Source organism: Pinus tabuliformis, chromosome 3_2 (genome assembly GCF_031772625.1).
Source record: "Pinus tabuliformis cultivar Carrire ecotype Pingquan chromosome 3_2, CPIR1, whole genome shotgun sequence".
In the NCBI taxonomy this organism is placed as follows: Eukaryota; Viridiplantae; Streptophyta; class Pinopsida; order Pinales; family Pinaceae; genus Pinus; species Pinus tabuliformis.
The window spans coordinates 597166469-597238557 of record NC_142302.1 but is presented as its reverse complement, the minus strand read 5'-3'; the positions used below and the strand labels follow the sequence as shown (position 1 = coordinate 597238557).

At 35.9% G+C, this 72089-nt stretch overlaps 1 protein-coding gene across 1 annotated transcript; it reads right to left on the bottom strand.

Moving 5' to 3' along the window:
• Positions 1 to 35306: 35306 nt before the first annotated feature.
• LOC149182001 (putative fatty acyl-CoA reductase 4) lies at positions 35307 to 51668 on the bottom strand. The gene is made up of 10 exons (XM_089418449.1): positions 51504 to 51668; positions 51314 to 51417; positions 51009 to 51214; positions 50828 to 50928; positions 36926 to 37178; positions 36597 to 36758; positions 36387 to 36468; positions 35909 to 36175; positions 35651 to 35787; positions 35307 to 35538 (listed from the first exon to the last, which is right to left on the bottom strand). The coding sequence occupies exons 1-10, from the start codon at positions 51577 to 51579 to the stop codon at positions 35391 to 35393; spliced, it is 1536 nt and encodes a 511-aa protein (XP_089274575.1). The 5' UTR covers positions 51580 to 51668; the 3' UTR covers positions 35307 to 35390.
• Positions 51669 to 72089: the final 20421 nt, after the last annotated feature.

Genomic DNA, 72089 nt, shown 5'->3' with positions numbered 1-72089 from the left:
ATCTGGGCGTCCGCCAAATTTGGTGCCACCGCCAAAAAAACTGCCTGTCTAACTGCAGTTGCGTTAACAGGGCATGTGACCGGTTGCCTTGGATTGCGCGCTGGTGGTTTAAATGCGCTAGCGGTTATGGACAAGCTCCTGGTTCTCGGCCCAAGGTCATATGGAATGGGGGGGCTGGCCCTTAGGGGCTGGCCCCCTTTGGTTTCTGCCCAACACAAATTTAAAGTTTTTAAATACATAAATCCACCTCATAGCAAACACCGCCTCCATAGCCTAACGGTAAGGCGGAGGGCTTGTGGCAGGCAGGTCATGAGTTCGAACCTTGCCCATGCTAACCAAAACTTTTCACAACGCGCCCATAGGTCTGCTGATGTCATCTGGGGACACGTGGCGGCCTCCGGGCCTACCACATGGTAGATTTCTATTGGCTGAGTGAAGGGAATATTCCTTGGAATATTCTAAGGAATATTCTGCGGAATATTCCTTTTTAAATTTTTTTTCAAAAAAAATTAAAATTTCCAATGTTATTGACAAATTCTTCTTTTTGCCATAACTTCCTCATACGGCGACCGTTTTTCAAACCGTTTACGGCGCCGGAATCGGGAAGACGAGCACTTTCTAGTCGTTCAACTTTGAACCAGTTCTGAGAACTTTAAATTTTGAGCATTTTACGACACTTAGGACATGAGCACCTGATCACGCCTCTCCATTGGGAAGATTTTGGACCCCAAAAGCCTTCAACTACCTGTTAAAGAGGTGAGGGTATAGCTCCCTCACTCTGTCCACCTCCATCCACTTTGCCTTGTTCGGTTTGCTGCCTCTGAAACTAACCCGAACATAATCTACACTGCCCCTTCTTGAAGTGTGTGTCCTTCTGTCAAGGATTGTATCTTCTTTCAGCTCATCTAAGAATTCTGGCGAGAAGTTTTCTATAGATGGTAGCTGAACAACATTTTCATGATCAGAAATCAAAGGAGGTTCATACAAATGTAAGTTCTCCACATTGACAACAGAATACATTTGCATGTAGGAAGGCAAATCTAATTGAAAAGCATTATTTCCAACCTTCTTGAGGATTTTGAATGGACCATATCAAATAGGCTTAAGCTTTTTACCTTCTCCTTGCATCCTTTCCTTACTAATGTACAGCCATACCTCATCCCCTTCTTGAAACTTGTGATCGACTCTATGCTTGTCGTGTCTTTCCTTGTACTTGCCTTGACACTTCTCAAGCTGTTCTTGAATTTGCTGATGTATTTGCTAAATTCTTTCAATGAATGAACGAGCTTTGTCAATATCACTATTTCCCTCAATGGCAACATCTTTCTCAAGAATGAAATCAAGAGGTGATTTTGGCAAGTAACTAAAACAAGCTTCAAACAGTGAGGTGTTTGTGGAAGAGTGCTTGGCACGATTGTAAGCATGCTGTATGTAGTGCAAATGTTCATCCCAAAGCTTGGGATGCTTGCTGCAATAACCTCTCAAGAGGTTCACAATGGTTCTGTTCACAACTTCGGTTTGTCCATCTGTTTGTGGATGGAAAGCAGTACTTTTCTTCAACTTTGTGTCCATCATCTCCCATAGGTTGGACCAAAAATTCCCCACAAATTTGGAATCCCTGTCACTAATAATGGAAGTAGGCAAACCAAAGTGAATCCATACATGATGAAAAAATAATTCAGCAGTTTGTTCAGCAGTTATAGTTTTCTTACAAGGCATAAGTATACACATTTTGCTGAAACGATCAACTGCTACATATAAATAATCATGCTGCTTTCGATATTTTGGCAAACCTCCTACAAAATCCATAGAGATGCTCTCCCATGGTCTAGAAGGTACCGGTAAAGGAGTATACAAACCAAGCTTCCTATTGCTAGGCTTGCTTGTAGCACATAATGAACAACCTCTTATGAACCTTGAAACATAATCTACCATGTGAGGCCAATAGCAATACCTCTGTAGATGTGCAACTGTTTTGCTCACACCAAAATTGCCAGCAATAAGAGAAGAATGAGCTTCTATTATGACATTTATTCTCTCCCCCTATGGTATACACAACTTGCCCAAATGAAATAGCAAATTGTTATGCATGTGATAGTCATTTTCCTCTACATGATTCCCTTTACTCAAGTTCGCATACACATCTTTAAAGTCTTCATCAGATGCATATTGTTCTATGTAACTATCATGTACAATGGAAGCATTCTTAAGTAAAGTAACAACACCAATAATAGGCCTTGAAAGCATATCAGCAACCTTATTCAAGGTAACTTTCTTGTACCTTATTACCAAATGGAACTGTTGCAAGAAGCCCATCCATCTGAAGTGTCGTGACTGTTGTAACTTGCTTTGTGATTGCAAGTACTATAAGGGCTGATGGTCAGTATGTATAACAGTTTCTTTGCCCATCAAATAGTGTTTCCACTTTTTGACGCTTTGTACCAATGCATACGACTCCTTATCATATGTAGGATAATTTACAACAGCACCATTAAAAGTTTCAGAATGAAAAGCAATAGGCTTACCATGCTGTAGAAGAACTGCACCCATAGCATAATCACTAGCATCAGTTTGTATCTCAAATGGTTGTCTCAAATCCGGTAATGCAAGGACTGGAGCTGAACTAATCTTCTCTTTCAAAGATTCAAAAGCTTTTTGCTGCTTGCCTCCCCATTGGAAAACATGCTTCACACTTGTCACTGCATGCATAGGAGCTGCTATAGAAGAGAAGTTAGAGATAAACTTCCTCCAATATTGAGCTGCACCCAAAAAACTTCTTACCTATGTTATGGATTTGGGAGTAGGCCACTTCATAATAGCCTCAATCTTAGCAGGATCAATTCTCAAAGCACCTCCTCCTACTATGTGTCCCAAATAAACCAAAGAAGTCTTTCAAAATTCACACTTTGACATTTTAAGAAATAACTGATTCTTCTTCAAAACATCAAGTACTCTCCTAACATGCATGACATGATCTTCTCTAGACTTGCTGAAAATTAAGATGTCATATAAGTAGACAATAACGGAATCATCAAGAAAAGGATGCAAGACATCATCCATTACCCGCATGAAAGTTGCAGGTGCATTGCACAAACCAAACAACATCACAAGCCACTCAAAGAGTCCTTGTTTGGTTTTAAAGGCTCTCTTCCAAATGTCACTTTCTTCAATTCTTACTTGATGATATCCACTTCACAAGTCTAGCTTAGTGAAATATCGAGCATCTTTCAGCTGATCTAACAAATCATCTATCCTTGGGAGTGGGTAACGATTCTTTACCGTTATCTTGTTCAAGGCCCTGAAATCAACACACATACGCCAAGTTCCATCTTTCTTTGGAATCAATACAATCGGTGACCCACATGGTGAAGTACTTGGCCTTATGAAACCCTTGTCCAACAAGTCCTTGATTTGCTTCTTTATTTCAGCATTCTCCATAATAGACATGCGGTACATGGCTATGTTTGGGAGAGGACAATCTGGATGCAAATGGATTCATGCTGAATCTCCCTCTTAGGAGGCAAACCTGTTGGCTCCTGAAACATCTCATGATATGCATCAACTACATCATACAGATCTGATTTAAGTTTTGGATCACAATTGTCAAATGACTCATGATTCACATCAACCTCGGGCTTAATCATAAGAAGAACAAAATTCTTACTTGAATTGACCAACCTTTTTACCTGTCCTGCATTCACCATCGCTATATTTGTCTTCTTGCAATGAGCTCTAACAATGAACTCCTTGCCATCTCTGAAAAGATGATATTTGTTTTCATGGCGATGAAAGATAGCTTTCCTGTCAAACAAGTAAGGACTTCCCAAAACAATTCCTGCTATATCAAAAGGTATCACATCAAGTTCAACTGTGTCAATAAAATGTGCAGTAATTGAAAAGCACAATGTGCACTTTCTTGAAACTTGTAAATTTGCATCCTTGCAAATCCATCCAAGTGGATATGGCTTCGGATGTGGAACGGTCTCAAGTTTAAGCTGCTTGACCAAGTCCTCTGATATAAGGTTTGCTTGTGACCCACTATCAAAAAGTGTGTCAATTTTAGTATGTTTTGAAATCACCCTCACATGAAACAGTTCAATTCTTTCTTCCTCATTAGGAGCTTGTACATGGCAGTTTGAGGTACTAGTGCTGGCTTGAGTTTCAATTTCTTTTCCCTTCAAGTTTTTCAAACCCATGGCTGCAATTTTGGTTTCATCACCTGAGTCATCCCCTAAATCCTGTGGTGTAGATGTAGTAGCAGCAGTTTTCTGTTTCCCTTTGGATTTGTTAGATTGAGGTCTTTTTTCAGGATATAATTTCCAACAGTTTTTCTCCTCATGGCCTAGTTTAGAACAGTGTTTACAGATCACTTTCTCACTCTCCTTTTTGACAGATGCATTCTTTTTGCCCTTTCCCTTGGAGGTTTTCTCTTTGTTTTTCCCCTTGGGGGACTTGTTTCTACCCTCTTCAAATGTGTTTTTCCCCTTGCCTCTAAATGGGTAGCTTGGACACAAACCTCGTCCAGGCTAGTAGGGTTAAACATTAAGATGGTGTGTCTAAGGTAGCTATGCAAGCCACCAATGTATTTCAGCAAGGTTTCTTGGGTCTGTAAATCTACCCCTAACAAGAGAGCTCTTCTCTTGAATTCTTGGGTGTAATCTTGGACACTCTGACCCTTAAGTTGTCTGAAATTTTGCCAATTCATAATGGCTTTCTGCATGTGAGCAAGAGGATAAAACTGTTTTTTAATGGCTAACAGAAATTCAGGCCATGTTAAGGTAACCTTACCAAATTTCTTGATCTCCTCTTTAGTCTTGGCCTCCCACCAGACCAATGCTACTCCATCCATTCTCAAAGAAGCCAACTGAATCTTTGTGGCATCATCATGCATATTCTGGATCCTCAAGTAAACTTCCAACTGCCTAATCCAGTTGTCAAGCTTTTCTGCATTCACTTCACCATTAAACATAGGTAATTTGAATTTTACATCAAGCTTCAAAAAAGGACTTTTTCTAGAGGATCTATGCTTATGCATAGAAGAAAACGAGGATGAAGAGGAAGAAGGTGAAGATGGGGGTGGTGGATCACCATTTCCTCCATGTCCTTTCTTGGAATGATCATCATCCTTCTTACCTCCTGAAGAGCCCTCTCCTTCATGTGGATGTTTGGACACTTCTCCAGCCAATTTCTCATTTCTTTCTTGGTACAATATGCTCACCATTTCAGTGAGGTTTAAGAAAGCCTTTCTGAAGACTCTTTCTTCTTCTCTTGGATCTGTCTCTGTAGGAATTTCTCCTTCATGTTTATACATCCTTGAAGCATCTGCTGAGACTCTTGAGGGTGAAATTGAAGGTGGAGGTGATGACTCTCTCGCCTTCCTTGACTGAGGATTCTCTCGTTCTCTAGTCAACTATCCTTCCCCTCTTTTAAGTTTCAACCTGGTAAGCATTAATTACTTGCAAGACAGTTAGAAGATCTTTGCACAAAAACCCTGAGCTCTGATACCAACTTGATCTGAATTTGAAACTACTTGTAATTTGTTTGCAAGATATTCAATTCAGAATTATACATGTTTAAAAGATTTCCATGTCTTGCCGAAAGAAAACAAATGAAATTTTCAGTTGTTCATGACCCATTTAAGCATAGAAGATTTATTTCCTTTTACTGTTTACCACGCTAAAATGAATTTGTTCTGCAAAATAACTCAACCACAGATGCAAAAGAAGTTGATAAAGCAGTTCACCCCTCCTGGGCTACGTCTGCTGGGTCCAAAGCTCCCAACTGGGCTTGTCCTTGTTTTCATTAAATGCTCAAATTGAAAATATAGTTGAATAGAAGCATCTACAGGAGAAATAGATGGTAAAAGCGGATTCATAACACTTGAATCCTTTAGGATTGACTATTGGATCACCTCCAATGGATACCTGCAACCCTATACAGTCTTCACAAAACTGGGCCCTGGTGGCTCCTAGAACTTTCACGGCTCTAAAACCTCCGCAAATGACCTAAGATGGCTATAAGACCTGCACCAATGGCTTCAGAAGGTCGAAAGTACCCAAAATAAAATAAAAAATCGTCCAAAACCGCCTTTCCTAGCCAAAGTTATGGCCATTTAATGATCCCCTCCAGTTTAGCCTAAAAGAACTCCAGCTAACTTTAGTTAATGTCCAGTTAGCTCCGCCAAATCTGGGCGTCCGCCAAATTTGGCGCCACCACAAAAAAAACTGCCAGTCTAACTGCAGTTGCATTAACAGCGCATGTGACCGGTTGCCTTGGATTGCGCACTGGTGGTTTAAATGTGCCGGCGGTTATGGACAAGCTCTCGGTTCTCGGCCCAAGGTCATATGCAATGGGGGGGCTGTCCCTTAGGGGCTGGCCCCCTTTGGTTTCCGCCCAACGCAAATTTAAAGTTTTTAAATACATAAATCCACCTCATAAAAAACACGGCCTCCATAGCCTAACGGTAAGGCGGAGGGCTTGTCGCAGGCAGGTCATGAGTTCGAACCTTGCCCATGCCAACCAAAATTTTTCACTATGCGCCCATAGGTCTGCTGATGCCATATGGGGCCATGTGGCGGCCTCCGGGCCTGCCACGTGGCAGATTTCTATTGGCTGAGCGAAGGGAATATTCCGTGAAATATTCAAAGGAATATTTTGTGGAATATTCCTTTTTAAATTTTTTTTCAAAAAAATTAAAATTTCCAATGTTATTGACAAATTCTTCTTTTTTCCATAACTTCCTCATACGGCGACCGTTTTTCGAACCGTTTGCGGTGCCGGAATTGGGAAGACGAGCACTTTCTATTCGTTCAACTTTGAACCAGTTCTAAGCACTTTAAAGTTTGAGCATTTTACGACACTTAGGACATGAGCACCTAATCATAAATAAATTTAACTTTACGATATGTTTCATTGTGCCTCATGAATGGAAACCCCAATTCCATTTAATAATTATTAAGTTTTAATTTATCAAATATTTCCAATTAAAAAAATAAATTAAATTAATGAAATTTAATATGTAAAGTTTGAACTTTGAAATTCATAATTCAACCTTTATAAATATGAAATTTACACAAATTTCTTATTCAACATTGTAATTATCCTTCAACTACTATAACATAGCCATATAATTTGACAACTCCCTTATACATCTTCAAAATTTGTATGGCCACATGTACCCTTGGATCTGGCACGATCCTTTGCACACAAGCAAAGAATCCAACGATTGTCTCACTATAGTAGTCAAAGTTACGAGAGTAAAACATTGTATGGTTCAGAATGCGCCCTCTTGTATGAAGTGTGCATTAGAGCATATTCTTCCATATATTATGTAGAAAATCCCATGATGTACATGATATTTCCCTCCTTACCTGGTCTCTCACAAAATGTTGGGTTAGATTCATTGTGACTCTATCCACTACCTCATACGAGTAGGTTGTGATGGGCTTGTCACTATTAACCAAGAAATATTTATTAAACATTCACTAAGAGAAAAAAACCTCCCTTCCTAAAACTCATAAGGATTCTCTCGAAGCAAGTGAAGGTAAACCCTATCCCCCATCTGTTTTGTTAAAGATATTAGCATACCATTCTACATAAACAAACATTTTTCTCCACTCTAATTGACAATTGAGAATGGATTGACGCTGGTAGGGTGATGGTACAACACAATTTTTTTATTTTATTTATGATGTCGTCATGAGGGCATGATCTTAAATTGATTTGGTGATGCTCATATTCTCCTCATTTCCTCCTTAACAACGTCAATTTTTCTGATATCCTCCAATATTAAATCAATGCAACATATAAAGAAAAAAATAATATGGGTTGTCTCTTCATTATCAATTTGTTAAGTACCACATAATCATCACCTTAGTAGTTATGTCTTGAAGAACATGCTCCACACCTATCTCTTTGTTGAATTTATCCAACAAATTACAGAAAATTGGAGCATCCTCAAATTTTGTTATTAACAAATCAACACTTAAAAAGCGAAGATCAATAGCTGAGATAAATATAAGCGATTATACAAACACTGCCACTAAATTACATTTCTATTGGATAGTGATGTTTCATATTTCAGATGTCACAACATATAAAATTTTCAGTGTCTTAAAGATGCAAAGACAAGTCAAGCTCCACATCTTTTGTATTAAAAATGGTCTTGTTTCAATCAACAACTCGTTGTAGATTGGTGCAATTATCATGACAAAAAATCAATATGGATCACTCTCTTGGCTCTTCATGGCCTTCAAACCTCTTGGCTTTTGCATCATTACACAATAAATAGAGTCACAGTGAATGTCACCCTATAAGGTAGTTTCCTACCTAAATTATGAGGTTTGTTACAGTGTCAATCTTTCATAGTGCCTAGTGATGTAAGCTCATTGTGACCTAAGTTCTTGCAGCAATGTTATCAACCAACAAGCAAAATTTCATTTGGCATGTAGTTTATAGATAATTTTTTCCATGACTTCCAAAATCCATTATATTACCCTCTAATGCAAATTAAATATTATGTTTCTCAACAAATCAATATGAATCACTCTCTTAGCTCTCCATGGCCTTCAAACCTTTTCTTCTCTACATCAATGTACACAATGAGATAAATATGCTAGGAAATTGAAGCATATGCATACCAATCTTATCAGTAGGATGTAGAAAGGATTCAATCTCTGAAGACAATACACAATTGGGATCCATGCAATCCCCTACAGCCCCAATAGTAAAATCATTATGAGGGGCCATATTATCGGGCTTCTCAGAAGATGGCAGAGAATGTCTACCTGATTTAAAGAGAAACCATTTCATGTGAAAGAAAGAAGGTCTTCGGAGTCCCTCACAATATCCAAGTAGACAAATTTCGAACCCAAAAAAAAATATTCTAAAAAATTCTAGTTCCTAAAGATGTGTTGTACATAAATAAATTTCTATGCATATGGATATTGGCTGAAGGGGAATAATGTACGGTGTATACAAAGTGTTTTCTTGATGTGGTTGGTCAAAAGTTTTAATTCTTTCCTTGGTGTTAATATTATTGAATATTCAATCTCTGGTGGAATCAAGGAAGAATCTTACTTGGGCTCATTTATGAGCAAACAATAATAGCATCTGATTAGTGTAACAACATGTTTTCTAATTTGTAGATAGGGAAATCCTCATTCTCACGTTTCTAACAAGTTTTAAGTACTTTAAGCATTCATTTCATGATCTTTTCCATTTTGATCATGAGCCACAATGGACCTTGTTCTTTTACCTTTAACGTGCCCCACACACATTGTATGTAGATACTCAACCAGAATTCTCTATGTTGTCATATAGTTCTCCAAAATGTTCAGATTTTTGAAACCTTGTGAGATTTTCTCATGTTCCAATGCATTAGGTTGAAGATTTTTGTCATTGCAGGCCTCAACACCAAAGCTCCCAAGGCTCCTTGACTACATTCATCCTTTCTCCTTCAAACATGAAATACTTGAGCTTCATGGTGATGGGTAAACTTTACACTGCAAGTTCCTCCACTCCAACCTCTCCCCTCATCCGATCGTAGTGGACACAAAGAATGGAACTTAGGTTATGTTAGACCTACTTATTTCTAACATATTATTAAGAGTTATTTATATTACAATGTATAACCTATCATGAGTTATTTAGGATTGCAGTGGCACATTTGAGTTTATAAATCTAGGAAATTTACATCATATTTGAACCTATCTTAATCCTATCTTGTTGGAGTAGGGTTTCTTAACTTATGCACTTCATTGTTGTGGAATTTTCATATCCACAAGGTTTGGTTTGTCTATGGTTTATTTCATGAATGGGAGCTATGCTAGGGAATTCAGTTGGGGAAGGAATTCTGAAACCAGGAATATGAAATATTGTTTGTAGCATTTGTGGAGATGTGTTGTACATAAAGAATTTTATGTGCATATAGATATTGGTTGAAGGGGAATCATGTGCGATGTAAACAAAGTTTCTTCTTGATGTGGTTGGACAACAATTCCCACTGTTTCCTTGGTTTTAATACTATTGAATATTCCATCTCTAGTGGAATCAAGGAAGAACCTTATTTGGGATGAATTCTGAGCAAACAATAATGGCATCTAATTAGTGCAGTAGCAAGTTTTCTATTTTGTAGATAGGGAAATCCACATTCTCAAGTTTATAACAAGTATTTAAGTACTATAAGCAGTTAATTCACACTCTTTTCCCTTTTGATCATGAGCCATAATGGAACCTGTTATTTTTTGTCTATCGTGTCCCTCACAAATTTTATGTAGATGTTCAACCACAATTCTCTATGTTGTCATATAGTTCTCCAAAATGTTAAGCTTATTGAAACCCTGTGAGATTTCCTCATGTTCCAACACAATAGGTTGAATATTTTTGTCATTGCAGTGCTCAACAACAAAGCTCCAAATGCTCCTAGATCTCATGGTGATGGGTGAACTTCAACGTACAAATTTCTCTACTCCAACCTCTCCCCTCATCTAATCTTAGTGGACACAAAAAATGGAACTTTGGATCTATTAGACCTACTTACTAACCTACGATTAACAATTATTTATACTACGTTGTATAACCTATCATGAATTATTTAGGATTGCAGTGGAAAATTTGAGTTTATAAATCTAGGCAATTTACATCGATTTGAACCTTCTTCATATGGAGTCTGTGTATGCATAGAAATATGTATATGGATCTGAAACCAAACAATCTGCAAGCATTATCCACATAACTTGTTGGACTAGGGTGTCTTATCTTTTAATGTTACCCTAGAAGACATGCTAGGTTAATGTATTGTGTTGCACTCTCCTTAGCTATTGGGTTACATGCTTTCATTATCCATGTTTCTTGTGATAGATGGCACTAACTTATTTTAGAACAATATACAACCCCTAGGGACATCCCCTTTAGACTACAAAGCCACTCTTCCATCCCAGGAAATTCAATAGGCCTATAAAAGATGACACCGAAAATAAAGGCTAGGCCACAACATTTGTCGTTAGATTAATATAATCTAATTCTTGGTAGTCATGTATCAGTACTGAGCTCATGGCTTTTTGTATGAACTTAATTATTGTAGAATGTTCATATCCACAAGGTTCGATTTGGCTATGTTTTATTTCGTGAATGGGAGCTATATTATGGAATGCAGTTGGGGAAGGAATTCTAAAAATATGGATATGAAATATTGGTTTTTAGAATTTGTGATGGATCTATGTTATTTTTTCTCAAATTATATATTATATCATTTTATTATAATATAATAAAAAATATTCTCAAATTTTATTATCCTCCTCATGGTCTTTCTGATTTCCTTTGGATTTAGGGTTGTCCTCCCTTTCTCTATGTGTTATGGACTGATTTTTAGAGTCAAGTCTTAGCCTTTGCTATCAGTGGTTCTGTCTGTCAGAATGGCTCTTCAAAATCATTTCCCGCTCTTGCATTAATTGTTCATTATTCGCTCATAACCTTGCCATTTCACTCTTTAACTGCTGCACTATTTCATATAGAGCTGCACTAACATTCTGTGACTCTTCCCCCAATTGCACCCACATCTCAGGGTGTCTTTTATTTTCTAAATCAGGACTAACACCACCATTCGTTCTTGGCGATGTGTGCCCCATTCTCCTCATTATCCTCACTGTTATCACAAAGAAAAGACATAATTATTAATGAAAGGACAAGAAAACATATTATTGTCTCCCTAAGGCCATAATGCTGAAAACTTGGCTCTGATACCACTTGTCACAACCCTAGGTGAATTCCCAAGTAAAATATAGAATGAGGAGGTACTTTATCATAGCATAAGGTTCAATTATGTAGCAATTCATATTTTGGTGACTCTATAATTCTTTCTTATGTTATTTTTACTTTAAACTTTCATTGAGAAAGGCATTTCCAAACACCTCACCATTATTATTATATGTATTTGATATACTTATTTTATTATCATCAAATAGTGACCTTCATGCTGAGGCCAATATGAGTTTAAATCAAGCCTCCTATTCTTATTCCAATGTTCAATCTACGCACCATCAAACCATGTCATGCCTTATAAGCTTACTATTTAGTTTAAATGTTTGTACATTCGATGGATAAGGTTGGTGGAAATTTCAATGGTGTTTTCTTTATGCTTTTGAACCCTCTCAATGCCAATCTATGCTTTGTCCATCTGTTCCGGTGACTTTGGGATTTTCTACTGATCGACGGTCCCTTGCACTGTGGTCAAATGGATGGTGTAGATTGAAATCTAGGTAACTAATTCCGCTACCCCTCTCTCTTTCCGCCATAATTAAATATGGCTCAAGGTAGGGTTCTTTCCTTGGAGGTCTAGGAGGATTTCCTACCTCCAGTTCCATTTTCATGGTTTCCACTACTCCAACACCAACTATTAGATGGTTTCAATAGTCTTGGTTTTCAAATGGGGTCATGGAAAGTGATAGTCATTTGTATACGTCTAATTATATCTGCTTCCATTCGACTACAACTGTTCTAATACCACCCTATTTTCCTTTTTTCTTTCTAGTGTTTGTTTAATCATGGAGTCGGGTTTTATCATTTCGCCTCCTGTGGTTCGTTTATTTACAACGTGGGTGAGGCCTTAACCCTTCCCTTCATTTTCCATCTTGTTTTCATTGACAGTCTTAATACCAAACTTGTTTACATCTAGGCCTGCAGATGGACTACCTCTGTGCTGAAGATAATGACTATGAGTGAGACTTTTTAATAGTTTAATAGATTTTTTTTTTGCATTTCTGAGGTGATGACTTCTAACCACTTTCTCACTTTTGGAATGCAAGTATCACCCATACCCGTTTCTAGGGTTTAGTTTCAAAGTCTCCACTCCTGGCCTTCTTAACAATGTGTTTTGGCATGTTTCCCCAGGTGTGTATTTCTCCTAGCTTTGTGTGGAAAGGTTGTCTCTCAGCCCAATGGACAACTAGAAATCATGGTTTACTATTTCTGTTATTTTAATTTATTGACCTTGTTAGTGTCGGTATCTTCATCCCTCCGTCAGAGATCAAATCCTCTTGTTTCATTGCATATTAGGTGTCCCACTCAGTTAGCTGCATTCCATTAGGAGTATGGATCATCTGATGATAGTGGCTTGTTGTACATTTTCCCTCATGTCCTTTACCTGCTGACCCATTTTTTATTCATCAAAATCATATGCAATCACCTTTTTGTCTTTAAAATTTTTTCAAGAGTTATTCTTTTAGGGTTTCATCAAAAAGGGTTTCAAAATGTCCAATAACAGTCAGCAGGCACATGAGGGGGTTCCAGTACCAATAAATTTCATAATAAATTGCTCAGAGATGTATTTTTCCTCAAAACTAAGTATTCTAGATTTTATTGTATTAATTCATGTATTTTGAGTTCTCTTGTATGTAAAGCAGTTCAGAGGCAACCCTGGTATCCTTGCCAAGCCTCAGTAGCTCCATCCCCTGCAAAGCAAACAAAAAACAAGTCATTCAGTTCATCAAAAGCTTAAATAAAGTGAAAAGCTCAAAAAATAGAGTGGAAAAGTAACATCATATTGCAAACATTGTAAAAGTGGGTTTTATAAAACGAAAACTAAAAGCTCTTGGGTATAGATCATTCTTCTCAATTAAAGGGCTCATTTGCATTCAAAGAACAAAGTGTGAGTAAAGTGGAAGTGGTGTTTGAGCAAAAGGAGAGAAACTTGGAGAAAATTGTGCAAAATCAGAGGTGCGGCGCACTAGGTGGAAGTCGCGGCGCATAGGGCCGCGATTTTCAGTGTAAATTTGTTCTGGTGTGGCGCACACAAAAGGCGCAGTGCGTTGGGTTTGAGGTGCGGCGCATAGAGCTGCCAAGCCTGATTTCTTCAACAACTCCCTAAAATCGCCCAAAACGCTCAAATCTTCCATTGTGCAAGTAAGTCACGATATCTCCATTGCTAGTAATGGAGTTTTTCATACAATTTATGGTAGTTGTCTAAAACAAAAATCAAACCCTATCTCCTTGCCATTTCTCAAGAAACTATTGCCTAGGGTTTGCATTGGTTATTTTGGTTGCCAAGTCCATTCTGCCATTCCGTCACCTTTGCACTCCTTCGCTCATTTTCTCACCTTATTCCCCCATTCCCTAACTCCCATATTCCTAAAAATCATCTTCCCCTATCCCTAAGTCCCATTTCCCAAATCCTAACTACAAATTCCCAAACTGTAAGTGATGTCCCTAAAGCTTACATATCACCCCCTAATCCCCTGTTTCCCTAACAAAACCCTGTCCCAACAGTCCCAAAATCCATTATACTCTCTCCCTCCACAGTCCCTCATATACTTTTCCCTTCGTGGTAGAAAGTTAAAGGCACCATAAATTTCATACTACTCATCAAGAAAACTCACTTACTAGCAAAAATGGAGTCAGGTCCTTCATGTGATCGTGGAGAAGAAACACACAGTGACTCTCCTACAGAGGTACATGCACCCAGGAGGCCTCATAGAGGTGGAAAACATATACGAGAGGAACCCACTACCCTTGCTGAGATACATGCCTATCCTCTCGCCGTCACATGCTTCGAACACCAATCCTGCTATGAGTTCTATGAGATGATTGCTAGAATTCAGTATCACCATGAGTTGGCTCGGTTGTTTGTGCTTCATTGACATGATGGTCAAACTACTCTAGCTAGTGTAACATTCACTTTAACACCAAAATCTATTTCTCTAGCAACCGGTATTCCTAATATTGGAGAGCAATGGAACAAGAGGTAGCAAATTGACTGGAAACATTATGAACCATACATCAAGCTCAGTTATTTGAGACAACTGAGCAGATTTTTTCCTTTTCAGTACCTGAAATATTCCTATGCTCCTTTGATGAAACTGATAACGAAGTATTTCAGCTGTGAGGGCTGGTTTTCTCGTTTATATGCCTATCATATCAGGTTGTTGATGCATTTTACCAGGGTGAGGATGATGAACCTCCACTACTTTATGTGCTGAAATATTGAGAAGATGACCACCCTAGTACAACAAAAGACTCCTTAGTAGTAGTTCAACAATATATATCATTTTTCTCTCATTAAGATTGTGGTCGTGCATCAGCTTGGTTTGTAGGGCATCTCATGGGAGGATTTCATTTCTCGTGAGTTCTCCACAGCTCCTCAGGTACCTATAGAGACTTTTCATGAGGCAGGTGGACCTTCTCATTAGCAGGAGGGTCATGAGACATACATCGCTAGTGTGCCGGTGTTTGTCACCTATCAGAGGGGCACTAGACGCTTATTTGTAGCAGCAAAGCGAGTATTATCTCCACACAAGGTGGAAGGGGTCTCGCTTCCTTCATCGGCACAGCAGGTTCAGGACAAGGGAAAGAGGCCAGTACATGATGAGGGGCCTTCAGGTGAGCAATAGACTAAGTTCATTGTCACTAAGGGTGATGATACTGATTTGGGCCCACAAAGCTCAAATCTCAAAGAAGTCATCCAAGAGCAGCAGGCAGACATCGATGCTTTGTCCCTCAACTTGGAAAGAGCCAAGTAGATAATAAAGTACTTGGAGTAAAGAAAAAAGCAGCTTCAGTATCAGCAAGTGATTATGGAATTGAAAAACATACAAGAAAACCGCCAAGCTGTCGAAAGAAGGAAAGTGAAGCTCACATCACTTGAGCAAGAAATCAATGTTGATTGAGAATCATGGCTTGAAAGAGCTAATATCCACTTGGAGAGGAGGTTGGAGAAAGCCATCAATGAGAAGAATATGTTGAGAAACATGTCATATCATTATTTGTCAAGGAATATGGTGTTCCAAGCTAGAATTAGGAGCTTGAAGGCAAAATTTAAGAAGAGATCGAGGAGGAAAAGAGCACAAGATAAACTTCAGATATTGGCTGAGGCTTCCTTGGCCCAACACAACACTTGATGAAGAAGACTCATCCCAAATTTCAAAAAATTTGGGGCACTTTTTGCATTTTTGGAATTTTTGGCTCAAAAAATAGAATTTTCTGCCCTATGCGTCGTGCCACCTGGCGCTCGCTATTGATAGGAGCCTCCAAATGACAAAAACTTAGCATTTTTGGATTTGGCATGAAAAAATATGCTTTCCTACCGATGGCCAGGAAATTTTGATAGGTTTTGAGCCCTCAAAAAGGTCAAAAGCACTCAAAAAATGACCTTACTGCCCCTATTTTGACACACAGGAAGTAGTGTTTGGAGAACTGACTTTTGGATGGGCAAATGGAGTCCAAATTCAAAAATTCCACTTGTGTTGGAAAGAAGACAGATAGACATTTCCAACAAGCACACTTGGAGCAAATTTGGAGACTGGGAAGAGCTCCAAAGGTGGCCGAAAACAGGCGCTAAACATAAAGAATTTAGCACGATGCATAGGGGAAAATTTGCTCAGTTTGCCCAAGTGCACTCTATTTTTCACCTAGCTTTTGACAGTTTGACTTTTTATCCTTCTCAATGTCAAACTTGTGATGTAATTTAATGTAAATTGATGGATCTTGATGTAATTATGTCTAATTTTCACTTATGGAAGTAGATTCATCTATCAAAAAGTTGTTTGAAACTGAATGAATCAGTTCCCTAGTTTCTAGAGGCAAGCTGTTCCACTGCCTAATTTCTAGTTCTCAGTTTAGAATTAGTTGGAATAGCTCCTAAACTTGTGAGCTCGACCCCTAGAGGCTAGGATGAGTTATGGTTTGTCTATATCTTGTGACCTTTAAGTCATTAGCATGGTTGGACTTTTGAGAAAGCAAGGAGCTTCATTGTATACTCATATCAGCATTTTGGCTAAGGAATTGAGACCAGGGTTTGCAACACTCTTTGGGATTCATGTGGCATTTTGTCTTGGTATAGTGCTTTCTTCTGTAATTGTGAATTTACTTATGTGTTATGTATTCCATTATCTATCTTGTTTCTTCTTAACTAAAACAAACAAGGGAAAAGGTAGAATCCATTGAAAATGCAGTGCTCTACCTAGGGTTTTCTTTAGATTTTGATGTTTTCAGCTGTTTGAAGGGGATCCCTGAGATTTCTTGCCCTCTTCAACTCGTCACCTATCTAATATCTCCATCTCATTCAATTTTAAGTGCCAAATCAGTTGCCTACCTTGCCCTATTGAGATCTCTGCAAAACTGAGCCTCATTCCCCGCACCCAAAATCTGCTTTTCCATTTGAGCCAACGAAAACATCATTTTATTCAATCAAACTCTTTAGCACACATACCTAGCCTAAGATCAGCATTTATATCAATCATCTCAAGCCTTCATTGATCATATTTTTTCTAAGATTGACAGGAGAGAGCCCTCTCCCGACCTGGTAGGGCTAGCTACCAGGTTAAGCGTGGTTTGATGTTGTCCTAGATCCTACCTTTCTCAGCCTGAGGTAGATTTAGGCCCTAACATAGTGGTGACCATACTGGATAAGAAATTGTTTTTTTGTTGGTATTCTTTGTTTTATAAACTACGGACGAAGTCTGAATATTAGCCAGGTAGCCTTCGAAACTCTTTTGCTTTGCATTAGCGCAAGTAGATAAAAGCTATTTCAGTCAATCTCCAATCTAGTTTTATAAACGGAGTATCTAACCTGCAAATCGCCCCAGTACATCTCATAATTATAAGCTTTTGGATGATAAGTTTAGGATTTGATAGGTTGAACAAGTTGCTAATGTCCATTTTATTTCTTGGAACTAAATAGCACACTGGCTTCCAGAAGATATACTAGAGAAAATCCAAATCCTAATCCTCCTCCTCTGTATGAAAATTCCAATCTTATTCCAAAAATCCTTCGCCAAGGAAGTTCTGTAGTTCCCGTGTTCAAATCTCATTCGTGTCTCATGGTTTTTGAGTATCTTGAAGATCTTGAGTTTGACGAGCAGTTTGAGTTGTCTTTGATTGAAACCAAATCTGAAAGTGTTGTTGCTTCAACTGCGTTAAATCCAGAGTTTGTTAAAGATCTTGAAACTGAAAGGGCCAATAAATCAATTGACGATTATATCTTGAATTAGCTCCAAAATTAAATTGTGTCTTCAAATATCGTTGATTTCTTAGAGACTGCATCTACAACCCTTGGGTCTTCTGTAATCGCATCTAGCTCTAGAATTCCCACCGAACCTCCTTTCATTCCCACCATCCCCGTGCAGCCTTCTATCTCTGATCAAAAATATACAGTGGTGTCACCTCCGTCTACTCCTTCTACCCCTCAAGCATCCAGGATTTCTTCACCACCATCCCCACCTCATACACCCCATACACCAGTTGTACCCACTTCCCCAACATCTCCAAGACCGATTTCAAATCCACCAAGAGCAATGGCTGCTCGTTTTTCACCCCTTGTGCTGCCTCAAAATTTAGATGATATGCCTGCTGATTATCAAAGCAAAATTCCACTGTTTGATGTCACTCCTTACGGTGTTATAGCTTAGCAACATGTGGACAGGATGAAAGATTTCTTCAACCTTCATGAGATTGATGCAGAAAATGTGACAATGAGACTGTTTGTACAAACCTTTGGTGGTGAAGTGAGGAAATGGTTCAGAGCTTTGTCGGCTGCAAGTATCACTACATTGGCTAATCTGCAAAGGAAATTCTTAGATAGTTGGGAAGTGAAGAAAAATCCTCTTCAGATCCTTTCCGAATATGGGAACATCAAGCAGAATGTTGGTGAGTCTATTCAAGATTATTGTATTAGATTCAATTCATTTTACAATGTAATTCCTGAACATATAAAGCCACCTATGGGGCTAGCTTTGATTAAGTTTCCGGATGGTTTCAATCCTGATATGGCCTATAAATTAAGGGAAAGAGATCCGGCCACTTTGGAAGACATGCATAAAATTGCAGTCAGCGTTGAAGCTAATCTCCTTGCTCAGAGAGCTAGAACAAAGGCTGAAAAGAAAGTGACAATAAAGGAAGAGATGTCCACTTCAGATCAAGTACTCAAGAAGATGGAGAAGATGTTTGAAAAATTGACAATTGACTAGTCTGAACCACAAGTCAGAAATCCCAACTTCCGTGGTCAGCAGCAACCACAATTTAGAATCAAGCAAAGAGAGCAGCGGACACAAGACCGGGCAGCATAGCAGTAGGTGAAGACACCCTTACAGCAGAATTTTGTACATGGTCCGGAATCAGATGGGGTGGAGAATGTAATTGGATAAGAGAATCATTTCTTTATGCCTGATGATATGCCAATTTTTATCACTAAATATGAGGAGTATTCCAAGAATTCAGCTGTACAAAGGGACGAAAATTTCATTTTGGAAAATGAAATAGTTCTTGAGGAAGAGTCTGATGAGTACCAAAGAGGATACATGAATGATTTATCAGCTCAGCAGCGACAATATTCACTCAGAACTAGAGAAGTGCCCATAAATTCAATTCAGAAAAGGAAGGAGATAACAACACCAAAGAATGATCCTCCCATTGTGCCGAAAAAGGGAAAAGAGATAGCTGATCCTACCACCAACAAAACACCATCAGCAAATGAAAGATCCAATCAACCAAGTATGTCAAAAGAGAAAACTGAAAAGGAGGATGTTTCAGCGAAAGAAGTAGAAAAGATTTCAGTTTTTAACTTAGAAAATGAAATTGCTAAGTTAAAAGTATCTATTCCTTTGACTAAGTTGATGAAAAATAGCAGCTACAAAGGTCAGGTGTCTAAGATTTTAAATTTGGATCCATCATTTGATATCATGAACGTGGAGGATGATAGAACTGAGTTGATTTTTGGTCTTGCATTGGAAGGTTAGTCTCAAGATAGTGATGTAGCTCCTTTTTACATCAGCTTGCGGGTGCATGACTATATATTACACAATGCTATGTTTGATTCTGGAGCCTCTCATAATCTCATGCCTAAGGCCATCATGGAGAAATTGGGATTGGATATCACTAGAAAATATCATGACCTTTACTCTTTTGATTCTGGTAGAGTAAGGTGTATTGATCTTATCAAAGATTTGGTAGTTAGTTTGGATCAGATTCCGGCTAAAAATGTTTCGATGGATATGGTTGTGGCGGATATACCTCCTAGATTTGGCATGCTTCTTTCCAGATCTTGGGGAGCAAAGATTAAAGGGACAATGCAGCTTGATTTCTCCTATGCCACCATTCCCGTGTTCAGTCAGATGAGGAAACTATACTAGGAAAAAAATATGAAGTACATGATCACTAGCAAGGAGAAACTGGTAAATCATCCAATCAACTATGTACATACTGATTTAGAACCATTTGTTTTGTATTCAGATAGCTTTAATGATGTAAATAGCCAAGTAGTTGAAGTAGAAGACATTCCCGAGATCACTGAGAATTTCAGAGAGGTCGTAAAGCAAGAAAGACAAAGACTTGATAGTACAGTTGAGCAATCAACCTTCCAAAAATAGTAACATATTGATGGACAACAAGGAGGAGAAATAGAACAAACAGAATTTCAGCATTTGGAAGAGGATGAAGCAGGCCTATGGAGCACGGATTTTGATGGCATGGTAGGAAGGGAAGGTGCTGGAATTGGCATTTGGATACACAGCCTTGTTTTCGCCCCAAACAAAGTGCCAAGCAATGTCCGGGTCTATTCTTATAAATTAGCTTTTCACTGTTCAAATAATGAGGCTGAATATGAGGCTTTAATTGTTGGTTTGAAAATTCTTAGAAAATTGAATGCTAAAAGGATTTCAGTTTATGGTGACTCCGAGTCAGTTATCAAGCAAGTGAAAGGGGAATACCAAGCTAAACATCCTCGAATGCGAGCCTACCGCAATGTGGTACTAAATATTTTGAGAGTATTTTCAGATTATATTTTGACATGTGTCCCTCATGTTCAGAATGCCATTGTGGATTCACTTGCAACAACAGCAAGTAATTTGAAAATTCCGATGAATTCAAACAACAAGTTTGAGATTCACGTGAAGCATCACCCCGTTGTCCCCGATAGCCAAAGGTATTGACAAGTGTTTCAAGATGATGATGAGATCGATGAATTTCTGCAAAATGAAGGTAAATTCAAAGACACTTCTATTGATGTAGAATATGATGATGGTGAGGCGGATATAGAAGTCAATCAGATGGAAGTTTTGCAGCTGAAAGACAACATCATTCCTAAAGGTCTAATACCTTTAGAGGAGCTTTTCGATCAAGATGATGTCGCTCGAAAACCGAGCTTGCTGCTAATCGAGAAAGGAGTTGAAGATGTGAACATTGGATCAACTAAAAAATCCTAAAATGGTGAAATTATCAAAGGCGTTGCCTCCACAGGTAAAAGCAAAGTATATCAGTTTACTATCTTCTTTTACTGATGATTTTCTTGGGATTATTCAGATTTGAAGTCATATGACACAAGCATAATTCAGCATATCATCCCGATCAAGCCAAATCAAAAGCATTTTCGTCAGAAGCTAAGAAGAATAAATCCAAAGCTGCTACCCTCAATTGAGAAGGAATTGAATCGGTTGTACAAAGCAGGTATCATTGTTCCCATACGGTTCTTCGATTGGATTTCTAATTTGGTGCCTGTGCGCAAGAAAACAGGTGAGATTTAGTTATGTATTGATTTTAGAAATCTGAATAAAGTATCTTTGAAAGATATTATCCTTTGCCAAAGATGGATCACATACTTCAAAGGGTAGTTGGGGCTTCCCGCCTGTCGCTACTTGATGGGTATTTCAGGTATAACCAAATTCTGGTCCATGAGCATGACAGATACAAAACAACGTTCACCACTCCATGGGGAACTTTTCATTATGCAAAGATGCCTTTCGGATTAAAAAGTGCTGGTGCAACCTTTCAGCGGGCGATGGATATCGCATTTTCTAATGAAAAAGATGTCTTTCTAGTTGTTTATCTTGATGACTTGACAAGTTTTTCTAATTCAAATGAAGAGCACCTTTATCATTTGAAGATTGTATTTTAGCGGTGTAGGAAGTATGGTATATCTCTCAATCGAAAGAAAAGTTTGTTCGCCATGGATGAAGGTAAGCTTCTCGGTCATATTATATCAAAGGAGGGCATCCGTATTGATCCAGCTTTGGTGGAATCCATTCAAAAGATTGATTTTCCACGGAGTAAGAAAGAAATCCAATCATTCAATGGTAAGATGAATTTCTTACGTCGCTTTGTGCCTAATCTTGGAGAACATTTAAGGGAAATCACAAACATGCTCAAAAAATATAGTGTAGTGAGATGGACTGAGGAAGCAATTAAGTCTTTTAATTGGGTGAAATTAGCCCTTTCTTCAGCTCCGGTTTTGATAAGCTCGGACTATACTCCGGATTTTATTTTGTCTTCATTTGCTTCGGATCATACTATGGCAGCGGTCTTGATGCAGAAAAGGGACCAGCTTGAGAAATCAACTGCATTTTTCAGCTGAACCATAAGGGATGTAGCACTAAAGTACAATATTATTGAAAAACAAGCCTTTGCTTTGGTCAAGGCATTGAAATACTTTCAGGTTTATATTTTACATTCTCACATCCTTGCTTATGTCCCTAATGCTGCTGTTAAGGATGTCTTAGTGCAAATAGATCCAGAAGGGAGGAGAGGCAAATGGATTGCTACCTTGTTGGAATATGATGTGGAGATCAAACTGACAAAGCTCATCAAAGGACAAGGGTTGGCTAAGCTAATGTCTGAGTCAAATTTTCATGCCTTGGACATCAATCTCATTGCTGCTATGTCCAAGGAAAATGAAGAAATTCTGCCCACTCAGGTATTAGAAATTTTTCTTCTTTCTCCTTAGTATTCGGACATTGTCTATGTACTCCAAAATTTTTCATCACCACCCAGAATGGCTAAGAAAAAAAGTAGGACATTGAAATTGAAGGCTGAAAAGTTTTGTATCATGAATAATGTGCTTTATTGGAAAGATCCCAGTGGTGTCTTGCTCAATTGTTTGGTTGAAGAAGAGGCAAAATAGGTTATGGAAGACTTTCATAAAAGAGATTGCATAGGCCATCTTTTCTGGAAGACAACAGCCAATAAAATCTTGAGAGCGAGATATTATTGGCCAACTCTTTTTGCTGATGTGTACAAAATGGTAGCAAGATGCCACAAATGTCAGATTTTTCAAGGTAAGAGGAAGTTGCAGCCTTTACCACTCAAACCCATTGAAGTAAGTGCTCCATTTTAGTAGTGGGGTTTGGATTTCATTGGCCAGCGAGATCCATCCTTCTTCTTCAGCGCAGCATAAATGGATCCTCACAGCGACAGATTATTTCACCAAATGGATTGAGGTGATTCCCATGAGGCAAGCCACTGATTCGGTAATTATCTCATTTCCTGAAAACAACATTTTATCTCGTTTTGGCTGTCCAAATAAGCTGATCACTGACAATGCAACAGCCTTTAAATCTAAAAGAATGATTTACTTTTGTCATAAATATCAAATCACTTTGGGGCACTCGACTGCCTATTACCCACAAGGCAATGGATTAGCGGAATCCTCAAATAAATCTTTGGTCAACATTATCAAAAAGCTGTTGGAAACAAACAAGAAAAGTTGGCATAAAAAGCTAGTCAATAAAATTTGGTTAGACAGAGTAAGTCAAAAGAAATCTATAGGCATGTCTCCTTTTGAACTCATGTATGGTGTAGACACAGTTTTTCCGACCACTCTTGCGGTCCCGGTGGTCAAACTCCTACAAGAAGCGGGTAGCGAAGACGATCATTTGCAACGAAGAATCAATCAAATGATTCATTTGTAGCAAACTAGAGAGGATGTATTTCAGAACACTTTCAAGCTGCAAGAGAGAATCAAAAAGATATATGATCGAAAGGCGAAGGCAGACAGGTTTCAAATAGAAGACATAGTGCTAAAATGGAATGCAAGGAATGAAGAGAAAGGTAAACATGGTAAGTTTGAAAATATTTGGAAAGGACCTTAGAGGATCGCTCCATATCGGGGCCCAAATTCTTTTCTCATGAAAGAAATTAATGGCGAAGACTATTCCGGTGGGCCGGTCAACGGTCGGCTACTCAAACGGTACTATTTGTGAAATGTTTTCTGTTGTCATTGTACATACTGGTTTGTTTAAATTCCATTGCAAGTGTGTACTGTTTTCATTATTCAATTTGGGGCCCGAGGTGAAGGCTATAAAACTGAGGTTTGATTTCAGTTTGGTTTGGTTTGTTAGAGTTAGGTCTTTCAGTCGATTTCAGTCTTGAAATTGAGTCAATTTTGAGTCACATTTCAATCCTGGAATTGAGTCAAGAGTTTGGTTTTGATTTGTCGAAGTTATTGACTCCATAGCCCAATGGACAAAGGCACTATCTACTTTCCCAGAGATCTGTAGCTCTTGGCATCTCCAAGGAGCTACCATCCCCATTGGAGCCAATGTTAGTGTCGGTATCTTCATCCCTCCATCAGAGATCAAATCCTCTTGTTGCATTGCATATTAGGTGTCCCGATCAGTTAGCTGCATTCCATTAGGAGCATGAATCATCTAATGGTAGTGGCTTGTTGTACATTTTCCCTCATGTCCTTTACCTACTGACCCATTTTTTATTCATCAAAATCATATGCAGTCACCTTTTTGTCTTTAAAAAATTTTCAAGAGTCATTCTTTTAGGGTTTCACTGTCATTAGGTCTAGGGTTTCATCAAAAAGGGTTTTAAAATGTCCAATAACAGTCAGCAAGAACATGAGGGGGTTCTAGTACCAATAAATTTCATAATAAATTGCTCAAAGATGTATTTTTCCTCAAAACTCTGTTTTGAGGAAAAACTGAGTATTTTATATTTTATTGTATTAATTCATGTATTTTCAGTTCTCTTGTATGTAAAGAAATTCAGAGGCAACCCTGGTCTCCTTCCCAAGCCTCAGTAGCTCCATCCCCTGCAAAGCAAACAAAAAACAAGTCATCCAGTTCATCAAAAGATCAAATAAAGTGAAAAGCTCAAAAAACAGAGTGAAAAAGTAAAGTCATATTGCAAACATTGTAAAAGTGGGTTTTATGAAACAAAAATTAAAAGCTCTTGGGTATAAATCATTATTCTCAATTAAAGGGCTCATTTGCATTTAAAGAACAAAGTGGGAGTAAAGTGGAAGCAGTGTTTGAGCAAAAGGATAGAAACTTGGAGAAAACTATGCAAAATCAGAGGCGCGATGCCCTGGGTGGAAGGCGCGGTGCATAGGGCCACGATTTTTAGTGTAAATTTGTTCTACCGCGGTGCACACAGAAGGCGCGGCGCGTTGGGTTTGAGGTGCGGTGCATAGAGCTGCCAAGCCCAAATTCTCCAAAACCTCCCTCAAATCACCCAAAATGCTCAAATTTTCCATTGTCCAAGTAAGTCACGATCTCTCCATTGCTAGTAAAGGAGTTTTTCTTACAATTTATGGTGATTGTCTAAAAGAAAAATCAAACCCTATCTCCTTTCCATTTCTCAAGAAACTATTGCCTAGGGTTTGCATTAGTTATTTTGGCTGCCAAGTCCATTCTGCCATTCCCTCACCTTTTCACTGTTTCACTCATTTTCTCATCTTATTCCCCCATTCCCTAACTCCCATATTCCTAAAAATCATCTTCCTCTATCCCCAATTCCCATTTCCCAAATCCTAACTACAAATTCCCAAACCGTAAGTGTTGTCCCTAAAGCTTACATGTCACCCCCTAATCCCATGTTTCCCTAACAAAACCCTGTCCCAACAGTCCCAAAATCCCTTATACTCTCTCTCTCCACAGTCCCTCATATACTTTTCCCTTGGTGGCAGAAAATTAAAGACACCATAAATTTCATACTACTCATCAAGAAAATTCACTTACTAGCAAAAATGGAGTCAGGCCCTTCATATGGTCATGGAGAAGAAACACACAGTGACTCTCCTACAGAGGTAAATCCACCCAGGAGGCCTCAAAGAGGTGGCAAACATATACAAGAGGAACCCACTGCCCTTGCTGAGCTACAGGCCTGCCCTCTCACCATCACATGCTTCTAACACCAATCCTGCTATGAGTTTTGTGAGATGGTTTCTAGAATTCAGTATCATCATGAGTTGGCCCGGTTGTTTGTTCTTCATTTACATGATGGTCAAGCCACTCTAGTTGGTGTAACATTCACTTTAACACCAGAATATATTTCTCTAGCAACCGGTATTCCTAATATTGGAGAGTAATGGAACAAGAGGCAACAAATTGACAGGCAACATTATGAACCATACATCAAGCCTGGTTATTTGAGACAACTCAGCAGAGTTTTTCCTTTTTGGTACCTGAAAGATTCCTATGCTCCTTTGGTGAAATTGATAATGAAGTATTTCAGCTGCGAGGGCCGGTTTTCTCGTTTATATGCCTATCATATCAGGTTGCTAATGCATTTTACTAAGGTGAGGATGATGAACCTCCCCTACTTTATGTGCGGAAATGTTGAGAAGATGACCACCGTAGTACAACAAAAGACTTCTTAGTAGCAGTTCAACAGTATATATCATTTTTCTCTCATTAAGACTGTGGTCATGCACCAGCTTGGTTTGCAAGGCATCTCATGGGAGGATTTCATTTCTCATGAGTTCTTCATAGCTCCTCAGGTACCTCCAGAGGCTTTTCATGAGGCAGGTGGACCTTCTCATCAGCAGGAGGGTCATGAGACACAGGCTGCTAGTGTGCCGGTGTTTGTCACCTATCAGAGGGGCACTAGACAGTTATTTGCAGTAGCAAAGCGAGTATTATCTCCACCTAGGGTGGAAGGGGTCTTGCTTCCTTCATCGACACAACAGGTTCAGGACAAGGGAAAGAGGCCAGTACATGATGAGGGGCCTTCATGTGAGCAAGAGACTGGGTTCATTCTCATTGAGGGTGATGATACTGATTTGGGCCCACAAAGCTCAAATCTCAAAGAAGTCATCCAAGAGCAGCAGGAGGACATCAATGCTTTGTCCCTCCACTTGGAAAGAGCTGAGTGGATAATAAAGTACCTGGATCAAAGAAACAAGCAACTTGAGGATCAACAAGTGATTATGGAATTGCAAAACATACGAGAAAACTACCAAGCTGCCAAAAGAAGGAAAGTGAAGCTCACATCACTTGAGCAAGAAATCAATGCCGATCGAAAATCATGGCTTGAAAGAGCTAATATCCACTTGGAGAGGAGGTTGGAGAAAGCCATCAATGAGAATAATATGTTGAGAAACATGGCATATCATTATTTGTCAAGGAATATGGTGCGTCAAGCTAGAATCAGGAGCTTGAAGGCAAAATTGAAGAAGAGATCGAGGAGGAAAAAAGCGCAAGATAAACTTCAGATATTGGCTGAGGCTCAAAAAACAGAATTTTCTGCCTTATGCGCTATGCCACCTGGCGCTCAATTCTGATAGGAGCCTCCAAATGACAAAAACTCAAAATTTTTGGATTTGGAATGAAAAAATATTCTTGCCTACCAATGGCCAAGAAATTTTGAGAGGTTTTGAGCCCTCAAAAAAGCCAAAACCACTCAAAAAATGACCTTACTACCCCTATTTTGACACACAGGAAGCAGTGTTGGAAGAATTGACTTTTGGAGGGGCAAATGGAGGCCAAATTCAAAAATTCCACTTGGGTTGGATAATAGACAGGCAGACCTTTCCAAAAGGCACACTTGGAGAAAATTTGGACACTAGGAAGGTCTCCATAAGTGACCTCAAATAGGCGCTACGCATAGAGAATTCAGCGCGACGCATAGGGGAAATTTTGCTCAGTTTGACCAAGTACACTCTGTTTTTCGACTAGCTTTTGACAGTTTGACTTTTTATCCTTCTTAATGTCAAACTTGTGATGTAATTTAATATAAATTGATGGATCTTGATGTAATTATGTCTAATTTTCACTTATGGAGGTAGATTCATCTATCAAAAAGTTGTTTGAAACTGAAAGAATCAGTTCCGTAGTTTCTAGAGGCAAGCTGTTCCACTGCTTGATTTATAGTTCTCAGTTTAGAATTAGTTGGAACAGCTCCTAAACTTGTGAGCTTGACCCCTAGAGGCTAGGATGAATTATGGTTTGTCTATATCTTGTGATCTTTCAGTCATTAGCATGGTTGGACTTTTGAGAAAGCAAGGAGCTTCATTTTATACTCATATCAACATTTTGGCTAAGGAATTGAGACCAGGGTTTGCAACACTCTTTGGGATTCATGTGGCATTTTGTCTTGGTATAGTGCTTTCTTCTGTAATTTTGAATTTACTTATGTGTTATGTATGCCATTATCTATCTTGTTTCTTCTTAACTAAAATAAACAAGGGAAAAGGTAGAATAGATTGAAAATGCAGTGCTCTACCTAGGGTTTGCTTTAGCTTTTGATGTTTTTAGTTGTTTGAAGGGGATCCCTGAGCTTTCTTGCCCTCTTCAAGTCCTCACATGTCTAACCTCTCCATCTCATTCAATTTGAAGTGCCAAATCAGTTGCCCACCTTGCCCCATTGAGATCTCTGCAAAACTGAGCCTCATTCCCCGCACCCAAAATCTGCTTTTCCATTTGAGCCAACAAAAACATCATTTTATTTAATCAAACTCTTTAGCACACATACCTAGCGTAAGATCGGCATTTATATCAGTCATTTCAAGCCCTCATTGATCATATTTTTGCTGAGATTGACAGGAGAGAGCCCTCTCCCGACCTGGTAGGGCTAGCTACCAGGTTAAACATGGTTTGATGTTGTCCTAGATCCTACCTTTCTCAACTTGAGGTAGATTTAGGCCCTAACAGACCTCAGCCAGGAAGGCGAGGGTTTAGAATTTAAACGCTTGTGCTTAATTCTGATGACCTCAGCTGGAACGACGAGGGTTTATAATGTTTCTCTTTAATATATTGGCCTCGAAAAACTGTGATAGGCTCTGTTATGGTTTTAATTGAATAAATGTATATATTTTAGCATACTGGGTTTCAAGTTTTTTCCTTGCTACATCAGTAATTCTTCACATGGATTGAATTATAAAATGCTCTGGAAAAAGACATTTTTCTTCTAAGATTTATTTTACCAAATGCAAACTTTTACAGGGTTTCTGCCCTCCCTTTGAAGTATATCCGTTAATTTTATATTATTTAGAGAGTAGTTATATTTAAATGGTTACAGTCAATTGAGATTCTTCTAATCTACAGTCATTTCTTTGTTTCAGAATTTATTATTCCAGAAATTTACTATTCTCTATAGGGTTTTCTATCTGTATAGCTTATAATTATTTATTTTCTTCTTCCAGCCAACCAATGAAGGGACTATTCTGGGTATTGGTCCTCTCTGGTACCTCCAGAACTAACCCTCCCATGATTGAACTATAATATTGTTATCTTTAATCAATTATGGGTATTTGTTTAATTAATCAAAACAGTTGCATCTTCCTTGTAACAATATTGTCCTGTGAGTAATCTATAACTAGTTTCGTTAATCAAACTAATTTTGGGATTGTTCCTTCAGTCTCCTCTTCTTCTCAACACGTAGTTTAGTTAATATACACATTTTATCAAACACATTTTGGATAAATCGTCACCAATATTCTATAAAACATGACTATGTAATTTTCAGAAAAATATTTCAATAAAAACAGTCATAATAAGCATATGTACATCATACAAAGTATTTAAGGAATATTACTTATATGAGTTCTTTCCTCTCTGTGGTGTGCAACCACCAGAGTGAGCAATGCTCCTCCCAACCATGAGGTCAGTCGCTTACTCCACCTCCCCCGAGCTAGCTTAATTCAATGTAGTTTTCTCTTTTTTCTCTGGATAGTATGATCAGTTAGGATTATCTTTCAAGCTATCTAATCCTTACCAGACATAACCCAAATAGACTTCATTGGAAAACCAACTCTTGAGTCTGTTTCCATCTTTGTCTCTTCTTCTCTTGCCTTAGGTTCATGATATCCTCTTGGCCTTTTTTTGGGATTTTTTATTTCCCAAGGAGAAGTTTGGGTAAGTAACTACTTCACCCATAATTGTCCAACCACCTGGGTCAGCTTACTCTAGCATTGCCACTTAACCATGGTTTACAAAAGCAATAGGATGACATAATTTTTATTAGAACTGGCCATACATTCATGTATTTCCTTCTAAATGTCCTAGCCTTTCCAACCCACACTTTTACGTTAATTCCTTTAACTATAAAAGTAAATTAACAACTTAAAGTCTGTGAAGTTACAAGGGGTCATTACAGAGACATATCAGAGCAAGAAGACTTGGTACTTCATACTTGGTAACTTCATAATCAATACCAAGCCCTCCTCTATTGTCAATGATCTTCATATTGGCATGCAGCTTAACCAGCTCACATTATATATATGTCGCTTCGCTCACACCATCATTAAGAACTTCAACACATCGGATCTGAAACCCAATATGGAAATGAAGAATCTCAAGACAATCGAGCATCCGTAATTTTTTTAATTTCTAAAAGATTTTGATGATCATGTTTGGTCCTCAACTTGGCTTGAACCCCAATAACAGTTTTCACAATTAACTTGCACCTCACACTCAGCATCAAATCCAATTCTTCTTTTTTCTCGAGTCCAATATTGCAATAAAAATTCATGTGTCTAGCAGTAAGTGCCACCAAAATACATTCTTCATCTTTTAGTGGCATGGGTTGTTACTATAACGAACTTCTGGCCAACATTTACTATAGTGAATAACAAACTTCCAATGCAACGTTTCCCATAGTGTGCGAGGAACTTCCACCAATCATTTACTATAACGAATAACGAACTTCCAACGCAACATTTTCCATAGCCTTTAATGATACAAGGGAAGATTTTTTTTAATCGTCTAACATATCATATCAACAACACAAGACCATAAATCGTGAGACATAAGGGAGTTATTTCTAGAGTGAAATGCCATATGGCGTAATTAGTACAACAATAGAAATTACATGGTTGATAAATGCATATACTCATTAATTCATGATATGCAGGAAAACACTTATTTAACAATACATCTCAAATTGTTAAAATTAGAAAATCATAAAACATAACAAAATTATAGCTTTATTTAAAATTATTATTAATGATAAAAATAACTAATAAATAAGTTACACTTGTATACAATTTAAAAACAACATGTAACGAGATTCTTAACTATAGAGATCGGTTCTCACTTTATCATGGAGATTATTAATTTATAAATAAATTTTGTTACAATACCATAATTTTTCAATATCACATATCCAAGAAACCATAACTTACTTCATATAACACTTGTTCATATGACATATTTCTTTAATTAATAAATTTAACTAAAAGTACAAAAAATTATAACTATTATCAAATAAATTTAGTGTTTTTGATTGTAGTTATTTAGATTTATCAATAATTTCTATATACAAATATTTATATTTTTTTATTGTTAGATATTTTACAAGAATAAATCATGTTATGCTTACTTAAAATATTTTTAACTATAATATCTATATTTTAAACTAATGTGGTTGATCATTTTGTTTTGATGATGAGCCACATTAGTTGGTTCAAAATGTTGACAATGTAATGGATCTAGAAGAAGAATATTTAAACAAATTTCCTCATAAAAGTCTTAGTTCACAAATTAAATGGATGCTAAATATCGGTAGACATCAATCCATAAAAAGTGATGCATGGCAACATAGTCACTAGGACACAAATTTGCAAAGATATATTACTTAATTATTAGCATGAAACAAGTGATTACAAAAACATTTAATTCAATTTTTATATGAAGTGACATAAATTGAATATTTATGACCTTATCCTAATGATTTTGTGTAGTTGATTTACACACAATGCAAAATGATAGATATTGCTTAGTTCTTAGCCCAAACCAAGTAATTACATGAGCATTTAATTCAATTTATGTATGAAGTTGCATGAGTTGAACCTTTATGACCTTATATTATACACAAAACTAAAAGAACTTGAACCATGAGTGATGCAAGAAATGTTCATAAAATTATTATGATATCTTAATGAAGCATGCAATCCAAATCTTTGCACCAAGATCCATGGATGATTGCTATTATGAAAAAAGTATTATGCAAAAATTAGTACTCTATTATCTCATTCAAATATTTAGTTGTTTCATCTTTGTTTCTAACATATCCACTTCTATTTCCTACAAAATTAAAGCTAAAAAATCTAATATGGTTCTTTTTATGTTGCTATGCTGCCTATATGCTTCTATGATATGTAGCTTCTATTGCATTACATGTAGAGAATTGACTTAGTTCTATCAAATGATAAAAAAAAATTATAATCTTTTATTTTAAAGTTATCTCTATTTTATAAATTCTTGAAAATATACGAGATTAATAAAATCAAGATGATGGTGAAGGTGGGTGACTTTACTCAGTTAAGCATGTCTGAAACTATTCAACAATAGTCTATAAATAACCACTCATAAAAAATTTGAAGAATCTACATGTTGCAATAAGAAATTAAAAGTTCATTTTATGGACCTATCATATTTAAAAAAAAAACTATCAAGTTAAAAAATAAGCATGTCTGAAACTATTCAACAATAGTCTATAAATAACCACTCATAAAAAATTTGAAGAATCTACATGTTGCAATAAGAAATTAAAAGTTCATTTTATGGACCTATCATATTTTAAAAAAAAACTATCAAGTTAAAAAATAAACACATCTCTTTGTTAAAATAAGCTCTACATAAAGTACAAGAAAAATATTATGCAATAACCATAACTTCTTTCATATCACTATAACATGATATTTTTTTTAATTAATAAATTTAATAAAAACTTAAAAAAACATGACTATTTTAAAAATAAATTTTAAATATTTTATAAAATATTATTGATAATGAGAAAACATTTTCAATAAATTCACATTTAAGCGATAGCTTTACATGTATCCAAATGGTCTCGCTTTCTTCACTACTACTGTATGTTTATTAATATTTACACCACATTTTATATTCAGTAAAAGGAACTTGGAAATTATCATTTTCCTTCATTGAAAACACAATCCCTTCCCACTCATTATTTGGATCAACTCTAGGTTGGAGCTTATTCACACCAACATTTGGTAAAGTGTTCATTCATCCATCAGAGCCGGTAACAGTGACCAATTTTCTTGGTAGTGGAGATTATTTGCTTGAGCTGTACTGATCGAGCAATAGATAATATTAGAATATTTTATGCCTTCAACTAAAAATGAGAACGAAAACAACAATGGAAACCAAAATATCTTAATATTCCATATCCATATTTGAGGAACCATGGTTGGTAATCTTCAAATCAAAATTATATCTTCAATTGCTTTCTTTGTTTAAAATAGCTTTTAATAATCGTTGCTGGTATATATGGTTTCCCAATTTTTTTTTTTTTTTTTTAATTTATGACGTGCAGTCCTCACTTTTTTTTGTGTTCCAAATCGTTTAATCTAAATCTAAACCTTCAGGCTCTCGGATAATCCATTCCAAAAATTTACTAGATAAATTACTATTGTTTTGTGAGTGGTTACTTAGTTTTAATTTTTATTTATTATTAGATATTTGAAAATTGATAAACATGGAATACCTTGGTATTGTGATTCTCACTTCTCTATTTACTCAGAAAAAGACACCTTAAAAATATGAACTCATAAAACAATTATAATTTGATTTCTTTATTTTATATATATATATATATATATATATTTATATATTTATTGATCAAAGCTAAATATATATATATATATATATTTATTGATCAAAGCTCAATCTAATAGGTATCCAAAAGCAAATGAATTGTTAGATTTTCCAAGGACTAATAAACATAAAAACACTTACTACATAATACATCTCACAATGATAAAACTAGAAAAATATTTAAAAAATTCACTAAATTATAATTTTATTTTAAATTATTATTATCATTTTATTAATTATATAAAAAATTTATATATATGAGAAACTTTGGAACAATATTCTTAACCATGGATATTTACTCTCATTTTACCATTGATATTATTAATTTATAAATAGGTTTTGTTACAATAATATGGGAAAATAGTATGACTTATCAATACCACATGCCCAAAAACCATAACTCTTACCATTCATATTATTAATATATAAATCGGATTCTTTACAATAATATGGAGATTACCATGACTTATCAATACCACATGCCCAAAAACAATAACTCAATTCATATGGCACTTGTTCATGTCACATTTTTTTAATTAATCAATTTAATTAAAGGTGAAAAAAGTTTATAATTACTTTGTTGATAAATCCCAACAAAAAATTTGCGTATACTACTATGAATATTCTATAATATTTTATGGAGCTTAAATCCTACCAGTGACCTAATAATCATTTCAACATAATTAAACATACAACAATTTTCATTCTGCTGAAAAGAATCTTTAGACACATGCTATATGATTTATTCATAATTAGCACAACCGTATAAATTAAATGGTTGATAAATGCAGATACCCATTAATTCATGATAGGTATGAAAACACTTATTTAATAATATATCTCAAATGGCTAAAATTAAAAAATCATAAAGAAATAACAAAATTATAGCTTTATTGAGAATTATTATTAATGATAAAAATAAGTGATATATAAATTAAACATATATACATTTAAAAAAAACAATTAAACAAGATTCTTAATTATGGGCTTGATTCTCTTTTTGTCACTAAGATTATTAATTTATAAATAGATTTTGTTACAATACCATAATTTTTAAGTACCACATGTCCAAAAAACAAAAAATTATTTCATATAACACTTATTCATATGATTTTTTTTAATTAATAAATTTAACTAAGGGTACAAAAAAACATAACTATTATCAAATAAAAAATCATAACTATTATCAAATAAATCTTGGGTTTTTATTTGTGTATATTACAAAAAAATATTTTGTTAAAGTTAAATCTCTACCATTCACTTAATAATTATATATAAATAAATTAAAATTCTTAAAACCAATTATGAAATAAACATACCTAGGGTTGGAATTTCAAAACAGAGTCACCAGTGACAATTTTCATACTTTCTCTGCTGATTTCCTAATATCAAGTAAGGATTTTGACAACTTTATAAACTTTTGAATTGTATTTCACTGACAAATCACCCCATGGCAAGTGAATTGCCCATCAAATTCCATCCCAAAACATACTTATTAACATAATTATAAAATTAAACAATCTCAATCTTTACAAATTTATACTCTCAATGTCAATATGAGAGAGAGTAAAAGAAAACGTTTTTTCAATTACGATATATACATATATTTTTTTATTTTATTTTATTTTTTTTACGAAGCAAGATTTCTGGATAGTTATAAAATTAAGCCATCTGGGCCTTGCCAAATAGATACCATGTCAATTTAAGAGTAAAGGTAGCGGTTTATTCCAAAAATCCTGTTTATGAAGCAAATGGTGTAGCAATTTATTTGGTTGAAAAACTTCACAATCATATGACATAGTATAACTGGGCTTAGCTGTTGACGATGTTATCATTGCCAATGTTTCACTTAAGCACATATTTGACTACCCCAGGGATATGCACGTTTGACAGGTAATCGACCCAATCGATGCATTTTACATCGAAGTTGAACGCTTTCAAGTCTTCTGCGGAAATCTTTTGCAATAGGCGTTCAGTATTTGTTATGTCAAAGCTGATATAGCCACAGAATCAACCACCTTATTATAATGGTGACAACAGATAGAGAAAAACAGTATAATGCGTGACGAAATGAGAAATTGAAAAAAAAAAGTTAGCGACAATACCTTCCCTGAAAGAAGATGTAAGGCGCGTACAATTCTGCTAAATACATGATGAAGTTGTAATTTCGGAGCATACGGTCGTAACGAGGTGTAAAACGTGCTGTGAAGATGGAGATGACTTTGTTTACTACACCGATCACCTATTCATAACCAACCACCAACAGCACTGTGCTAATTAATCGGTAAAAGTTAAAACTATACTGAAAGCGCGATATTGAAATTAAGATGATGTTTATAAAGAAGAGTGGAGTATTAGCTTGCCTGAAGAGGTACTTTGTAGCGTTGTAACATGTACAGGCGAAAGCTGCTCATGCTCTCCAGAAAGAAGACCTCTTTTACGTGAATTAGTTTTCCATCGTTGCTCACACAAGGATTCCTTGAAAAATAATTATATGCCTCATCCTTTAGAAGGGAGCAAGGCAATGGATTTTCCACGGATGATGCGACGTGATAAATAAACAGATCATTCTCGTAAGCATGTGTCGCCATAGCTGCTAGCATCTGGTTTACCACCATATCTGCTGGAATCTGTTGATCTCCAAACAAATAATGTCAATAAACAATAATATACGGTTTATTTCTATAGGAGGAGAGGGACGTTTTACAGCGCGATAAGAGGTCGGTATGCCTCTATATATATATATATATAAAAGAGTAAAACAAAATTAACTAATTCTATACGAGTGGTTTTGAAACAGTTTAGTCAGTTGTTTATTAATGCTTGGAGTAGCGGACAAACCACGTCTAGGATGAGCTCTGGATCGGCCATGAAGCAAGAGAGTCGCCCCTTTCCGTATGCTACTATAAAGGTGTCCATGGTTCTGCATTACATTCCCAGAAAGCATGTCATCATCAGCTTATGACATTCATACGAATAATATCAATGCGAAAAATTGGTGGTGATCAAGACTCGGAAGGAGATGTGATAAATAAAAATGGCTATGAGGACCTGGTGCCTTCCATCCAGCCAGGGAAGGGCTCTGCCAATGTACTCTCAATAATGGTCGGTCGGACGATGACCACCGGAAGGTTTCCCCTTGCGTTGTCCAGTAACATCTCTCCCATTGCTTTGGTAAACGTGTAAGTATTTGGCCACCCAAACATTTTTGCCCTGCTCAGATATCCATACCCAGTGCGTGAATGATTCTATTTTGATTTATAATTTTAGAATGAATTCACTATATATGATATGATATTTTAATGTCAAAACAAAAAATAATCCATGAAACATCTAAAATGAAAACACTGAATGCAATGGCTTCTCATGGAAAAAAATACCTTTCTAAACCCAACTCTTTGAGCTCTTTAATGGCTTCTTTGTGTGGATGAGAACCCATGCTACTTGAAGCAGTAGGTGACGAGTTCATTTGTAACTTGGCTAGTGTATTCTCCAGCAAACCGAATTCCGCTTCGATATTTAGGCTCAGAGGTGGACCATTTTCGTCATCCAGTCCATTGGCGGCGGTCATAGATACTCCCATTTCCAGTTGGCTCTCTTTTATTCTTCCACTTCCATGCCCAACAACGTAAGCTTTTGTCGCATTACAGTAAGATCAGTTTATCTTAATTTTGATAGCATACATATATATTTGCATTATTAGATAAATTGAGATAAATAAATTGTATTATAACAGGATGAGAAGGTTTATTGTTAAAATAGTTTAATTACTTTTGGTTGAGTAGTTGGTTAAAATTAGAGAGCGTTGAGTCAAGTTGAGTTAAGTTATAATCCAATTTAGTGTGTGGTTGCATGTCAAGTTATTTTAGACATGTCCCTAGTTGGAAACATATAAATATCTATTATTGCCATCATTGTGATAATTAAGTTTTTTGTAATCAATAGAAGAGTCTTTCCAAAAAATTGATATTAAATAGAAATTATAAAAAAATCAAAGAGAACAAATTAACAATAATAGGTAAGTGAGAATGAAAAATATTTTCCCTCTTATTTGATCTATATATTGAGTGCAGTATAAAGTTGGCGGGCCCAACAAAAAATCAAATTACAGGTCGCAACCTTTAGGAAAAATCAACACAATAAAAAACGACTAAGACAAAGGACATCGATTCATTCATGAATCAGGTCATGACTGCTGTAAATGAATTAAAAAATTATGGTGAGAAATTTAAATATCAAACAGCAGTTGAGAGGGTCCTCAGAGCTTTGTCTACCAAATTTGATGTTGTGGTAGTAGTCATACATCACTAACAGTTGATGAGTTGATGGGATCACTTCTATCAAATGAGGTAAGGATAGATAGAAATATGGACTCCACTTTAAAAACCACTTTCAAAAGTTAGGTTTCTATTTCAAGAGACAGAGGTCGAGGCAGAAGTAGATCGATAGGCATAGGATGAGGCCAAAGACATGGTTGTCAGAGAGATGGCCGAGAGGAGCATGAACATGAAAGTGGAACAATTGCAAAAGCTTAGGAAATAGTTAAATATTTGACAAATCAAAGGTGATATGTTATTATTGCAATAAATTTGGTCACTATGTTGGTGACTGAAAGAAGAGGATAGCGGATCAAGTGAACCATAGAGCTAATATCACTACAGAGAGTACTAACTCCATGTTCCTAGCTTGTCATAATATGCATGAAATTTCTGATAATGTGTGTCTATTAGATAGTGGTTGCAGTAATCACATGACATGCAAAAAGAATTTGGTTGCAAATTTGGATCAATTTGTGAAGATAGAGGTAAAGTTGGGGACTGAAAAGACTGTGGATGTAGATGGAAAATGAGTGGTCAACATTTTGACCAAGAAAGGGGAGTTAAAGAAAATCTCAGAGGTATATTATGTTGTCTGTCTCAAACATAATTTAATAAGCGTTGGTCAATTGACACAGAAATGATACAAAGTTATCTTTCAATGAAAACAATGTGTTATATATGACAATCCCTAAAATAAGAAGCAGATAGCAAAGGTGTAGATGACGAGGACCATATTCTTTCCTCTAGTCATGAATTACAGTGATCATGTCAATTCTTTTGCAATTACATTTTCTAATGATTATTGCTTATGGAATTTTTGGTTTGGACACTTGCACTTTTCTCATTTAAGTTTGTTGAAACATAAACATATGTTAGAGGATTACCTCCCATCAAAGAACTTGCTAGTAGTTGTGAATGTTGCATCTTGGGAAAGCAACACCGTGAATGTTTTCAAGAGGGAGTTGCATAGAGAGAAAAGCAACCTCTTCAGCTAGTGAATACATACTTCTATGGACCTATGAGGACACATTCGATTTGTGGAAGTTGTTACTTCCTCACTTTCATTGATGATTATAGTAGAAAGACTTGGGTTTACTTCTTGAAGTAGAAATCTGAAACTTTTGCAAAGTTCAAAGAATTCAAAGACTTAGCAGAGAACCAAAGTGATCGACAGATCAAGGTATTGAGGTCAGATCATGGTGGAGAATATGATTCAAATGGATTCCATGATTATTGCAAACAACATAGAATCCTAAGGCAATTTACAATTGGATACACACTGCAGCAGAATGGTGTAGCAGAGAGAAAGAATAGGACAATTATGAACATGACAAGAAGCATGTTGAAAGGAAGAAACTTGTCTAATGAGTATTGGGCAGAAGCAGTTTCATGTGTTATTTATGTGATCAATAGATCTCCTACAAAAAGTGTGATGAACAAAATACTAGAACAAGCATCGTCAAGTTTATCCTGCAGCATCTTTCATCTCAAAGTGTTTGGATGTGTAGTTTATGCACATGTGCCCAAGCAGCAAAGAGGCAAATTGGATGATAAAAGTGAATAAAGCATATTTATTGTTTATAGTGAGCAGTCAAAAGCTTACAAATTATATAACCCTGTCATTGAGAAGACCATAATTAGCAGATATATTGTGCTCTAAGAACAAAAGTCATGGAATGATAGTATAGACAAAACAATTGATGTACAAGTTCCACTAATGGTAGAAGATGATGTAGCAGAAAAGGAGCAGCAAGAATCACAGGTGAAGATAGAAAATAGAGACACGCCAACAAGGACTCCAAGATTTTCTTAGCAACGTGTATCTTCAAGCATATCAGTAGATCAAGATTCTCCCGACAGTCAATTAGGTGATGACTCAAGCAATGGTAAGAAAAAGATGAGAAAGTCTGAAAGATATTATGATTATTTATATGTTATTTGAACTTTTTCTTTTTTGTCATTCCAACCTTCTTCATTTGAAGAAAAATCAGAGATGAAAATTGGGTGGAAGTCATGGATGAAGAAATTGAAGCTATTGAAAAGAATCATACATGGTATTTGGTTGATTTTCCGAAGGACAAAAATTTCATTGGTGTGGAGTGGGTGTACAAGACAAAGTTGAATGAGAAAGGTGAAATTGACATATGTAAATCTGGACTTGTAGCAAAAGGGTCCTCACAGCAAATGAGAATAGATTTTGGAGAAATGTTTGCTCTAGTAGCCATATTGGATACTATAAGAGCAGTTCCATCCATAACAACTCAAAACAATTGGAAAGTATATCGGGTGAATGTGAAATCAACCTTCTTGAATTGAATTTTCGAATAAGAAATTTATGTGCAGTAGCCTTGAGGTTATCATCTTGAAGGTAAATAAGATAAAGTTTACAAGTTGAATAAAGTGATCTATGGATTGAAGCAAGCGCCTAGACCTTGGTATAGAAGAATTAGCAGCTACATGATTAAGAATGGATTTTGCAGAAGCAACATTGAGCCTACCTTTTACACAAAGGTAAATAAGCATGGACAAATTTTGATTGTTTTCTTATATTTTGATGACATGATTTTTACAGGTGATCTTGAGTTAGATGAATTTAAAGAAGCCATGAAGAAATAATTTGAGATAATAGATCTCGGTCTTATGAAATATTTTCTTTTCATAGAAGTTAAGCAATCTGAAAAAAGGAATTTTTATTTGTTAAAATAAATATGCCACAGATTTGCTAAAAATATCCAGGATGGAAAATTGCAAACCTTTCCCTACATGAGTTGCAACAAGTACAAAGTTAAGCAAAGATGGTGAAGGATTATATGTCAATCCAATTCTATTCAAAAGATTGGTTGGCAGTCTCATGTATCTCACAGCTATAAGACCATATATTATTCAAGGATTAATTTTGTTTTCGAGATTGATGGAGAGCCCGAGAGACACACATTGGAGAAAAGGAAAAATAATTATGAGATACATAGCATGAACTAGAGATTATGGCATAATGTATGGAAGCACATAGAAGAAGGATTTAATTGGATATATAGGTAGTGATTTGTAGGTAGTTTAGATGATAGGAAGAGACCTTCTAGTTATATGTTCCATATTGGTTTAGGTGTGATAGCATGGGCATCAAAGAAGCAACCTGTTGTGACACTTTCATCAACAGAAGGAGAATGTGTAGCAACAACATTAGCAACATGTCAAGCAATGTGGTTAAGAAGAGTATTTAATGGACTCAAATAGAAACAAGAAGGATCAACAACGATATATTATGACAACACCTCAGCGATCACACTATCGAAGAATAGTGTTTCATAAGAAGAGCAAGCATATTTCTACTAGATATCACTTTTTTAGAGAACTTGAGAGAAATGGAGAACTTCACTTGAAGCCTTGTAAATGGAGTGATCAATTGGCTCATATATTTAACAAGCCATTAGCAAAATATGTGTTTGAGTTTCACAAAAGAAACTTGGGTGTTGTAAGCCTAGCTGAGACATAGACCAAGAAGCATGTTTGTTTTGTCATGAATCATGTCTTAGTTTAGCGTTCATAATTAAGGGGCAATGTTAAAATAATCTAATTACTCCGGCATGAGGAGTTAGCTAAAATTAGAGAGTCAGTTAATTGAGCCTTGAGTCATGTTGATTTAATTCATAGTCGAATTTATTGTGTGGTTGCATGTCAAGTTATTTTAGGTGAGTCGCTAGTTGAAAACATATTAATATCCCTCACCAGATTCATTGTAATAATCAAGTTTTGAGTGATCAATAAAATAGCTGAAACTCTTGTGTTTTGTGTGTGAAATTTGTGTTTTGGCTCCTCTACCTTTCTAACATCTATACCATAGTTACCATGTTCAGATCCAAATTAGAATTCGGAATCAAATTAGATATGATATCATAAAAGTATGAATTAAAATTTTAAATTCAGGAAAAATTGGTGAGTACACATTTTTTTTTTTTTCTAACAATGATGTTTTTTTTGTTAATTTTGATTTTTATTCATTTTTGTTGGAAATAGTAATTAGTCTCATATGAAAATTTAGCAAGATCTAAGCCTAGTGATGCATGAAGAGATAAGTTGAATTAGTGCACTCCAAATTTAAAGTGCGACTTAGCTGAGTTAAGTGTGGTTGAGGTTGAGTTATGTATACATTTGGAGAAGTATAAATTCATTTTGTGTGCATGTTAAGTTATTCTGGGAGAGTCACTAGTCAAGGTTTGTGTGATCAATAAAGAAGAATAGCAACTCATGTGTTGTGTACATGTCAATTTCATGTCTTTCCTCTTAATCTACCTTATGATCAAATTGGTATCAAAATTGAAATTAAGTTTGAAGATTTGAGGAAATTGTTTTTTGTGAAAGAGACGAAGAGCCTGCGATGCCTGCCCCCGTATCACGATATGGTAGTTGTTGAAGAGAAATTCGTTGGGTAGAGAGAGTCAAATTGGAAAGGCCACACGCAAGTAGTAGCAGGCGCGTTTAACTGGCAATAACATATCCAACCGCATTATTCGGCACAGGCACGAGATTTTGGAGTGCCTCCTCCCTTCTTCATCATAGGCAGCGTTTGCCATAACATAATAAAGAATGAATCTTAAAGGAACAAGCGACAAAAAGTCAGAGTACAATGTTCATTAAGAAAAGTAAAAATGGTTCATATGGTTCACTAATTTCTTGAATGTATATAAAGAGTTCGAAAAAGGTTTATAAAGGGAAAAAGTGAGATTTAAAAAGTGATTTAAAAAAAATATAAAAATAAAAGGAAAAGGGTTGTATTTGATTTAAAGTTTTGAGTTTAGGGTTTCTATAGGTTTTCAATTTTTTTGTTTTGTGAAGCATGATAATGTTTTGGATAAAGATTGTGTCTTACGGGACATATCTTGAAAACATATTCGTTTTAGGATATGTAAAAAATGATTAGTATGATTGACCAAAGGTTGAGATATTTAAGCTAGAGAACGACAAAGAGAATGTTCATATGAAGTAATGGTTTGTGGAGATGGGAGTGCATCTCTTGTGAATCCAGAAACAACTGATAAACTTGATGAAGTTGAATTTTTTAATGACATGGATGCTCAAATAATCCACCATGGTGTGGATGAACATTATGTTGATGATATGTGATTTATTTTTTTAAACATGGATTAATTGTGACAATATGGAAAGTGCTATGTTTGATGAAGAATTGAAGGTTGAAGTTGTCACTATAGCAACAAGTTGAAGCAAAAGTTGGAACTACTCATGAAGTAGTATATGATCTAGCAGCAGTTAATGATCAAGAAGAGGATAAAGTGATTCAAGAGTTTTTGATGACAATACCCGCTATCGAAATAATAGTGGAAGTTAGTTTCAGTGAAGTTGAAGAGGTGGAGAAGGAAGAGGAAGAGGAGAAAGCTTTCACTGCAAACCATAATGAAGATGTTCTTAACATTATTTTTGAATATGTAGGTCTTCAAAATAGCATTGGAGTCGAAGTTGAAAAAAAAGTTGTTAATAAATTTGATCCAAATTTGAAGCTCATTGAATAATGGATTGAGAAGTCAATTGAACAAGTTGATGATATTTTTAAAGCAATAATTGGAATAAAAGAATTAAATGAAGTGGTGAACAAGAAAAATGAGCATGATTATGATTTTACATGTAAGCCTAATGATGATCTTGAGTGTGCAGACTATAGGAGAAAAGAAGCACTACCTGATGATGAAAATGAAGAGAAGGATATGGAAGTTTCTGTAAACAAGGAAGAATGCATTAAAACCATTTTTCAGCAATGGAGTCAAGAAGAGATAAAAATATGTTATCAAGAAATATGACAGAAAGGAAGATAGGAATATGAAGCACAGGAAGCAGAGTAGAAAGGACAATTTGAAGATGGAGAGTTGGGGCAACAGTACAAGTTGAACAAATCTTTGAAGAGGAAGTTGTAGAAGACATGATCAGATTATTTTTCAGCGCAAATTCAAGACAAGTCAAAGAAACATTACAGCATCAACAAGTAAAGAAATATGGAGCCTACATAAAGAATGTGCAACAGAAAATGAAGCAATTTGAAGGATATAGATTCTGGAAGAAATGAAAAAGAAAAAGAAAATTGTTAAAGTTTTGAGTCATTGTAAGCCTCACTGAGACATAGACCAGTGGGCATGTTTGAGTGATGATTGAATCAATTTTTATTGTAAACCTAGTAGGCATAGTTGAGTAATGTTGAGTTATGTTGAGTCATACAATCATAATTAAGAGGGAGTGTTGGAAATAGTAATTACTCCTGCATGAAGATCTAGCAAGATCGAAGTCAAGTGATGCATTGAGAGATAAGTTGAGTTAAGTGCATTCCATATTTAAAGTGTGAGTTAATTGAGTTAAGTGTGAGTCAGGTTGAGTTTAGTGTATATTTGGAGAAGTCCAAATTTAATATGTATGTGCATGTTAAGTCATTTTGGGTGAATCACTAGTCGAAAAAGTTTAAATACCCTTCACCTGGTTCATTGTAATCAAGTCAAGGTTTGTGTGATCAATAGATAAGAGCAACAATTCGTGTATAAGGTCATGTGTTTTGTGTGTGTCAATTTTTCAACTTTCTTCATCTACCTTACTATCAATTAAAAATTTAAATATATATAATTTTGTTTCCTAACAAAAATGTTTTTTCCTAATTTTCTTCCTTATTCATTTAAACTAAACCATTTTTAAAATACATTTAAAAAAAATATACAATAAAAAAATCAATTTTGCAATCTTTCTCATAAACCTCTCTTCCTTCCGAACCATAAATCTAAAACCCTGATTCAAAATCCTTCTCTAATAAATAAATATAATAAATATACTGGTATATTTATAACACCTGTTTTCAAAATTTATTTATCTAAAAACCTTTTACATAAAAGCAGGGTTATCTGTTTGTATTTAGGCATATACTTTCTAAATGAAATATCTCTTTAAATAAATAACAAAACATGCGGTATCCTAATCTTAGTGAGATCCATTGGAAGCTTGATTCACTCTATTGATCAATATCTCAACCTCTACCTTGGCGGATCATCTACTTACCGAATTCCACTATGTCATTTTTGATATCCATTTAATGGGAGACACAGGAATAGAATGCTTGTGCCCTTTCCTGTAAATCCTTTTTACCATGCTAAAAATTGTTTAGCAGCTTTTTTTGGGGCCACAGGACCGTTTCAGAATTACACTATAGCAGTTATGTGATTGTTCAACTGATGAGATCGCTGCATCAGATTCATATCAGAGCAAACCATAGTGACCCAGAGGAGATTCCATTTAAGCTGGGGAAGACGAGGCAGGAGCAATGTGAGGTGAAGAGAAAATATATAGGTAATTCCAAAAGTTAGAGGTAATTCTGTTCAGGTTTCCTCAGGAGGATTTTGAGGGAGAGTTAGAAGTTCATAGGGGTTGGGTTCGAGCCAAATATCCCATGGAAAGGCCCATTGAAGCTATAGCATGGAGAGGCGTACAATTGAAGCCATAACCAGACCAGGAACCGGAGTTGAGGTTGAAATCCATGATTTAAAGGCGAGTTAAATTCAGAATTGTTCATGGATTTAAACGTGAGTTAAATAGCAAGAGGATGATGAACATGCAACAACAAGATACATCAATTCCTTCCACTTTCAACTCCTAGATGAATTTTCTCTACAAAGTGAATAGGTCAAGCAAACTGGTAGCCAAATGGGGCAGCCCTAATTTGAATAGGGAAAGATGAAGTTTTCCCAAACCTACCAATGAGGAAGAACCGGTTGATATTGTTAAGCCATATTTGCAACATAGGGTAGCCTTTGGAGTCTATCTTATATATGTAGTTGACCACATAAGGTGATATATTGCCTTCAGAATCTTAAAAGGGTGATAGTAGCCCAAGAATGAGATGAATAAGAGCTTTGGATGGAAGAATGTAACATCCCTTTTCATCCACAGATTTTGTAAAATGTAATTAAAACTAATGATGGATGATGGCCACTAAGATTTTTCCCATGTTTTATTTATTTATTTATTTCTAACACTGAAGAAGAGGGAAATCAACACGGTTCTTGATTCTTGAGAAGGAAAGCTTGATTGAGGTAAATCTTTAACGAGGATTTGCGAAAATTACTATCCACTGAATTAATTCACCAGATCTCTAATGTTGTATCCGAAGTACACAAATCTAGCAGTTATGAGAAGAATGCGGGAGGTGATACTGAACTGCTGTAGATTATTGGATACATAGCATTCTTGAGGCTTCTACTTCACCCGGCATCTCAAGAAGGGATCTAGAACTTCGTTTAAAAGGGGGTATTAAAAGATAAAAGTACAAACAAAACCTGCAGCCTCAAATTGAACGAAATCGAGTTAATATAATCAAATGTTCGATTGTGAAAGTCAACGGCAAGGAAAGGTATCTGCATATGTTTTGGGAAATTCTCATGCAAAGCCGCCATGCAGTTTTCTTTTTAAAAAGTACTCACGTAATTTTTGCGTGCCTTTAGTATTATTTCTAAAGCCATTGTGTAAATTAAAAAAATAAAATAAAGGCCTTATGTGATTTATTTAAAAAAGGCCCATCTCTCATAATTTAAAGATATTAGGGATTATTAAAAAAAAACAAAGTGATATTGTCCAATTAAAAAAAAAAAAGAGAGTATGCTTCAAAAAGAAGAGAGTATGCTTCATAGGAGGAAGGGTTGTATTTTTTTGGGGTTAAAGAACGAGTTTATGAAAACTTTTTTGTATCTTTTGTTTTTTTAAGAGAATTTGTCTATTTTGTGGAAGTTAAATAGTAAAGAAGTCACCATGGAGGTATTTTTACTGGTTATGTTTGCAGTTTCATTTGCTTGTTAAGCCGTAGTGAGCTAGTGCTTAAGAAATGGGAAAAGCCAAGATGTTGATAAGGTCAAAATGACAACAAGAGATGTTCGAGATTTTTTTGGAAGAATTGGAAGCTAAAAGGAAAAAGAATGATTACGCATTGAAATACATAAAGGAATGCATAGATGATAACATTCTTCCTCTCATTAGAGATGCAAAGACAGCCAAGGTGGCTTGGCATATCCTTGAGAGGAATTTTGGTGTAGGGGGGAGTATTCATGTTGAAGATGAAGGTGGATCTATAACATCAGATCTACAAGAGATGAAGAATTTGGTGAATCCCACTTCAAAGTGGATAACAATGATAATGCAAGGAAAGGGCACACAGATGCTCGTGAATCTCACTATGCACAACCACAACTAGATGACGATTTTGTGAATCTAGCAACAATGCTTGTTGATGACAATGAAGTTGCCACTGGAGCAACCAGTGTTATGGTGAATCCAACAATTCAATTTATTGATGTCAATTTTGATGAAGACCAGTTAATTAATGATGAATGGTTGCATAAGATGCAAGAAAAACATCTCATTGATAAACTATAATTTGGTGACAAAAACTCACTTGGGTTTGAAAACCAAGTGGAAGACAACATCTTTGAAGCAGTCGAGGTTCATAAAGAAGTGGAAGTGGTAGAGGAAAAGAAAGAAGTGCAATAAGAGAAATATATAATTGCAGAGAAAAAAAAACAGAATCGATCTCGTTCTGCATATGTTTTTAAACCAAACCTTGATTTTGAATGTCCAAATGTTAGGAGCAACTAGGAAGAAGGAACAATAATTGAGATTGAATTAAGGTTCCTTGAAGCATGGCCTACAACACCATGTTTTGATATAGTTTGCATTGAAGTTGCAGAAATGAATGTTTAAGAAAGTTTAAGAAATCAAATGTTTAATATTAAATAATTTTATTTATTATTAAATCATTATTAGTAAATAAAATGAATTACTTAATTATTATTAGTATTATTATTTATTAATAATTACTTCATTAATTATTGTTAATTAATATTATTAATTAATTATTATTTACGGATTTTATTGATGATGAGGATGATGATTAACGTCCACTAAGACTAATGTGGTCTATCAGACCTATAAAAAAAAAAGACTAATTGTCATTGTGCAAAATCTTGTTTCTGTGATCAAGGAGAAGTGAAAGAAGTGCTCTAGGATTGTTATAGTTGGGTTGAATTAATAAGTTAAGAATATTGGAGGTGTGCCTAATGATAGGGAATTGAAAGCGGATGTGGGCAAGATTCAGGTAGTCTAAAAGGAAGTGTTTTTCATCTTCCACCTTCTTAGTATCACAAATCTAACAGATTCTATCATCCTAGGGAGTCTTGAGAGTAAACGACCACCCGATCTCCCTTTGAAGCTAATGAGAATTAGTTCTTATCCTAGCGATGTTCATTTTCTTCTTAGTGCTAGTCAATATAGACATAATTCTGGTTATCAAATGTGGGGTTGATCACCTCCTTATAGTATCTTAACTTCATTTTACCCTCCATCTCCTTATCATGTCACATCTTCTCCTTAAAATTGGAGGTAAGAGTATCTTTGATACTATCATTTCTTCCCAAGATGATCTCCTTCTTAATCCCCCAAGGGTTCAGCCAAGACTGGGCATCCTTATGACACCCGCGCTTGAGGCGCATGTGGGGGTTTTGACTAAAGTTAGAAGCAATTTTTGGGAGCCTCTTGGATTCCATGTTGTAAATATTTTTCTTATACATCATATATCTAAACATAGTCATAGTTTCAATGGGGGACATGCCCGCTTCGATCAAGAGGATAGAATAGGGAGTATTTCCTTAATCTTGAGGTTATAGGTTATAAATTTCTTTTGGATCATCTCAATATTTCTCCACGGCTCTCTAGATATACTGTAACTCCAAACTTCACATCTGTATAAGACAACAGGGGTGACGAGACTCTCAAAGAGGAACCGTTTTTACTCCAAATGTAAATATTGACCGACTTACAATTGTTTTCAAGCTCATAATAAGCTTTCCAACCTCCAATACTTATTTTCTTGATGTTATAGATCCAGTTGAGCTTATGAGGAAAGCCAATACCCAAATATTTATAAGAAGGAACCTGCTATAGACAATGGTTATCATAGACAAAACTATCATGGGCTATCTTTTTAGATTTAATGATCATGACTTTAATCTTTTCTGTATTAACTGTCATACCCATCTTGGAGCAGTAGACATGAAGAGTCTTAAGTTTCTTGTCTAGGTCATCATGGATTTTTGCAAGAAGAATGATAAAATCAATATAAAGGAGAAGGGTATTGATTATGCTAGCGAGCTCGGTTCATTTTCAACCCAGAGTTTCCAAACACCCCTCTAGCTTATCGATGTAAATACCAAAAAGGATAGGAGATAGGGGACACCCTTGTTTAACCCTGATATTGCATTTAATAACTTTGGAGCACCCTTTGTTGGTCTTAAGCTTGACAATGAAAGTCTCATAGAGGCGGATCACAACAATCCTCAGTTCAAGAGGAACCATGATCTCTTCAAGTCTCTCCCATAGCTTATCTCGAGGGACAGTGTCGAAAGCTTTTCTAAAGTCCACAAAATAATAGAAGGGATCGGTTTTACTATTGCAAAATTCCTCTGCAATGATCATGAGAGTGACAAGTTGGTTGATAGTCGAGTGTTGTCGCCTAAAATTGGCTTTCCCTTTAGCCCTTTTACAATGGTTCTCGAACCAAACACTAAGCTTATTTTCTAAAATGAGCCCATAAAGCTTGGCTAGGATGTGGCTAATCATAATTGTCCTGTAGTTAGAGGGAACGATTTTTCCCCATTTTTAAATATAGGCACAATAAGGATTTTCACCCAAAGCTTGTGGAAGCCATGCTTTACAGCAAAATTGAGAAGCTTTTGGAGGTGAGGAATGAGGATAGATATTTCCATTTTAAAGATCTCAGTTTGGTATCCATCAATATCTTTAACTTTCCCATTAGCAAGCTTATTAATCACAGACTCAATGTCTTCCAGAGAAAATATATCTTCCTTAATAGGAGTATTTAAGATGGTTTCCATGGTGTCTGGAGAGTCAGACAACTTCTTAAGATAGTTATTCCAATTTTCTAAGGGGATAGAATGACTATCTTTTGTTTTACGAACAAGCACATTCCGTCAAAACTTTCTTGGTGCAACTTTAGAAAGGTGGAGAAGATGCTTTTGTATCTTATTAATATATGACCTCTTCTTCCTTTTAATGAGAGCTTTGTATATACTTACACTTATATTAATATTTATTTAATTATTAATTATTATTATTTATTCATTATTAATATTTATTTATTGATAATTAATAATTAATAATAATAATATAAATTATTATTATCATAGTTATTTTTGTAATATTATTATTATTGTTATTATTAAATATTTATCAATATGAATATGAATATTATGATTAATATTAGATTTATACTATTAATCTCTATCCACATTTTTTAATCACATTTTCTAATATAATTGTAAATATGATGATATATGTTTAAATTTATATCAATCACGAAAAAAAAAATCATCTACTAGTTAGACTAAAACTATTATTATTAATGACAAAAATAATGAATATATAAATTAAACATAAAAAGATAATAAGATTTTGAATCATTAAGATTCTTAATTTTAAATAAGTTTTATTATAATATAATGAGTCAATACCATGATTTATCATCTTTATATATTTAAAAAATCGTAAGCACTTTTATATGACTTTTGTTGATATAATATTTTTTAAATAATTAAATAATTAAAAAAACATAAATATTTTAGAAATAAAATTAAATAGTTATTGTATTTCATATTTATATATATTATAGAAAATATAATAAATGTCAACATATTTATCATATTTATTATATTTTTTATAAGAGTAAAATTAAAAAAACATAAAAATAACTAAATTATAACATTAATTTAATAGTACAGTTTAATTAATAGATTAAGTGATTTTTTTTTATTGGAATTGGGCAATATAATTTCAAAAAAGATTGTTATGTTTTTGAGTGGATAAGTGGATTTAGCTCTACAAGTTTTTAAAAACATAACTGTCATGAATCCCACTTACCGGTCGAGACGTGCAGGAGGATTTGAAGTTTACGGCATCGTTTGGCGAATTCCACAACATTTTCAGCTCCGCGTGTGTTGACATTGAGTGAAACGTCATATCTACGTTTGCTTGATGTTAGGCAATAAACACTTCAATTATATAATTGGAACAATTACAACTAGCTATGAACGCAACAAACCTGTCATCAAACGCTGTGCTTGCTGCAATATTTACAACGGCATCCAGAATCTCCCAAAGATGCTCTCTCGTGCTCTCTTGGTCAATTCCAAGATTATGATCTGCTGCAACGTCTCCCACTACAGGAACAACTTTCTGGAACACGAAGTTTTCAAAGTTGTCCCCATGCTGCCCCCTCAAAGTCTTGAACAACTCTGCTCCTATAACCTGCCATTCATAGCGCAAGAAACTATTTATTTACTGAACGATAACAGTAGTCATAGATTTAATCCATGGATGAATACAAATAGTCCAGCGATTTCTTACTTCGTTTTTAAATCGGAGTTTGGCAGATTCCAAATCTTCCGCTCTTAACAAAACAAAAATGCGTCTAATCCCGGGCTGCGTACGCAATATTTTCTCCACGAAAACTGCATCAAGTAAACAAAGTGCAATTAGCATCATTGTGAGCGTGAAAACCAGATATAAGTAAGAATAACATTACTGTCTCAAATACTTTTGCCGAGGAAACCGGTCGATCCAGTTACTAATATGCTCTTGTCGTTGAGAAAACCTAAAACATTTGACGCCATAGTTCGCTATGTGCTCTGCTAATATCAAACAACTCCAAATAACAATATCAGACGGAGGGAACAGCCACAGGTAGTATGTATGAACTAGTTTTCATGTAGCATGCAAGCTTATTGAAGTGGGCGCAGTGATCAACCATATATAGAAGAAATTCACCGCTTATGTCGGGATCTCTTCACACATGAGAAAGTCAAATTTCCCACCTATAACAAGGTATCTCACTCCACACTTGCTCAAAATACAAAGGAAACAATATCTTTATTCCTCTCTTATTTAAAAATCAACCCAGCAAGTTATCTCACTAAATTAAAACAACAAAATTTTGGAATTCATATGCATTTTTTTATGTTCATCCACAACAACCATCGATCAAAATATAATATCTCACTCGGCCCGTTTCCGCAGTCAACATACAAAATTATTGATTTTGTATTGCTGTTTACTGTTCATCTATAACAAACATCAATTCCAATGTAAAGCTCACCTATTCACAACGGGTGTTCGGTGCCGTGACTCTAGCCATCCATAGTGTTCGGTGGCCAGCCGCTCCCATGGCATTCTACTAAACCTTTTGACGTTACATAGCATTTAATTTAGTTTCATTTCACATTTTATCAAATGTCTTATGAATTAGCTCTGAAGTGTACGTAACTTAATATTCATTTACTTTCGTATATCTTTTCATGTTAATTTTGAATTTTTTGAATTCATTTACTTTCATACATCTTTTCACGTTAATTTTGAATTTTTTGAATTATATTAGCACAATAATATTAATTAATGTGGTTGATACACTTTGATAGATAGATAAGTATATATCAATTATATGTACATTTACATTATTAAATAGATATATATTTAATATAAATATTATTATTGATAGTAATAAATATATAAATAATAATAACAATAATAATAATATAATAAAATTAATTATATGTAAATGAGTTGTCTTTAGTGCGATAAATCACATTCGAAGTGCCCTAGGGATTTTTCAGGGTGATCAATCCATATGCAGTGAAAAAATGAGTTTATATAACACAAATCAAGATTTCACCTCAAATTTTTCCATCCAAAAAGTCACACTAAAGACGACTCCTATTATAAATATGATAATAGTTAAAACTATTATAATGACATTTTAAAATAAATACTATCATATTATAATAATATGATAATATTATTACGGAGCTCGCTATGCTAAGGTTTGCAATAATTCATTTCCAGCAGGAAGAATGACGCAACCCCTGCCACAACCACCTCGGAAGGCAGATCAAACAATCATTGAAAACAAGTTGGAGTTTTTTGAGCCGTTGACTGAGTGGGAAGCTCATGAGTGCCCCCCGTGAGGGAGGGCACGATCCTCCTCCTTTTGCGATATCATCAAAGGACCAAAGTATGCAACATCCAAAAACTTATGGTTTGGATGAGACAACGTGGGCACATCAATTTCCCCTACTATGGGGGCATAATGGCAGTCTAACGGACAAAACCATTGCCTCCTGAAAGTTTTTAAAAACCCCAAATTTGTGATCCCCAAAAATTGACTGGAGAAAACACGGCAGTTCATGAAACATCATGTTTGGATTTGTAAATTTATGGGCATCTGGCCCAAAAAACAAGATATTTTTGAGTGGACCCAAACCAAATGGAACTTGAGTGGAGTAGTCGAACTACATTTGAGGGTAAAGGGTTTCTTCACAATGAGCCTTTGTGGACTTGGAGGACCAGAAAAAAATGTTTGTGAATGGCCCGTATTTCATGGGTGACGAGGGGCTATTCCTTGGAAACTAGGAACAGTGTTACAACCCGGAGAAAGAGCAATGTTTAGCATCCCCAATGTGCATTCAATTCTTCTCCTCCTAGTGGATGTTGTTGGAAAATGTAACGAGGTTCAGTCTTGATTTAATGTATTTGAGTTATCTTGCAATGTACTTGCCAAAACAATAAAGAAAAGAATTATTATTATTATTATTATTATTATTATTATTATTATGACTTATTAAAGCATGGGTTTCTTGCTTGGGTCATCATGTTTTAGGTCAAAGTCCCCATTGAGGACTTCTAAGATTTATTCCGAGTCAACTAAGTCATTGTAATGTTAAAGAGACCCTTCTTGGGATATTGAATCATGTAAAAAGGTTAAGTACTAAGTCAAATATGAATTATGTTGCCTCCACACCAAGTCGACCTTAAGATGATAAAGTCGGCCTCAAGGAGGGTTATTCGACCTCATCAAAGGACTATAAATAGAGAAGTTTGAATTCCACTTCAAGCATACTTTGTCACAAGCAAGTTCAATCTCTCATGAAGCCGTAAGAAGTGTGAAATAGAAGAAGGAGGAGAAGCAAGTGTGATTTTTTCTAGGGGAAGGATAAAGGGAAAATCAAACCTTTGGTGCAACTATCTCTATCTTTGGTACCCTAGTTTGGAAGATCAAAGTTCTCTTATTGATGTCATAGCCAGTTGTCGTATGATGTCGTAACCAATTTCAACGATGACGTTGTCACCTCAAGAAGACCTATTGGGCCAATATCAAAGGTTATAAGTGAAGATCGAAGTATTTTAGTGAAGATCAAAGTCTCTAATGCAAGCTCGAAGTTGCTGGGTCGAAGAAAGTGTTGCCATTGTTGCTGCTGCTGCTAGGTCAAGAAGGATCATTTGCAAGTAAGGAAGAAGGCTCACTTGGTGTCGAGGAAAGTTTGTGTCAAGGTTACGAGTCTTGGAATAGATCTGGAAAACAATTGAAGGAAGAATTATTGACTAGGTTTTCCCCTAGAGAGGGGTTTTGCCCTTACTGTGAGCCTACATCCAGTGTCCATTGTTGATGTGTTATTACTTTTCTAATTGCTTGATGAATTGAAGGAAAGAATATATAAAAGAATCCTAATAAGAAGTCAAGAACATCACAAGTAATTATCAAGTATAAAGAAAATCTTTCTGCCTTTTCGATTTTCTAACATGGTTTTGAGCTTTGGGGAGGAAAAAATAAAAAGGCAGTCTCAAGGAAGGAATCTACTAAGGTGAAGGAAAATTCTTAACACAATCAAGGGAGAGAAGAAAATTTAAGGATCCTCATACTACAGGTCTTGGAAGAAGAGGATTGACCTCATCCATGAAAAGAACAAGGTACTAGACTTGATCAAAGGAAATGTAAAGAATCCTACACATGACTCGATTGATGCTGAGAAAGTAAAATTCATAGCATTAGAATTGGTGGCCATGACTCTAATGGTAGAAGGAATAAAAGACAATCGTGTGCCATTCATAGCCAACATCAATTATGCTAAGGAAATGTATGAATCCTTTTCAAAATTATTCACTATTAAGAGCATTGGCCAAGTGGAAAGCGTGAATAATGAACTAAGGACCATAAATATGACTAAATAATTTATAGTGGTCTCCTTTGTGAAGATGGTGATAATCAGATATGATCTTTTGGCCATTGATGAAATTTTTCTAGACAAAGAACTTGTGATTACTGCTCTATTATGATTTCCACCTACTTGGGGTGTCGGTACAGGTCTTAACAGTTGGAAGGAAGCTCCTACTTTAGAAGAAATATGGACTTCCTGCAGTCAAGAAGAATTGAGGATCTCTCTAGTTTCCAATGCTGAAGGAGTATAAAATACCTACATTTCTCAACACAAAGGAAAGAAATTGAAAGGACCAAGGATGGAAGTAGACATGTCCAAGGTATAATGCTATCAATGCCATAAGAAGGTTCACTACAGGAGTGACTATCATGGAAAATTTTAGGGGAAAATGTTCGACCTTTGGCGAAATTAAGGGGTTTTAAATTTTTAGTGGGCGAATATTTTGTATCATAGTAAATTTTTACAAATCGCCTCAAATAACCCACCTTATTTTAAGGGAGAGGGTAAAGAAGGTAAATTTAGCCCTTGAAATTAGGAGTTACAACCTTCCATTTGCCCTAATTTTCAAGAATAGGTTTTATTTAAGTGAATCCTATGGGCCAAATACCATATTCATAAAAGAGGTACGGTAAATTAATAAAAATATAAATAAATGAGAGGTATGGTAAATAAATAAAACATTTTTTATATTTACTCCATAAGTCACCTTATATACATGCAAGGGTGTAAACAAATAAAAATATAAATAAATTGGAGGTATGGTAAATAAATAAAACCTCTTTTTATACTTACTCAAAAGGTATGGTAAATAAATAAAAATATAAATAAACTAGACATATGGTAAGTAAATAAAACCTCTTTTTATATTTAGTCCATAAGCCTCTTTCTATTTATGAAGGCTCAAAAAAGAGGTTTTATTTAAGTGAATCCTATGGGCCAAATACCATATTTGTAAAAGAGGTATGGTAAATTAATAAAAATATAAATAAACCAGAGGTATGGTAAACAAATAAAACATTTTTTTATATTTACTCCATAAGTCACCTTATATTTACGAACACTCAAAAAATGCGTTATATCTATGTGAAACCTATGGGAAAGATACTATGGGCCAAATACCATGGGCTAGATTATTATTAATACCATGCAAGAAAACATTATTAACCTTAATATTAGTATTAATAAAAATAAAAATGGCACATGGTATTGACCCATGGTATTCACGTGGAAGGTAGCCTATTTAAATGGGGGAATTAAACCAGCATAGATCCATCTTTACTCTAGATCTACTAAGCCCTGAGAGGTATCAAATATCGTGATATGCAAACTAGCATAGAGTGAAAAATATTTGATCTCTCTTGGGGCTTGGTGGATCAAGAGTAAAAATGGATGTTGTAATTTAATGTATTTTAAACATTTTAACTTGGTTAGAATAAAAAATAAAATAAAAATCAATTATTAATTTTATTAATTTTTATGAATTACTGATAGTAATTTTTAAGCTCCAGGTTTATGATAACCCATGGTATTGACCCATGGTAATACCATGGTATTCATGTGAGCATAGACTATTTAAAGGGGAAATTCTATCATCTTAGATCCATCTTAATTCTAGGTCTACCAAGTGCTCAGAGGGATAAATAGATTTCATCCCCCTAAGAGTGGTATACATGGAGTTATGATAATGAAAATATTAAATAGACTTAGGAAATTATATTGTAAAAACATCTTAAGGTGAATGGTTAAAGCTACATTTAGTCACTTCACAAAATTTAGTAAAAAATACCAATATTTCCATTAATATTGGTTTTTAACTTTTTCTGATTTAACAAAAAAAATTCAAAACAATGAAACCTTGTCACTCTTTCCTCATCACCTTCGCAGAATATTTCTCACCATTTTTCAAACATTCTCAATATGATATCTTCATGAAAAAGTTTAGGTACTGATGTCGGATTAGTTGTTTGAAAAATAAGTTGGTTTGTACAACCTTTCATCTTCTGTGCTATTCTTAGTTTGTCCTAATGATCTATAGGGGTTGGAGCCACTACACCATATTTTCCTAAAAGGTGGAGATTGCTCACCAAAAAGGAAATTAATCTACATGTTACAACATTGTTAAAAAATGCGAGATCTATGAGGGTAGTGAATTATGCTAATAAGCAATTTAGATTGGGAGAGACGTAATTAGATTTTATTATTTAATTGAAGATTTCCAATTAAAATAATAATAAATCTACATTTATATATTCATATATTGATTGGAAGGATTCTCACAATGGTCACTTCTTTCAGTTAGATCCCCTTCAAGCCCTTGGGATACCTAATACTTTCTTATATAATATAGTTGGGGCTTGCTACTTGTTGGCGCGTTGGGGTAAACAAACTTGATGTGTTTTTTTTTATCTCGTAGTTGGAGTTTATGGAATAAGAAATAAATTTGATAACTTGAAAAAAGTGGTAGCTTGATGAAAGTTGTAGAGAAAAGATTAATCTCTCCTACCTTGACAGAACTCGTTGTCAATATCAACACCTACAAGAACTTTGTTGTGGAATATTATCAAAACTTATAGAAGGATATGAAAGAGTGTATTGTAAGAATCTTGACAAACACGGCCACTGAAACTTAAAACATTGTTTGTAGGAAGAGAAAATTATGTTTCTTTTTCCAAACATGTATGTTAGTATATTACAATTTAATGAATATGTTTTCTTATTATCTTATACGGTTTCATACTTTAACAAAACATTCACCAAGACTTCACAATGTTTTAATATTCAGTAAAATATTTGCCAAGATCGTACAAGATTTTATAATTCAGTGAAAGATTCTCCATCACTATACAAGATAATATAATCTAGTGAGAGATTCGCCAAAAAAATTATATATACATATTATATTATTGATAAAATCACCTCCCATTTTTCCTATGTATCATGGGGATTATCCCATTTATTATACATATAAATTTAGGGTGGTTCTTAAGATTTTCCCTGGTGACTATCCAGATAATCCAAAGAATAATAAGAGAGATAGATATCATGCTAACATTGTTGAATAATGAGACCCAAAAAAATTCAAACGTAGAGAATCTAATATAATGGATTTACACTATTAAGTCTTTTCCGTTTATTCTTAGATATTCTATTTTTCATTTTTAGAATTTATAGGTTTTAACATGTTTTTAGAAAATAATTTTTCTTTTGTTTTATAAGTTTATAGGTAACCCTAAAGTTTTGGAGGGATCCCGCAACAACTCCCAAAGATAGGTATCTCATTTCCATTCAGTTTTGGTTTCATGTACTCATTTAGTTTTGATTATGTTAAATACTAATCACCATTATCCATCTATTGTCTTGATTAAGAAGACATCTCCTATATCCTCAAGGAGTATGGAAGAAAGCACCCAAAGATAAGGTTTTTCAAGAAAGAAAGGTATTCCTTAAACTAACAAACATTGATTTCTTTATAGTAAATGTTTATTCATTTGATAATCTATTACTAACATTTTTGTGTATATCTATATTGAATCATAATGATTCTTGTTCTACGTGATTCATCAATTGATAAATATACCGCAATCATATTCTTAACTGATTTTATAGAATCATAGATAGGTTCTCAAGAAAACCATAATATAAGGGTATGTTGACAATGTGTGAAACTCCAGCCTGCTTAGGGTTATTTTGAAATGCTATTTGAAATTCTTTTTGATGATGCCATGTTTGGGTTTTCGGTATGAAAAAGAAATATTAACTTATTAGGGTTGAATGATGTTTTTATGAGATCTCGAACCTTTGAAATTTTGGAATAATAGGGTTTTCTTTGCTAAGTTATGAAACCCTAGATCTTTAGGATTTGGTTGAGTCTATAAGAAAAACCATTGTTATTTGTTTAAAGTAAGATCCTAGGAATGAAGCCCTAGGAATATATATGTCATTGAAACCATACCTTTGACTAGGTCAGTATATGTCTAATGCATTAATTTTTTCTGACATATGATATGCTAATGCATGATAACAATTTCTTACAAATTTGTGTTGACCTAGTTATTGATGGACATATGTCTTAGATATAAGTCCTTTTCTGAGATTCTAGGATGATGATATTTGGAAATCTAGGGTTTTGCAGCTAAACCCTAGTAGTATTTAAATTCTCTAGTATGTGTATATAACAATATGAAATCTATTTATAATGATTGTTGAGATTGTGAAAATCAAATTCTAGGTTTTTGGAGTTAAACCTTAGTAGAAGTAAAAATCTCTTATGTATGATGACAATGTGATAATTTGAGATTTGTGTAAGATGATTGAAATTTGAGATATCGTTGTGATTTGTTGATTGTATGAAAATCTAGGGGTTCGAACTAACCCTTGTGGAAGTTATTCATGTTGATGACTAAGTTGTGGTTGGTTTTAATTTATTTCTTATGAAATCTAGGATTTGTAGGAAACCCTAGTAGAAAGTCTAACATATGAATTCTGAAAGTTGTTAGAGGAAATGTAGATCTATATTTGTTTGAATTGTTTCTATGGTTTGTTTGTCACATGGAATAAGTCGATCTTGCAGACAAGATAGACCTTCCTAGAATCTAAAGAAGACCTAATGACAAGCAAACCAACCAGACACTATCTTTCTCTAAATATGCTTTAATAAACAATGGCAAACAAGTGTTTTTAGGGCCTACCTTAGGTCCAACACAAGTTTGTGGATGCCCTTGCTCCTTCGATCCAAATGAGCTCCTTTGTCGCGGATCTGCAAACACAAACAAGGCAAACAAATTAAATGGCACCTAAAAAGCCAATATCATAAAACATATTCAACATGAAAGTCAAGGAGTCCATGAAACAAATAACATGAGATACTTGTTGAGAAAAATGAGCCTGTTTGTTATACCTCGTAACCACTCTTGAACACGACACTTTTATTCACTTGGGTTGGGAAATCCTTTGCCTAACAGTTATCAAACCACATTGAAAGTCTTCACCCGGTTTCTGGGTATTAACTTTGGGTCAATTGTCACCAAACCATCTGTCGTGTCGTTATGTGTTCAAGAGGTCACTGCCAATAAGCCATTCATCTGCAAAATATCTGTCATCCATCTTGACGATCCCCGAGTCAGTCCTTGTAACTAAATTTCTTCGACTTGATCTATGATTTCGTGTTGTGGGCTTGCCTATGACGGATAGCTTTCTATCGACTTCAGCTCATTATCTAGAAAGATGATCTAAAACATCAGTACCTTGAGATCTGAATGCCTCAATGGCAGGTTTCTCGCCTTTGACAACAGGTTGTGTCATTGACCTTCGATCAAAGGATTCTGTGACATGTTCGACATCAACACATTTATTCGCATCTCATGGATTGTACTGGGTACTTTGAGAGCCATTGACATCATTGGTGGTTTCTCTCACACTTGCTAACAGTTTACATCATTGATTGGTAATCAAGTGGTTTCTACCATGTTCGACATAAATACATTTATTCGCATGGATAGAATCGTATTGTTTCAGAAGTAGAAATGAAGACCCTAGATCTCGTTTCCACAATCCAGGCTGCGATGAATTTTGTATTCATTATATAATGGACTATTCATAAACAGATGGCCGCGTCGATATTGTGTCCACATGAGTCTATACTTGTGATGTTTTACAAGATCATTCCTGTATCAGAGCAGTAGTTAGTTTTCTAGTCAGTTTTGATCTGAGTATGGGAATGCCTACCTCAGCGATGATATGATCTCATATATATATCTTGCATTGAATGTTTTTACAGGCTCCAACCGGGCTCTCCACAAGATGATCCTCGAAATGATAAAGTACTTCACTCTTCCTAAATGATCAATGAAATCCTCATCTACTACAGACTTCTCACTTTAGGGGGAAATCTGTTACACAAAAATATCGTCACCATGATTATTTGCAGTCAGTATGGGTCCATCATCACTTATAATGTCCTCCTAAGCAAGTCTCAGACATCAGCTCTTCAAGTCAAGATTTGAAAATGGGAGAAAGACATTAAAAATCAATGAAACTCTGGTTCCGCACTTTCTCTCACTATCACCTGCGGTCTCGCACCTTCTGTGTACAAAAACTATGGACCTGCCCGTTCTGTCCCTAAAGGTGTGGGTGAAAACCCCTGTGAAAGTCAAAAGGCGCAAGTTTTATCTTAAAAAACTCATTTTGGGTTAATTCTAGAGGATTCTAGAAGGAATTTTGACGTGGATTGTTCGCTCTGAGGTGGTTCATACATCCCAAAAGAAAAGGAGCTAATCCCTTGATGAGAGGAGCTATCCCTTTGAAGGAGGGCTTTATCCCTTTGAACGAGGACCTAGTAACCTCCGTCCATTGCACTATAAATACAGGCATTGGGCTGGTTGCTGGGGAGGTTAGAAGCTGAACATTTTTTAGGGTAAATGCTGGTAAAATCAAGACTTCCTAGTTGAGCTTAAGAGGAGAGATCGCATACCTTTTTGGCTTCATTGGGGAGTGAGTGAAACTTGTCAAAGTAGAGGAGACTTCTTGCTGGACCCTGGGAGGAGCTTGTACAACGTCAAGGCAAAGGTTGTAAAGTTCTTCTTCTTTTGAATTAATACAATCGAACTCATTTTTCTCAACAAGTATCTTATGCTATTTTTTTCATGGACTCCTTGAATTTCATGTTAAATATGTTTTATGATTTTGGCTTTTCAGGTGCTATTTAATTTGTTTGCCTTGTTTGTGTTTGTAGATTCGCGACAAAGGAGCTCATTTGGATCGAAGGAGCGAGGGCATCCACAAACTTGCATTGGGCCTAAGGTAGGCCCTAAAAACACTTGTTTGCCATTGTTTATTAAAGCATATTTAGAGAAAGATAGTGTTTGGTTGGTTTGCCTGTAATTAGGTCATCTTTAGATTCTAGGAAGGTCTATCTTGTCCGCAAGATCGACTTATTCCATGTGACGAAATCGGAATAATTTGATCTTGCGGACAAGATAGACCTTCCTAGAATCTAAAGAAGACCTAATGACAAGAAAACCAACCAGACACTATCTTTCTCTAAATATGCTTTAATAAACAATGGAAAAAAAGTGTTTTTAGGGCCTACCTTAGGTCCAATTCAAGTTTGTGGATTCCCTCGCTCCTTCGATCCAAATGAGCTCCTTTGTCGCGGATCTGCAAACACAAACAAGGCAAACAAATTAAATAGCACCTGTAAAGCCAATATCATAAAACATATTCAACATGAAAGTCAAGGAGTCCATGAAACAAATAACATGAGATACTTGTTGAGAAAAATGAGTTTGATTGTATTAATTCAAAAGAAGAAGAACTTTACAACCTATGGCTTGACGTTGTACAAGCTCCTCCCATGGTCCAACAAGAAGTCTCCTCTACTTTGACAAGTTTCACTCACTCCCCAATGAAGATAAAAAGGTGTGTGATCTCTCCTCTTAAGCTCAACTAGGAAGTCTTGATTTCACCAGCATTTACCCTCAAAAATGATCAGCTTCTAACCTCCCCAGTAACCAGTCCAATGCCTGAATTTATAGTGCAATGGAGGGAGGTTACTAGGTCCTCCTTCAAAGGGATAAAGCCCTCCTTCAAAGGGATAGCTCCTCTCATCAAGGGATTAGCTCCTTCTCTTTTGGGATGCATGAACCACCTCAGAGCGAACAATCCACGTCAAAATTCCTTCTAGAATCCTCTAGAATTAACCGAAAGTGAGTTTTTTAAGATAAAACATGCGCCTTTTGACTTTCACAGGGGTCCGCACCCACACCTTTAGGGACAGAGCGGGCAGGTTCGCAGTTTTTGTACACAGAAGGTGCGGGACCACAGGTGACAGTGAGAGAAAGTGCGGAACCAGAGTTTCATTGATTTTTAATATCTTTCTCTCATTTTCAAAGCTTGACTTGAAGAGCTGAGGTCTGAGACTTGCTTAGGAGGACAGTATAAGTGATGATAGACCCATACTGACTGCAAATAATCATGGTGACGATATTTTTGTGTAACAGATTGCCCCCAAAATTGTGAAGTCTGTAGTAGATGAGGATTTCATTTATCATTTAGGAAGAGTGAAGTACTTTATCATTTCGAGGATCATCTTGTGGAGATCCCGGTTGGAACCTGTAAAAACATTCAATGAAAGATATATATATGAGATCATATCATCACTGAGGTAGGCATTCCCATACTCAGATCAAAACTGACTAGAAAACTAACTACTGCTCTGATACAAGAATGATGTTGTAAAACATCACAAGTATAGACTCATGTGGATACATTATGGACACAACCATCTGTTTATGAATAGTCGATTATATAATGAATACAAAATTCCTCGCAGCCTGGATTGTGGAAACTAGATCCAAGGTCTTCATTTCTACTTCCCGAAACAATACGATTCTATCCATGCGAATGAATGTGTTGATGTCGAACATGGTAGAAACCACTTGATTACCAGTCAATGATGTAAACTATTAACAAGTGTGAGAGAAACCACCAGTGATGTCAATGGCTCTCAAAGTATCCAGTACAATCCATGAGATGCGAATAAATGTGTTGATGTCGAACATGTCATGGAATCCTTTGATCGAAGGTCAATGACGCAACCTGTCATCAAAGGCGAGAAACCTGCCATTGAGGCATGCAGATCTCAAGGTATTGATGATTTCTAGATCATCTTTCTAGATAATTAGCTGAATTCGATAGAAAGCAATCCGTTGTAGGCAAGCCCACAACACGAAATCATAGATAAAATCGAAGAAATTTAGTTGCAAGGACTAACTCAGGGATGGTCAAGATGGATGACAGATATTTTGCAGATGAATGGCTTATTGGCAGTGACCTCTTGAACACATAACGACACGGCAGATGGTTTGGTGACAATTGACCCAAAGTTAATACCCAGAAACTGGCTGAAGACTTTCAATGTGGTTTGATCAACTTTTAGGCAAAGGATTTCCCAACCCAAGTGAATAAAAGTGTCGTGTTCAAGAGCAGTTACAAAGTATGACAAACAGGTTCATTTTTCTCTTTTTTCCCCCATCATTTCTGGCAAGTACCTCTTTATTTTTGACAAGCTTGAGGAGGATAACATTTTCTTAATTATAATCTCATCCTTCTGATGAGTCCAACTTAGTTTAAATTCGAACCCTAAGGAGTGGTTCGTTCCTGTTTGTAATTGAATAGGTCCTTTACTGTGGAAATTTTAACGAGTTCAGTATAGGAGAAACTCGACGTTTTTCAATTTTAGAGAGTCTGAAAAAACTTAAGAAGACTCCAGGGTTGACCTTTTTCGTAAATTTGTGTCTCCCAAGCCCGAAAAAGTATAAAATAATACTTGAGAGAACCGCTTGATCTTTTACGACCAAGGAGTACTTTTCATCATTTAGTGCTCTTGACCCGAAAAAGTAAAAAAGCGATCAACGACATGTCGTTTTATAACCAATATCGAATTTGAAACGACAAAAATTCGGCAATCTTTTCATGTTTTTACGGTCGGAAAAGAGCTGTAAGTGGACCGTCTTTTAATTCCATTTTAGTGAGTTTAAAAGAAAAACTCGGCGATCTTTTCATGTTTTAGGAGTCAGAAAAGAGCTTAAAGGTGACTCTAAGGTTTCACTTTTTCGTAAGTTTTAAAGAGTTTGAAAAAATGATAAAAATGTACTAATGGTTTTCGCTTTTTCGTAATTTTTAATGAGTTCGAAAAAATGATAAAAATGTACTCATATGGCCGACTTTCAATTTAATTTACGAGCAGGAAAAGACAGAAAGAACTCGGCATTTTCATTTGTTTTACGAGAATGAAAGATAGAAAAATAATCTCGAGATTTTCATGAGTTTTAACGAGTCTTGAAAATAAATGAAATTGACTCGAGATAGGTTTCATTTTTACAAAATCTTGAAACAGAGAAAAAATCTATGCTTCAAAGTAGTTTCATTTTTACACAAGCTTGAAACAGAGAGAAAACTGTGCTTGATGTCCCCTAAGCGTAACTGCTAGAGTGCATGCCCCCAGCTTCATTTCATTCAACTTAAGTATAATCTGGATGGAATGAAGGTTCATGTACGAGATCATTTGAAAGACTCGACCTAAAACTGTAAGAAAATTATGCAAAAAACTGAAATAACTAACCTAAATATAAAACTTATCATTTATGAGATCTAGTCAAACTTGTGACTCAATTAGAGGAGGATTTGTTTCATTTTTTAATGAGCTTGACACAGGAAAAGAACTATGCTCGGATCTGGTTTCATGTTTACGCAAGATTGAAACGAAAAACTATGCTTGTTATAAGTTCGCATGCCCCCAGCATAATGACGCAAATCGAGGTACATGCCCCCCAAGCTTCGTTGTATTCAACCAGGTGGATGAAACGAAGGTTTACTTTCAAAATCTTGGAAAGACTCGTGGGAGTTGTTTCATTTTTTAGTGAGGTTGACACAAGAAAAGAACTATCCTCAAAACCCTTGTTTCATTTTTTAAACGAGCTTGAAACAAGATAAGGAACTATGCTCATGACTACTCTCTACAATCTACCTATATATCCTAAAATCTACCTAATTCATTTTTTAATGAGGTTGACTCAGTAACAAGAACTATCTTCTAACACCCTGTCTCATTTTTTAACGAGGTTGACACAGGAACAAAACTATCCTCGCTTCTACTCTCTACAATCTACCTATATAGCCTACCCTTGTTTTAGTTTTTAATGAGCTTGACACAAGACAAGGAACTATGCTCAAGACTCCTTGTTTCATTTTTTAACGAGCTTGACACAAGACAAGGAACTATGCTCCAGAAGTTCGCATGCCCCCAGCATAATGATGCAAAGCGAGGTACATGCCCCCCAAGCTTCATTGCATTCAACTAGGTGGATGGAATGAAGGTTTACTTTCAAGATTTAACTTGAAAAGGGAGTTGTTTCATTTTTTAAGGAGGTCGACACAAGAAAAGAACTATCCTCATACCTGATTCATTTTTTAACGAGGTTGACTCAGTAACAGAACTGTCCTGCTACTCACTGATTCATTTTTTAATGAGGTCGACACAGTAAAAGGAACTTTCCTCGAAACAGCCTGTTTCATTTTTTAACGAGGTTGATACAGGAAAAAACTATCCTTGCCCATTGATTATGGCTTCCAACTGGAAGAAAGACATGTCAATGGACACACCTTGATCATGGCTTCCAAAAGGTCTTCATTAGAAGGAAGAATAGTTCTTTGTAAGGAACACATGTCAAGGGACTCAAAAGGGATAAGAACATCATGTTCAAGTAATCCCATAGAGTTTTCCGTGTCAATTACTGGATCTGAATCAAAGGAAGATGAGCAAACAGTGAGTGGCTCACTTACATCGGTAACTAAAAACATGGGACCAGTTGCAACATAATTAACCCGTGGCGGGGTAGATACCACTTTAGAATCAAGAACATTTAGGGCTGTCATATTATTGGTAGTTGAAACAAGACTAGGGAACAAAAGTTGGTCTACAATCACAATATTTCCATTGTGAGGGAAAGACATCACGCGGAAGAGTGTCAATACGACAGCTTTCATTGCATAAACATAATATCGCCCAAGGAGTAAATTGAAATCCAAGGGACCTCGAACTACCATAAGATCAATACAGACAGTTTTACCTTCCAAGGTAATGGAAAAATTAGGAATCATCCCTAAAGGTTCACTAATGGTTCTGTTAAAAGCTTTCAAATTCTGCATAATAGGTGCAAGCTGAGGGGAACCCAAAGCTTTCCAAGCAATTGAGGGTAAAATACTAATAGAAGCACCTTCATCTACCTGCGTGCGATGCATGTCCCTACCACCAACCTTGACAATGATTTGGAAAGGGATGGAGGAAGGAAGACGAGGTTCTGTTAGTCTATTCCAATGAAAGGAAAAGACCTCAGTACTTGGAGGGGGTTCTGTAGAAACAGGTGAAATGCCCCCCGGCATAGAAGAATCTGATGTAACAAAAAGAACCTGAGTGGTATGAAATTCATTCTCTAAAGGGAAAGTGGGATCGACCGAATGTGAAATTGAACCGACCACTTGATCAACTAATGGATCATCAACCTGAGTGACATGAGTCTCACTCTCCAATGGAAGAGTGTGATTGACTCGACTTGAGATTAGATCAATCACTCCGTCAGTTGATGGTAGGTTGGGAGAAAGTTTACAGTATCCAGTTGGAAATTCTTGTTGTGGAACAGTAAGGTTTTCCAACAATTTTGAGACTTCATCCATGTGAGGGCAAATGTGAGTTTGATGACTCCCTTTGCATAACTTACAAGGAAACCTAACTTTACCCTTTTTCCCAGGAACCTGACTATCACTGGTTGATGGATCAATGGAAAGTTGATGAGATTTTTCTGACCATACTTCCAAGACCTTTGGAATACTAGGACAATTGATAAGGAAGTGGTCACCCTTACAAAACCTGTAAGGGTATTTGGGTTTACGATGCATGTCGGATTTTTCCTCAACACAACTAACACTTACAGCGATGGTTGGTTGGTTGACTTCTTTCTTATCTTACTTCTTCTTCTTCTTCTTCTTCTTCCCTTTCCTCTTCTTCTTAGCCACCTAGTTACTAGCATCAAGGCTTTTACCAGGTGAAGAGGAAGAAATGGAAGAAGAAAAATTAGGCGAAGAAGGTAAAGGGTCAATAGAAGGTTGGTGATGTTGAGATGGTGAAATCTGTTGAGGTGAAGCATTCGGTTGAGGTGGAACAATTGGAGTATTTGGGGCCAACGAAGTTGAAAATAACCATATCGGTAAACCTATTGTAAATCCAAGTAATGACAAAGTAGCCATATAAGGAGGACCAACATTTCCAAAATAAGGAAAGGTACTAGGATTCTCGTTAAGAGGGGTTCCTTGGTCGGTAAATTCCGGAACACTTGCCATTATATCCAACTTTAGTGAATTTTAAAACTAAGATTAACAATTCACAATTCACACCTAACAATTAAAATTCACAATTCACACCTATGGTCTCTAAAAGTAAAAACAAACAAATTAACATGCACTATCAAATCTAGGAGTCAAACCACACACAAACAGTAACTTTCCATACCGAAAAAACTAGTTGGTGATGAAATCCAACATCGCAGAATTCAATATAGAAATGGCGGTTGGAACAGTTACCCCGACAACCTGCTTAATGAATAGACTGGGACAAGTTCCTCCACTAAACCGTCTCGAGTGAAGAGAACCCCCCAGAAAATCCAAGTGAGTCTAGCCGACGTCTGCTCCAGGTACAGTGGGATCTTCCCACCACTGTCACCTTAGGAAGAATCCTATAGAATATGGTCACTATGGTTACCAACAGAAATAAATATACCTGGGGGAACAGTCTACGATCTGATACGCACGCAAGGGAAGAGTAACAAGCTCAATCCCCTTGAAGGCTCCTTGACATAATCCAAGTTTTACCAACAAGTGACCCCAGGCTCCTCGACAATGGTTAATCCAAGGTTTACCGTTTTTAATATGTGAATATCTGGCGTCGTTCTCAATGAGGAAGGATTGATTCCCACACTGGTTCGGACACGATCTCGTGCTTCTCCTTTAAGAGGAGCTTTCCAGAGCATAGATGCAACAATTGGATTTTTCTCCTACCGCAAGATACAACTACTTGTTTGTTTTACTGTCTTGGAGAGTTAACTAAAACCTATTCCAAGACATTAGCCTAAGCTAGATTGGTGGAAAGAGCCCTAAAAATGTAAAAATTACTAGACGAATTTTAATTAAGCGCTGTGTTATTTAGGCTGTTATTACTCAAAAGGGTAAATGGATACGAAACCAATGGTGTTATGACTCGACTCAAAATTGAATGAAATCAAATATGATAATGTAATCCTTTCAATTCGATGAATCCTAACTAAAGTAAGGAGAGAGTTTCCATTCACTTCCAACAATGCAAAAAATTGATCACTAAGAGAAAATATAACAAATTCTCTAATGCACTAATTTCATCAAGAAAAATTATTGCAAATCAATTCCCAAACAATTTTTTTTTTTTTTTTGTGTGTTAAAAACAAGAATAAAAATATGTAAATTCAAATCAAAGAAAACTGATCTAAATCTACGATTGTTTTTTCAGAATGTAAACTATGCAATTGTAATCTATGCACAATTCACTTGAAAAGTATGCAAATGTAATCTATGCACATTTTTCATTCATATTCTGAAAATGAGAATTCTAATTATTCAAATGTGATCTATGCAAGAGAATTCTCAAACACAAGATGATTCTAATGTAATCTAAGAACCAATCAAGTGCAAGTCAAGAAAATCAGGTGAGAGTTCCAAAGATCAAAAAATAAAAACACTCAAAGGCGATTAACACTCATACACAATTTAGCAAAAACAAAAGCAAAAAGATGCAAAATTGGGAAAAAGATTGAGACAAACCTCCAAGTAATGACCAAAGGAAATCAAATTAAGAATTTCTCAAAAAAGAGACTCAAAACACCCAATTGATAAAAGCTTAAAACGAGAACGCCAATGGAATTAACCTAAGGAAAGCTTCTGACAGGTTATATGCAGGTCTGGGCAGGGGATAATAACATCTAAACAAAAACTATGTTGACTAACAGAGAAAACCTTAGGTTTTTCAAAATTTTGACAGGGTCCGCAGGCCCACAGTTAACACAGGTGCGGTCCCACTCTGTGCTAAAAGCAAACGTGCAGATAGGTACGCACTGTGTCAAAAGGCTAGGGTGCGGTCCTCTCCCAAAGCTATGAAAAACAAAAAATAACCCAGGATCTACAAACTCTACCCAATTTTATACACAACAAGCAAAAAATAGAAACAAAAACACAGTTTCTCAGGTCAGAGTAAGAACAAGGGAAAAATCAAGTCCCTAGTGGAGTCGCCATTTCGTCACATGGAATAATTCGATCTTGCGGACAAGATAGACCTTCCTAGAATCTAAAGAAGACCTAATGACAAGCAAACCAACCAGACACTATCTTTCTCTAAATATGCTTTAATAAACAATGGCAAACAAGTGTTTTTAGGGCCTACCTTAGGTCCAACGCAAGTTTGTGGATGCCCTCGCTCCTTCGATCCAAATGAGCTCCTTTGTCATGAATCTGCAAACACAAACAAGGCAAACAAATTAAATAGCACCTGAAAAGCCAAAATCATAAAACATATTTAACATGAAAGTCAAGGAGTCCATGAAACAAATAACATAACATACTTGTTGAGAAAAATGAGTTTTATTGTATTAATTCAAAAGAAGAAGAACTTTACAACCTTTGCCTTTACATTGTACAAGCTCCTCCTAGGGTCCAGCAAGAAGTCTCCTCTACCTTGACAAGTTTCACTCACTCCCCAATGAAGCCAAAAAGGTATGTGATCTCTCCTCTTAAGCTCAACTAGGAAGTCTTGATTTCACCAGCTACCCTCAAAAATGTTCAGCTTCTAACCTCCCCAGCAACCAGCCCAATGCCTGTATTTATAGTGCAATGGAGGGAGGTTACTAGGTCCTCCTTCAAAGGGATAGCTCCTCTCATCAAGGGATTAGCTCCTTCTCTTTTGGGATGCATGAACCACCTCAGAGCGAACAATCCATGTCAAAATTCCTTCTAGAATCCTCTAGAATTAACCGAAAGTGAGTTTTTTAAGATAAAACTTGCGCCTTTTGACTTTCACAGGGGTCCGCACCCACACCTTTAGGGATAGAGCGGGCAGGTCCGCAGTTTTTGTACACAGAAGGTGCGGGACCACAGGTGACAATGAGAGAAAGTGCGGAACCAAAGTTTCATTGATTTTTAATGTCTTTCTCTCATTTTCAAAGCTTGACTTGAAGAGCTGAAGTCTGAGACTTGCTCAGGAGGACAGTATAAGTGATGATAGACCCATACTGACCGCAAATAATCATGGTGACGATATTTTTGTGTAACAGATTGCCCCCTAAAGTGCGAAGTCTGTAGTAGATGAGGATTTCATTTATCATTTAGGAAGAGTGAAGTACTTTATCATTTCGAGGATCATCTTGTGGAGAGCCCGGTTGGAACCTGTAAAAACATTCAATGAAAGATATATATATGAGATCATATCATTGTTGACGTAGGCATTCCCATACTCAGATCAAAACTGACTAGAAAACTAACTACTGCTCTGATACAAGAATGATCTTGTAAAACATCACAAGTATAGACTCATGTGGACACAGTATGGACACAGCCATCTATTTATGAATAGTCCATTATATAATGAATACAAAATTCCTTGCAGCCTGGATTGTGGAAACTAGATCCAAGGTCTTCATTTCTACTTCTCGAAACAGTACGATTCTATCCATGCGAATGAATGTGTTGATGTCGAACATGGTAGAAACCACTTGATTACTAGTCAATGATGTAAACTGTTAACAAGTGTGAGAGAAACCACCAGTGATGTCAATGGCTCTCAAAGTATCCAGTACAATCCATGAGATGCGAATAAATGTGTTGATGTCGAACATGTCACAGAATCCTTTGATCGAAGGTCAATGACGCAACCTGTCGTCAAAGGCGAGAAACCTGCCATTGAGGCATGCAGATCTCAAGGTATTGATGATTTCTAGATCATCTTTCTGGATAATGAGCTGAAGTCGATAGAAAGCGATCCGTTGTAGGCAAGCCCACAACACGAAATCATAGATCAAGTCAAAGAGATTTAGTTGCAAGGACTGACTCAGGGATGGTCAAGATGGATGATAGATATTTTGCAGATGAATGGCTTATTGGCAGTGACCTCTTGAACACATAATGAGACGGCAGATGGTTTGGTTACAATTGACCCAAAGTTAATACCCAGAAACCGGCTGAAGACTTTCAATGTGGTTTGATCAACTGTTAGGCAAAGGATTTCCCAACCCAGGTGAATGAAAGTGTCGTGTTCAAGAGCAGTTACAAAGTATGACAAACAGGCTCATTTTTCTCTTTTTGCCCCCATCATTTCTGGCAAGTACCTCTTTATTTTTGACAAGCTTGAGGAGGATAACATTCGCTTGATTATAAGCTCATCCTTCGGATGAGTCCAACTTAGTTTAAATTCGAACCCTAAGGAGTGGTTCGTTCCTGTTTGTAATTGAACAGGTCCTTTACTGTGGAAATTTTAACGAGTCCAGTATAGGAGAAACTCGGCATTT

Bases quoted from the DNA above. Each gene is read 5' to 3' on its own strand.
- LOC149182001 (XM_089418449.1), bottom strand. From the start codon at position 51,579: ATGGCGTCAAATGTTTTAGGTTTTCTCAACGACAAGAGCATATTAGTA. The intron at 36,759-36,925 runs GTATTTTTTTCC...ATATCTGAGCAG, and splicing joins AAAGAGTTGGGTTTAGAAAG to GGCAAAAATGTTTGGGTGGC. The intron at 36,469-36,596 runs GTCCTCATAGCC...AATGTAATGCAG, and splicing joins GGCTGGATGGAAGGCACCAG to AACCATGGACACCTTTATAG.